The 72089-nt window shown below is 37.1% G+C and overlaps 2 long non-coding RNA genes across 2 annotated transcripts; both read left to right on the top strand.

Annotated features, from left to right (window-relative positions):
* The first annotated feature begins 1812 nt into the window (after window positions 1-1812).
* Window positions 1813-3993, top strand: LOC143304127 (uncharacterized). The gene is made up of 4 exons (XR_013060827.1): window positions 1813-2095; window positions 2171-2439; window positions 2523-2619; window positions 2782-3993. It is a non-coding gene; the product is annotated as an uncharacterized LOC143304127 (long non-coding RNA).
* A 5466-nt stretch (window positions 3994-9459) lies between these two features.
* LOC143304119 (uncharacterized) lies at window positions 9460-11234 on the top strand. Its single transcript, XR_013060803.1, has 3 exons — window positions 9460-9788; window positions 9943-10071; window positions 10319-11234. It is a non-coding gene; the product is annotated as an uncharacterized LOC143304119 (long non-coding RNA).
* Window positions 11235-72089: the final 60855 nt, after the last annotated feature.

Consider the following 72089-nt stretch of genomic DNA (forward strand, 5'->3'; position numbering starts at 1 on the left):
TTATGCTTATAAGTGCGGCACAGCTGGGTATCCCAGCGTTTACACTAGGGTCACATAGTACCTTGACTTCATTCTCCAAGCGATGCAATAATATGATATTACTGTTCCATAAATATCATTGTGTAAAAAACGTAAAGTTGGATTTTCTTATTGTGGAGATAAGAAACAGCTCAAATTTACATTGTTTTGTACGTTACAAATTATAGGCTTAAAATGTACGAAATGTAACTTTGAAACGACACTAATTTTTTACGCACGATAAACCTCCACGACTTAGGTATGTAAAGATGATAAACGTATATTAATTCTATTAATTTGGTAATAATAAACCAACTTTCTGAGAAGTTCTGTAAATTTCGTTTCTGTTGTATCAAGAGAATAATGGAATATTCCACTTAGATCGTATACTTCTTGTATGTACATACAAAATTTTCCGGCTAATCTAAAACACTTCATAAGATAGAGAGCTTCTGGAAATTCGGACACAGAGAGTACATAAAATACAAGATAAGTCTCGTGTCTTTCAAAATTATTTTTTATTCGCTAAAAACGTCCTGTGTATTCATGCAATCACATGCAACCTCGAAACTTCACTTATTTTTTATCACTTTCCAATTCAATACACTGTTTCTGCATTTTTGACTATATGTAAGAGAAATTTCCATTCAGCCAAAGGTGTACTTACAGATTATAGATTCCTATACGACTCTCGGTAAAAATTTATCCGCACTCCAGATAGTTAAAACTTCTGTCGACCGTATTGATCCATCTGCACTCTTCGTATGACGTCAATATCTGTTCAGTGCTGCTGCGTAGGTTTCATTGTGTTACGTCAATTCGTTTGTGACCGTTGCGCGAGTAATGGCGCTTTGCAATGGCGATTTGCAGGAAAACGGTGCAGGATGCTGTGATTCGTTTCTTGCGGTCGGAGGTTTTGTTTGATGCCTATATTTATCAAAGATTTAATGCACATTATGGAGAAAGTGTTTTGTCACGAAGTGTGTTTGAATGGGCACAAAAGTTCAAAGAAGATCGCACAAGTGTTATGAAAAAACAGCTGGACGCCCGTCCACATCCACGATGACAACATTGAACGTGCTCATGAACTTATGCTCTATGGAATAGACGAGTGAAGCTGGATAATGTGGCAAATCATTTGCAAATGAGCCACGGCTCTGCTTATGCAATAGTGCACGACAGATTTGGGTTTTAAAAAGTTTGTGCGAGATGGATGCCAAAAAAGCTGATGAAAAGGTGAAGACGACGATGCATTCGTGGTTCGCAGCTCAGCCCAAAACATTTTTTAATGAGAAAATACGAAGGTCCTTCAGCAAATGGACAAAGTGTATACAGAAATTGAGTGATTATGTCAAAAAATGATGTATGTCTTTTTTGACAATTGCTTAAAATAAATTCTACACCGACAGAGCGGGTAACTTTTTACTCACCCTCGTAAGACACTTAAATTTCCAATCTATTATGATGAATAAAAGAGCTTATACTATTAAATCTAATTGTATTTTGTTGCATGAGAGTACACGTGTATGTGATGTACATTACCTTTATATCCCCTTGAACGCTTCAATATTGCGCATATATACTATATTTTGTGCAGCTTCTATAAAATTTTGTATGTTTGTTTAGGCTGTTAATCGAGAGGCTGGAGTACAAAGAAGTGGCACAATGATGTGGGCTGATGACATTTATAATTATCAAGGAATTACCCCTACATTCGCTCAGGTATATATCGTTGACTATAATGTATTTAACATATATGATTGTTAGAATATTAATAATTAATTTTTAATTCTATCAGAATTTTAATGAAACTGTCCCTTGGGAAGGAAGAACTGATACCTTGATATCACGGTTTGTACATCCTATATATACGACAAATTTTAGAACATTATATAACGAAGAACCAGATCGTCGTGGCCATGTGATGTGAATAAAAGGACTTGAATTTGATGATATTTTTATAATGTTAGATAACATAACTAAGTATCTTCACAGTAAGATAGGATGACATGGTTTACATGATCTTAATGTTGTTCACTTGAGTGATGATATTATAAGGAAAAGTGTAATATCACAGGTAGGATGATTCATAATTTAGAACTACTAACTCATGTATGTATTAAAAATTAAAGAAATATATTAAATTTTATAGGATATTTATGTTTAGTAACCAGTAATTCAGAGATTGGTATTCATGGTTACTATAACGAGGCTGTAGAAACGCACCCTTTCTTCTTTGCAAATGGTCCTGTATTTATGTCTAAGTCGAAACTGGAACCTCTGAATAATTTAGATTTATTCTTGTCATTTTCTAAAATACTTATCTACAGTATACCATAAGGAATGATACCGTATCACACCTAATCAAGTGCCTTAAGAAACATCAACAGGATATCACAGTAATCCCTTATCGACTGATATGTAAGTAAAAGTTATGTGTCATTGTTATACACAGTTATGTGTTAGTGTTATACACAGTTATTTATCATTTTCTATTAATTCAGTTGTAGCCACTACAATATCTATGACACCGGTAGTAATTATAAGATCAATAATGATGTTCTATAAGAGGAAATGATGATTAGGAACAAAAACTTACAGGTAAGTCAAAGTATATGTTATTTGCCATTTGAAAAGAAAGTTACTAACTTAGAATTTTTTGATAAATAACAATTGTGCAAAATATATTGGATTTCAAATTTGTCAAAAATTGAAATTTAAGAAGCATTGTAATAATATAACATTAATATTTTGATTTTTCAGGAGATATCATGCGGTGGATGGATAATATGTAAAAAATATTAAGCAGTATATGAATTTTCATATTGCGTAGAGATAACAAAATGAATTTTAAAAAATGTCGACATGGTAATAAGAAATAGCATCATGACAAAGAATATATAAACACAGTTTCATTTTTTATAAATAAAAATTTGTTGTTCCAGATTTTGAAATATAGTGAAACGTTTAATTAGTATCTTAATATCTTTAAATAATTATTATTTTAGAATCAATTGTAATTGTATCATACGTACTTTTGAATTCGTGCAAGAACATATGTAATTTTGAAGTAGTTATTATTAGGAAATTGTTAGACGCGAACAGTATGCGAAAAGTTAGTATGCAGTGTAATAATTATCAATCAAAACACAAGAATTAAATTCTTGAGGAAAAAATTTCCGGAATTTCTTATTTACATGATTATAAAGAAATCCATAATAAAAAGGAGCTGCTTTCTAATACTTCTCTTCCTTGTAGTGCCTACGTTAATAATAACGAGGTTCGACTTTTTGTTTTTAGAGGGATACTGGAAAATTTGAAAGTACAGTACCATTGGGAAGAAAATCACGATATTGAAAACGATATTTGCAAGTAAATTTCCAAAAAATCTGTTTTCAAATTTTCGCTTTCTATTTCACATTAAAAGAAAGGGCTGCCTTCTTTCTCTGAAGACAAAACAAACATTCTGAATCTCGTATCAATGAATGATGTCAATAAGTTATTTTTCTTTTCAGATTGAACAATATTCCAGATTTATTCATAATTTCATACTACGCGAAGAATAGACTTTCATAGGTATATAAAGGAAATATTAAGTATAGGAAAACTCTTTTTCGTTGTAGGTGACATATGCTTCACGGTTGAGCACATGTATTTTTGAACACATATAAATGAAAAAGTACTCTTATGGAGAAAAAGAATTGATACCTTCGATTGACATTAGATAATGTATATAAACTTATGAACAATCACTATCAGTTTGTATTTTAGGTGCACACGCAGATTTGTTGGAGTTCTTATAAAATGTACATCCTGTACGAACGTTTTATTCTTCCAAATTTTACGATACTATGTCTCATATAATAACTATATGGATTAAACGTAATATAAATGATCCGAAAATAGACTCGAACGACATTAATTGTCTTTCTATTTATACCAATATCGAAAATACAAGTAAAGCTGGAGCAGTAGGATGCAAGAATGGACTATTTATTATTTTAAACCAAATCATAGCATATTCAGAATGCACAGTATTATCATGAAATGTAAATGAATCAGTTGTAAACGAACGATTTTACTGTAAAATCATTGCCTCCTTTTTTTCATCTGAAATATAGCAGCAATGAGTACATTCTTTTAATATATAATAAAACGAGATATCTTTATAAAGTTACATATGTCATCACTGGTAACTGTTATCTCGTATGACACCAAATATACCGTTAGTATGGAATGATATTTTTATGAAGATGTACTTTAATGATAGATTTTATGAATGAAACGTTATATAAGAAAAATTATCTCTTGTTATTCTATGAAGTGTAGTAGCTAATGAAGATTAATTTTACGAAGTATTAGAGCAAAAGAGAATTAAAAAATTAAAAAGATCTAAATAAGATTGTTCGTGTGGCTTAATTATCTCAATTGTGGTACACCACTTGTTACATTCTAACTAATTAGCGCTAAACAATAACTTGCAAATATTAAAGATATTAACACCTTAATATTAACACCTAAAGGTTTTCAGGAAATTTTATAATATTTGATTATTGTATATCTAGTCATTGATTGATAAAATTTCTTGTATAAGCATAGATCGAGGTTGACGTCATACGCAGATTGCATATCATTGACAGGTATCGTTTTAATTTATTTTATGGCTAGAATCATTTGAATATTATACGAATAATTATTTCCATTCGAACGATTAATAAATCACGTACCTATAAAAGATATATTATGAAAAAGACGTGACGAAACAAAAAAATATTGGAAATTCCGTTGTCATTAGATCAATTATTTTTGCAATGATTTTTATTTCCATGTAATTACATATGAAATGGGTAATTCATTAACATCTCCTCGAATCGAATATAATTCGTTACACTTCACAACGATTCAAATAATGGACGGGAAATATATAATAACTTTCCTGTCCTTGCGTTAAAATAGTACTGTACAAATCAGATGATACAGGAAATACCCAAAAAACCCAATTACATCCACATTGCATGACAGCACACTTGCAATGGATTTTTGTGATTTCAATGTCACAGACAATGACACAACTAATCAGAACACGTTCGAGGCTATAGACATTGAAATTACCGCGTGTTTAATACGTTTAAAGCATAAATCTAAATTTCACGCGATTATTTCTTTGTACATTGTGAAACTCTTAAATTATCTTAATCGAATAAATAATCCTAATGTAATAAAACATCTTGAAATAGACCTAGATATCTGAAACAGAAACTCGAAGGATAAGAAATCCTAAAAGGTACTAATCCTAAAATAACAAACTCCTAAATAATAAACAAGTGATAAAACCTGTTATAAATAATAAAGCTTACCTGGAATAATCAAATCCTAACTAATCGAAAATAAAATAAGGCAAGCAATTCTTAATCTTTCAAGTAATTTTTCCGAAAACACAGAAAGATAGAGAAATTAAAAAGACGCAGCACAAATTGCAGCACAATGAAAGTTTCAGAGCGATGAATACGATCGTATTAAACTAAATAATTTTCAAAAGTGAAATTACACTGAAACGTATATCGATGATATTTGTCATTTCTACGATCTGTTTCGCTTGATCGTGTTTCTTTTCTGATGTAAATTCAATTTATAATACGAACTAAGTTTCCTTTATTATTATTAGTTCTGCGTCTTTTTAATTCGTCACTTCTTTTATTTCAGAACAATGACGGGCTCCAAGATGCTGTTCGGATGTTTGGCGTTAATTGCTTTTCTGCATCCATTAGTTCACGTTTGTACTTCGAGTAGTACAGCTCAAGGTTTGTACTTCGAGTTGTCTTTTTCCATGCACTTCAAATTCCAATACGATCTGGTCACGTGGCCTTCGTACAATTTCGAAATTTTACCTGTTTGGTAATCGTCAATGAAAAAAGAAGTTATGCGTGACCTCAACACATTGAAACAATTTTTATGATTTTTTATTTGCCGGTTGGTCAGCAAGTTAATGGAAAAATTTCACTTAACTATTCGCGTTAATTTCTTCGGTTTAACTTTTGGGAAATGCTTCGTTAGCTTCGGGAGTATTCCAACGATTCGTTTTACGTACAAAATAAGCATGATAAATATTACATCGCGATAATGTAATATCGGAATATATTAAAGGTGTAATTTTGTCCGATTAATTATAATTTATTAATAATGGATTGAAAATACAGATATTAGTTAGACAGAGAAACGATGTTTGATTAACAGGAAAACTAAATGCAACGCTCGTATTTACAACAAATAACTTGACAACTATTTGGTAACTCTCTCTCTCTCTCTCTCTCTCTCTCTCTCTCTCTCTCTCTCTCACTAGCAACTCTAACACTCGACAACACTCGCAACTCAATTCTAACGACTCTATGCTTCGACGTCTCGATCAACTCTGATTCTCGCAACACGCACACTTTTCGATTCGCCTTGGATAGCGAAACCGTCCTTCTTCTAACGCGTTTTTAAAACGCGATGGCGCTATCACTTTCTAAAAGCGTCGTCTTTACATTTCCGATGGCCACGGGCACATCCGACTGCCAGATATACAATGTATTATAAGAGTATCATTACCATACTTTTCATGAAACGAGCAATTTTTCTTGATAACTATACTCTGTAACATAGATTGAAGTCGCTGATTTGATCCCTCTGATATCGTTGTCTTATGAGAGTCTCGCCTGGTCTTGATTGGTTCTGTTGACTCTTATCGTTATGAAAAATCGATTCGTTGTGTACCTTTTTTGTATAGAGAATTATTTTGTGGTAGAATATAATGTTGTAATATTTGTGGTCTTTACTTTACTAATTTTGTCACTGAGCCGCTCTTTGGTTCGTTGAGCGATTCATACTCCGCATATATTCCGTACTTGCTTCGCTTGGTACTTTTATAATTTTCGCAGTTACAATAAAAAATTTAATTCTTAACAGATTAAAGATTTAACCTCTTGCTTTATAGTGTACAATAATTTTTTTTTTTTTCGTATAGGTTATGTGATCCATAGTTTGAGTAAGTAGTACATATATATATATATATATATATTTCCTCCCACTGCGATGATCGCACTATATTTCATATATATATATATATATATATATATATATGACAGATATATATATATATATATTTAGACAGATTAACACATAACACTTCTTATATATAAACATCAATTCGAAGTTATCAGCTTGGAGAAATTGGTCGATTAATACCTGTAGATTGTCTGTCTCGATGAAAGAATTAATGAGAGCAAAAACATGATAATGCCGCTAATATAATATTCCTTCTTTCTTGTATCTGTCTGCCTCTCAGGTCGTTTTACTAATTACAATAAGTAATTTCGACTTCTTTGCGCTCTCTTTTAACGCATTCGAGACCGAAAGAAATTCATATCAGTCAGTAGGCAAGGGTATAATATACATATTTTATATATAACTTATGTAGTAATGTATATATCATGTTAATTTCATATTTTTTTCAATATAGAATTATTATATATATATATATATATATATATATATATATATATATATATATATAACTGTACATAATACGTTATAGAATAACATAGTATATAATTTTATATTTTAAAAATATGAGGCATACTATTTAAGATTGTCATCGATTTAAAATCAAAGTATGAAAAGGATACCCTGGAGAGAGTAAAACACAGAATCATTCCAACTAAACATTCAGATCGTACCGACACCTAGGTATCGTTTTACAATTAAATCTCGGTCTCGAATGGATTAAAATGAAATACATACTTGCAGCTTCAACATCTTCAATATCGAGGAGATTCAAACTTTACAAATAAAAGCGGCCTGTTCCCCTTTCCACGACAGACTCTCATACCATATCCGCTCTTATCCAGGCTTTTACTTGAAACCAGCAATGCGTTCATTTACAATTTAAATTTACCCGGACCATCTACTGAATCGTCAGCCTTTTATAAATATATAATGAACCCAGAACATGTGCCTGTGCCCCTGGTATCGATGTTCGGCTTGTGATGTTCGTACCGGAACCTTCGCACAATTTCAATTTGTCACGCGTGAACATCGATTCTTCCAAGGGTCTCAGCTTTATGCGGCTAAATCCTTTAGAACGATTAAAATGATACTAATGATATGGTATTTTTTACAAAGATTTAACATATCCATAAAATAGGAAGTTTCGTGCTCTCCTATTTTATATTAATTATAAATTAATAAGTTTTATATGTGTTATTTATAGATCTAATAAATTTTGTATTGGTTTACAGCAGGTGCTCCGGGTATAAACAGACGACAAACGAACAAATAGAAATTCAAACTATTGTCGTTGTTTAACTCGCATGGGACTATAAGCTCGAATTGGACTTAAACGTTACGATCGTCGAGAATAATTACTATGTGTACCCTGTACGACGGGCAGAGAATCTTAAGTTATTAACGGCAATTCCTTTGTGCATAATTCAGGTTTATTAACAACCTGTAATGGATAATCATCGATGAACTCTTTTTGAATAAAGTTCACATTTATAAAGCAAACACTATAAAATACGACAGGACAATTGTAATCGATAAATGACATTTTATTAGGATATTATAAGAAGCTAAGATATCGAGGTACATTAAAATTGAGTCCGCTGCAACCCTCATGACATTTAAAATCCTACGCGTATATTGAGTAAAGTTGTTATATTAAATATAATCATATTAAATACAAGCTCGTCCGCTGGATTCCCAAATTATTTGGTTAAATACTTTGAATACGAGAATACCGAGTGTTAACAGTAGTAAATCCTCTATATGGTATGTCTACTTTGCTATCTTGAATAGGTAAATAACATTTCACTTTAACGCATTTAACCAATATTAACATTTAACATTTAACCAATATTATACGCATATGCACATAATGTTACTGTTACATATAATGATATATACGTAGATATACACGTTAATTAAATCCTCTATATGGTATTTTTATATCAGTATCGTAAACATTGTAAACCGGAAATCTTTTATTACACACGTACATATACAGTCAATATTATTGTTACATATAGTGATACATACGTTGATCCACACATTAATTAAATCCTCTATATAGTTTCTCGAGTAGTTCTCTTCAATACCGTTATATCGATGAACTCTTTTTGAATAAAGTTCACATTTATAAAGCAAACACAATAAAATACGACAGGACAATTGTAATCGATAAATGACAGTTTATTAGGATATTATAAGAAGCTAAAATATCGAGTTCTAATTGTGAATATCAAGCGCTCGTCGTTCGATGAGATTACCAATATTTTCTTCCTGCTCCTCTACATGGCGCTACGCAGGACTCGCTTCTGAGCACGTCTTTCTCGTTGGAGGCTTAATCTTTCTTTTCTTTTCCAGTAGAATTTTTACACAATTCTTTCTCCCTTTTATCATTAAATTACCTGTAATTCTTAACGATCTTTAATCTTTGTCGCTTCTTCCCTATATATATATTTTTGTTTACTTTTCTCCGTAGCGAATTTTGTCTTTCTGACGCAGGATTAGGTTCCTGGACTTAGGGAGTTGCTACACGCCAGCTCCACCATGGCGACGGCATTCACTAGGCAGCCTAGATAGCCACCTTTCAGCTCACGCTTCGGGACACTTTTTTCGCTGAGATTCTCCGCGATGAGGCATGAAAGCAGAGACCACCGTCTGCGGAGGCATGATTATTCTATTGTTCCTTTTAACGAGTAATCGTTTTACTCGAGTCCTCTTACTAAACCGTAAGTACAAAAGACTATTATACTTAGATAGGTACTTGGTCTCAAGAACCAACTTATTTTGGTCTTTCGATTAAGTTCTTAATTAAATGCTCAATTAGATATTCATAAATATATCTTCATAATATTTCCCTCATCTATTTCTTTGACATTCTAGCAACCTCGTTAAGACGTCCGCCACTTCAACTTCTATCTACAAGTGGCAAAAACTGAAGCTGACCTTCTTCATGGAGAAACATGCCGGAAATGGCATCCGCACGTGTGAATAATTATACTCAGTGTCCAGGTAGTTCTTTCGATCATCCGATAGAAGTCGTTTCTGTTTTTCAGAGTTCGTTCACGCCTCCAGAATGTAAAAATATCCAAGGAAGTACCATTAGGAAGCAATGAAATTCAGAGCTTCTGTGGTTATTCCTTTTTCTGATTGTTTCTTTTCTTTGCCCAAAATGGATGATTTCTATATCAAATTGTTTATTCGTATTTTTTTTAATATTCCTTGAGATTTTCAATCAACTCGATTTCGAATTTCTTAGCACCCGATCTTCTGGTTGACGTCGTTAAGAAAGAGGAACGAGTGCACAGGAAGCATGGTCGGCGTGAGCATGATTAGATCTGCCCGATGACCTTGCCAGTGATAATAGCGGTTCGTTAAGGTGGTTGCAGTCTTGGTTTGCTTCTGTTTCGATTTCCAGCGAACTCGTCAGCCGGCATGGCTTCAGAGATGCTCCCCCTGAAACAAGTCGAAGGGAAATAATTAATGGACTCTCTGTTCGATTGTACGTGGATGACAAGCTGACCGTAAAAAGAAATATACAAATACGATTAGAAAATATAATCCGAACCCCTTTCGGTTTGATCTGAAGGTTTCTTTTTCTAGACGGAACCAAAGATTCTTATCTGGTTTATGGTGAGCTAAGGAACTCTTTGAAAACAGCATTTATAACTTTCGAAAAAGAGACAGGTATTTCTTGCGCGAACAATTGAATAATTAATTCGTTCTCTAAATATCCTTATTTGTTGTTCCTAAAATACATAATGATTGGAAGCTTCTTACGGGAAGCGCAATCAGCCGCTGATATCATTGAAGTCGAAACGCCATTAAAACCATATTACGATTCGCATGCGACATGCTCCATTCATGAAAACACAAAAGCAATAAACAAGTACAAATCAACGAAATAAATCCTCCGAGAACGAGACGTTACAGGAATTATACCATTGCGAGGATACAAAAGACTTGCTCATGAGCTACTTCCTTCAAGTAGTTGAGCGGTGTATTTTCCGGTCGTTAACTTCCATATAATGGGATATTAAAGAGTACGGACACAACGCTGCTATTTTTCAACTGTTCATTATCAAATTACGCAGCGGGAATCGTTGCAACGACAAAACTGTAACGACTCGTACCTGCGTATCTTCCATTTAGCTACGGTAAACGCTGACTTGTCTGCGTTTTTTTTTTTCACTTCCTCGTTACGGAAACCAGGAAAAGTGATTCACAATACAGTTTCTAACTGTACTTCTCGCGATTCTTCCTTAGAAACAAGCAATTGCTTCTTTTCAATTTCCTAAACCTATAATAAAACAGTCCATTCCTTGAATAGAAATTAACTTTAAAACTTTAGGCGCATACATTGTACGTATCGTATGTATGTATTTTGATTTGAAAAGAAACGCGGCAAACGCCTTTGAAAAGACGTTAGGTTTTCAACACCTTAACTAACTTAATTCCAGCGAGTCGTAAATCTGCTGCATCTCCAACATCTGAATATCCATCTTTTACAATGACTTGTTCTCCAACTTATTAAAATTACATCTCCCCCGTTGCACCGACCTTCTTTAAAGGTTCCCGCGGCAGGTTGAACCCGCATCACGTATCTTCCCTCTTCCTTCCACCCCTGTTCCCTTTCTCTTTCTATCGGACGGGAAGAGCGGGAACGCTTAAAACGCGCGAATCACGCGAGCGCCTCACGATTTGCGAAACATCACGTGAAAATCACCGATCCGATCTCCGTGCGCGCGGTGCACCGTGGGGGTAACGATTAAATCGACAGGATATACTTTATTGGCTATTCCGTTATTACAGGCTGTAGTTGGCGGGGAAATAGTCATTATGGATCGATGAACTCCATTGTAACAACGCACCTTCGAATTGCATCGGAAACGCTTCTGTATTGCGTGCACCGTATAACCTATCATCGTCTGTTTAGGGTAAATCAGTGGATCGGAAGTTACGTTTCTATGTTTCTCGCCTGTCAGTATAACACTGTGCAAGAGATACAGCAAGATCCTAAAATCATTCGAGTACAAGTAGCGTAAAATGGTCGTTTAAATTTCAATAAATTAACTATTCATACGTTAATTGTACGCGGTCAGGATTAAGGGGTACGGCGATGGAGAAGATTTTGTTAGCTAGATGTTGAGTAAATAATCGAAGATGATAATTTTATAAATGTTTCGTATTTATGATGATGGAAAAGATTTAATTTGAGTTACGTTACGTTTGAATAAGATAGACTTTTCCAAGAGTGGAGGATTTGTAGAGATAGTGGACGTAATAGTAGTATGATTTAATACTTGATGTGTCTTTTTTTTCTTTGACATATAGGTCACTGTGGGGAGTAATATTGATCTAGATATAACTATCTTTTCTGAGAAGTACGTATATGCTTATGGGAACTATGTTTGGTTAATCAATAGAGCCATTCTTTTGAGAAATTGAATCTAGAAGAATTCGACGATACTTTGCCTTGTTTCAATAGTACATCATTTTAAAGAAACGCCTGCGATTATAGTATATAATAGCACATAGGTATATGCAAAATTGCATTTTCAAATAATTAAATCAAAAATATAGGAATGTATCAATGGGAAGAATATTTGTTAAAGATCTTTCCTTTTTAATCAAATTCGTCCAACAACCCCATTCTCGCAAACATAAAATGAACGGTGCCTTTCTCAAAGAAACAAGAAGAAAATTGCTGTCGTTCTAAAGTTCTTCTCCATTGCTAAACTACCGTTCGTGTTTCTAGTTACACTCCAATTATTCGATTGCAAGAAGCAAGCAATCCCTCCATCCAAGGGCTAGATATAGTTTCTCGAGTAGTTCTCTTCAATACCGTTATATCGATGAACTCTTTTTGAATAAAGTTCACATTTATAAAGCAAACACAATAAAATACGACAGGACAATTGTAATCGATAAATAACATTTTATTAGGATATTATAAGAAGCTAAGATATCGAGTTCTAATTGTGAATATCAAGCGCTCGTCGTTCGAGGAGATTACCAATATTTTCTTCCTTAACAATATTAATTACGAAGTTTCGATACCGTTTATGACATTAAGATCTCTTAATAAAGTTGTATCGTTAAAATCTTACTGTTCCTAGGGAAAATATATAGTTAATATATATAGTTAAATATATGTCGGAGATGAAAGGACACCGGAACCTTGGGATAGCCCCGCAACATTGCAATCTAAAGGCCACTATAACTGTAACTAAACTATTGTAGTTATTCAATCCGATTGTAATTGTTCGAGATTAGTGACGGTGAGCTTTGGCTCGAGGTGACAGTCTGTCGCCCAACGTAGCCGCGGTCAAGGGATGAACGCTTTGCCTAACAAAGGTATGGAGTAATTCTATAGCTCTCCTTAAAAGAAATATTCGTGGCGACACGCGACAGTAAACATTCCAACGGTTTCTGTCCCGTGGCTCGCCACACGCAGACCCTATTCTTCGAGTAAGATGATTGCCAGATGTCGATGCGTCTCCGCAGTACATGTTCGGCTAGCCCGAGGGCCCGTTATAAATCTTAAGGTTTCGTTAACTAAAGTCCTTCAAACAGACAAACAGTCTTTGTCCCAACTACGGGAAGATAGGGGAGACATATTTTTCAACGAGCGGCGTCTCCCACTAGCAACTTTCCCTCGAGGGCGGCTAGCATCTTTTTCTAACCACCGATATGGAGATTGACCAGTTAGCAGCAACGTCAATTTCCCTTACTTCCTAAACGAAGGCTTTCCTCGACGAATCCGATGATCTCGTGTCCTTAGACACACCCCATTATAGTTTTCCTCTGTGGCATCATCGGGACGGGAAAGGCATTCTCGCTCGCGATCTCATTGATGAAAGGAGTAACTCTTTACGACCAGTGAACATTACGCGTCCGACATAGATTTTGTGAGTACGTTCATCTATCATTCCGTCGACCGCGGATTCGTTATTGAACTTAGGATCATTGTCATTAGTTTCTCGAGTACCTAACTACCACGGTTACTTGTCCGGTTTTATAATAATCGTATTTACACTAGTCAATGTCTTCTCTATTGCATAACGACAACGTGTAACCCAAACGAAGATTTGTTTCACGCCCCTAACCCTAATTCTAATGTAAACCCGACATCAGAAGTGGGATCAGTGCCGGTTATAACAGTGCAAGAGCTTACGACCATCGTGCGCGAGTTAATTCCGTCGCTAGTGCAAAAAATCGAGTGTGGAATCTAACAATTTTTCGACTCCGCTGCATGGTGCGCAGCTACCAATCTGATTATGGAGGAAAATCCTTTACAAAGCAGTGCCCTGAATATAATTTCAATACCGAGTGTCGAATCGACTTCTACGTAGTGGACGCGCTAACTGGTAGATCAAGCCATCCGGGTGAGTCGTTTCCATTTTACCCCGATTTCGGAGCCGAGTGTTCGCTAATTAAAGAATCCGTAGTCATGAGAATTTCTGGCAAAAGAACGATTGATATAGTAGTAATGCGAGGAATAAGAGATGTTGGTACTAAACGTATCGCTCAAATCTTGTCCGTTGCAGGTGTTAGTGGTTAGAGATAAATTTTTCATGTCCTGGCTGATAGTTATTTAAAAATACGATATCGCGATTGCTCGTCAAATTTTAAGCCAAGATCTTGACGTAATATTACACAAACTAGCCTCGCTATGTGTAAAACAAAAATAATTCATGCCCGTAATAAAACCGCTGAAAACGAGATCGACGTCAATGAAGTTGACAATGAGGTACGTGGTAGTGATAAAAGTCGATTAATCTTTCTTTTCAAAAATTCAGAGATTCATCCGTTACGGGTTCCCTACGTACTTGTACAAAAAAAATACAGGACAGTTAGAAGTACAATTAATTGATCCTAACATCGCCGTACAAGGAGTCCTAATAGACTTCGCGAGCGCAGAGTAGTACGTGATAGAACAAGCGACTTAATTACAGCCAAAAATCATAAAGCCTAGTAATTCACCGTTCGCGAGCCCCGTGTTACTCGTGAAGACGAACAATGGTTCAGATAGATGATAGGCAGATTTTCGAGAACTAAATAAATATACGGTCGCGGATCGGTATCCTTTACCCCTCATTGCGGATCGAGTCGCGAGATTGCAAAAGCGAGATATTTTATTATTCTGGACATGGCCGGTGGGTTTCTCCAAATCCCTATTCATCCTAATTCTAGGAAGTATACAGCATTGATTACCCTCGATGAACAATTTGGATAATAAGTTGTTGTTTTCTTCGAATTCTTTTGTGCCTTTGTTCGATCCATTCTAAGTCGATCTAAGAAAATAGATAAAGGGAGGGAGGGGCAAAGCTAGTTAATCTGGAAAGAATCCAAGCGTCAATTTCAAGCATTTACAGAGAATCAAGCGGGCTGGTTAAGGTCGTGAGTTGAGCAATTATCCCGCGTTAGGTTCAATCAGGTTAGTCCCACGCGAAATTGATCCAACCATGCGAAAACGAGTGTATTCTGATTTCTGTCGCAGATACTTCTGGCTAGTGCACTTCTTTTACGCTTCTCGTCGCTACTTCTAACGACCAACGAAGATGTACGGCAGTCTGACAGTCTACATGAAAATGATCATGATTGCGGTCTGTGTACCGCCTGCCCTTCTTTCTGTTCTTCCGTTAAAGACTGGTAAGTTGATACTGATTAATTATGCGATCGAAATCCTATATAATGGCTACAAAAAATATTTGCATCATTATTCTCGTTTCCTAATGAATCGCTGTTTTAATCAAGTTTTATATTGCATCAAATTTCTGTAGTTACACGAAAGTACTAAATTATAGAAAACTTGATATACACGGATTTAATTAATTGATAAATTAGTCGATATATAGGCATTATTATTTCACGTGAAATTTTACAACGTCAAAAACCTAACATTCCTGTACGAGCAGTATTAATCAAATTGTGAGAATGCCTACTGATAAGGAAGAAAGATAATATAGAGAACGCAGACTTATGGAAAGAGAATCCCTGACATTAGACACGAATACGCGATTTCACGAAATATTTTATGGTATATCTAAGATAGAGAATATATATAGAGTACATATAAGTATATATAGAGTAAGAATATATATAGAGTATATATAAGTACCAAAAATACACCCTAAGACGTGTATGCGATCTACGCTGTATGGGACGTGTTATAAATGGTTTCCGCCACTCAACCGCATTTGAATTTGTGAACACGATCGAACAATTGACACGAATTATTAATTCCCGTCTCTACTCTAGTAACGATTTGCTTTGGAACGAGGTCGAATCGTTCTGATTCCGCGCATGATTAACAAATAATTACAGAGGACATCAATTACTTGGATGGTCTTCCTGAAACTTGATCCAGTTTCGAGAAAATGAAAAATTCGTTTCTTCTCTTTGCTTCCCTGTTCCTTCTTTCCTCCTTTTTCCCTTTTTACATCGCTTTGTTTTACATCGCAATTTACATTTATTTGTAAAGTTTGAATCTCCTCGATATTGAAGATGTTGAAGCTGCAAGTATGTATTTCATTTTAATCCATTCGAGACCGAGATTTAATTGTAAGACGATACCTAGGTGTCGCTACGATCTGAATGTTTAGTTGGAATGATTCTGTGTTTTACTCTCTCCAGGGTATCCTTTTCATACTTTGATTTTAAATCGATGACAATCTTAAATAGTATGCCTCATATTTTTAAAATATAAAATTATATACTATGTTTCACTATCTGAAATTGATTTTTGTTTAACACCTCTTTTTTCTTCTTTGGCAAATTTATTTTCTACATTTTCCGATGCCTTTTGTTTATTAATTATTTCAGACTTGTCTTCGATTAATTTCGTCTTTAAAGCGCTTCGCAAAATTTTATTTGTGTTTGATTGTCTGGTTTGATTATAAACAATTTCTTCAAATTTTGGCGAAGTAGCAGGCTTTGCAGCAACATTATAACGACTGCTCCGTTTACTACTATCTAACATAGATGGAGATGGATTCTTGTCATCTTTATTCTCTAAAGACTTCTCTTGTGTATTAGCATCTAAATTTCTCGACATAAGATCTGCTGAAGTTTTTGATTCTGTAGTGTCACACGCATTTTTCGCTGTCATCATTTGGTCTTCTTCTATAAGCAAATGTTCATTATTGTAAGCATTATCTCTTGCTTTTTGTATGGATTCTAACGATATATTTTGTTCAACGTTGTCTATTGATTTTGTATCATTTTCAGCAGTTGATTTACTAACTGCTTCTAATTCCTTCGTTTCAATTTGGTTTTCTTTATTTGTATCGCCGTCCAAAATATTTCTCATTGAAATATTATCCTTCTTGTTATGATCTTTTTCTGCTTCTCCTAAACTTTTACTTTTTTTGTCAAACCATTCTTGTAAATTTTGAGTATCTTGTGACGAAGATGGTGATAAATCATTATACAATACTGCAATATCTTCTTTCCTTCGTTTCACAGACTCTTTCTGGTATTCTGTTGAGCTATTGACATCAAACATTAAGTCTGTTTTAATGAAAATATAATCCTGTGAAGCGGTGTCAATTGATACTTTCTTTTCATAAGAATTTTCTACATTAGACTGCAATTCTTTTGAAAATTCTTTCAAAACCATTTCTTCATTTCCCACAGTAACGTCTGTTTTCTCCAAGCTTTTGTTCAAATTATTAGAAACTAAACTACCCTGATAACTCCGACTAGTCGCTGCTTTAATAGTCTCCTTTAACAGTTTTCTTAAATTGATTTCGTTCTGCTTCTGCATAGCGTCTAGTATGGCCCGAATACTTGGATCCACACCAGTAGCCATAGGGCTAACAGAAGATGTGTCTTCTGATTTTTTGCTCATAGTGGTTATTGTACTGTTGTTGGAGTCTGTACTAGCGAAGCTATTGCGACGAGTACGATAATATTTAAAAGAATCCAGTTCTTTACCTGAATATTCTTCTTTTCGTGACCAGTTTCAATTTTGGTGATGACCGTAGTCCGCTTTCCGTAGAAGTCGTTTTCACGCAAAGTGAGCTGATCTGCAGAGGTCCGCTGATCCCTCAATCTTCAATGATGCACGTATGCCGAAATGCGTAATTTCGTTTTCTTGAAGTTGATGGATCCTGGCACGGATCGCCAAAATGTCACGTAAAGTTGGTACTTGGGTTGCGAGAGAAAAGAAAGCTGAGTCGTAGCCCAACTATTAATTCTCTTTTATCGAACTTTATTATGACTTTGGCACTTACAGTAGAATAACGTTGAACAGAGAAAGGGGTGTTGTACAAGAACAGCAACTAGAACGAGAACTCCCCGGGCTGGGTGAAGTCTCGGCTTATATACACCCTGGCTTGGGGATGTTGGGGGGTTTGGTGTGGATTCCAAGGAGTCCGAAAGTCGGGGTTGGGGCCTTATCTCTGATGGGGACTAAGATGCGTCGCAGCGTTGGCGTCCGACAGTCGGGAGTCGATGTCTTTTCTCTGAGAGGTAATTGGTGTCACACGGTCAACGGGACGAACTCTCCACCTAACAAAGGCATTAAGTAATCCTATAGCTATCCTTAAAAGAAAGATTTGTAGCGGCACATGGCAGTAAACATTCCAACGGTTTCTGTCCCGTAGCTCGCCACACGCAGATCCTATTCTCCGGGCAGGATGTTTACCAGATGTCGACGCGTCTCCACAGTACGTGATCGGCTAGCCCGAGGACCGTCATAAACACTAATATCTAGTTACCTAAAATCCTTCAACAGATACACAGTCTTTGTCCCAGTTACGGGAAGACAGGAGAGACCTATTTTTCCACTAGCAACCCTCCCTCAAGGGCGGCTAGCATCCTTTTCTAACTACCGATATGGAGATTGGCCAATTAGCAGCAACGTCAATTTCCCTTACTTTCCGAACGTAGGATGTCCCCGACGAATCCGATGATCTCGTGTCCTTAGACACACCCCGTCATATTTTTCCTCTGGGGTATCACCGGGTCGGAAAGTCTCTCTCTCTTGCGGTCTCATCGACAAAAAAGGATTAACTGCTTACGGTCAGCGAATATTAACACAGAATCCGACTTAGATTTTTTACGAGTGCGTACGACTACCGTCCCGTTGTCCGCGGATTCGTTATTGAACCTAGGATCATTGTCATTAGTCTCTCGAATATCTAATAACCACGGTTACTTGTCCGGTTCTATGGTAATCGTATTTGCACTAGTCAATGTCTTCTCTATTGCATAACGACAACGTGTAACCCAAACGAAGATTCGTTTCACGCCTCTAACCCTAATTCTAATGTAAACCTGACGTATATATATATATATAAATAAATAATTATAAATTAATATTACCTATTATTAATAATAATTTAATTATATATCTCAAGATAATAAAATATTTATAATTTATATTAATTTTTATATATAAATACTTAATTATATATAATGCATTTTTTCAATTTAAAGTTAAAATATTTATATTTATATTTTAATTTTTTTATAAAATTAAATATATGTATAAAGATTTTAAAATTAATATATTTAAAACTAATAATTATATATTAATATATACTTATATACAAGATAATTCAATTTTTATCAATTTTATTAAAAAATTTTATTTTATTACGTTAAATATTTATAAATTATTTTAATTTAATTATCTAATTAAATTATTATTAATTAATTATAATAGCAATATTTATAATAGTATTGTTAATTTTTTATTTTTATATTTTAAAATATATATATAATGTACGTATCCATTATGTATTTGCAATGTACGTACAGCAGATACTCACAGGAAAAACCAACGAGACTAATAATAAAATCAACGAATTAGAAAAAAAGAGCTATAGACAAATATCTTATAATATACCGTGGCATAATCTGCAATTTATTATAAAATAATTGATCCGAGCAGTATCAATTATAAAAGAAGATGGCTGAATATGATAGACACTGTCGAATACTAATCAAATATAATCATTTAGTTAATCTTTAAGATTTAAGTTAAGATAAATCTTGGAGGAATCAATAAGTCTTTCGCTAATAGCCTAATAGATCTCTTGATAGATCAAACGAAGAAATACCTAACCGCGATTACAGCCAATTGGTACATATTATTCGATACATAATTAATATTTGTATCACGTACAGCGATGCAAGTGGTATTGAAGAAAATAGCCATTTTATGTTACAACTATAACGAGTAAATTTACTCGTTTAACTTGAGAGAAATTAAAAAGGTACCTGACTTTTAAATAAGCATTAAATAAGAAATTTAAATATCGCAGACGGTGATGTAGGTGTTATTCAAGAAAAGAGAACATTTTATTTTGTAATTAGCACGAGTAAATGAACGAATATCGATAATATAATATAATGATTAATATGAATTTTATCTGGCTGATTATTTAAATACCATAACATATTTCACAGTAACGTCATCGACTGCCGTTAGGCTCCTTCCCCTTTTTGTTCAAACTAATTGATAGTCGAAAACTAGTATCAAGGAGGTGTGAATTTAGTCTTAGTTTGTAGAAACTATTAAAATGATAAAAATGGATACCGTATTAAATCGTCGAAGGCGCCAATTTACGATAAAAATTAAGAAATTGTTCAATTTGATTTTGTTATCATGGAAAACCCGTCCTTCGCTATGTCAAGAGATCGTTAACGTTTTATTGACATCTCGACACCTTGTCAAGATATATAAGGAACGCGGAAGTCGCGCGCGAGCTCTTTCGTGCCTGAAATTCCGGACAGTGAACATCCAAGAAGAATTTAAATATAAGGTAAATAAAAAAAAATATCAAATAACAACATTGTAACTAGTAATTTATAACGTCTAAGCCATTAATTTACAATACTTGAGAAATTAATTTATAATATTTAAGCTATTAATTTATAACATTTAAGCCATTAATATATAACATATAAGCAATTAATTTATAACGTCTAAACTATTAATTTATAACATTTGTTGAGATATGTATAATTTTCTGTGTTGGACTGGGTTAAATGTGTAGTAGAGATACTTGTATGTGAATATCAGCGTGTGGATGTATGTGTGTGCGCGGCGTCTCGAAAACAGATGAATGTAAACTGTTCAGTCGGTTAACAGTCGGGTATAGAAGAAAGTGCTGAGACGCGTGCAAGTGTGTATCGATGAATATATAAGAAATCGTCCATGAAATAAATATATTACTATTTTAAAATTAATCCTCAGTATAAATTTAGTGTTCTTATAACATTATTTCGACTTCAAAGATCCACAATTCTCAACAACATTTGTGCTATTAATTTATAACATTTAAGTTATTAATTTACAACATCTAAGCCATTAATTTACAACATTTGAACTGTTATTTTATACATTTAAGTTATTAATTTATAACATTTAGGCTATTAATTTACAACATCTTAGCCATTAATTTACAATACTTGAACTATTATTTTATACATTTAAGCCATTAATTTATAACATTTAAACTATTAATTTATAACATTTAAGCCATTAATTTATAACATTTAAGCTATTAATTTTCAACATCTAAGCCAATAATGTACAACATTTAAACTGTTATTTTATACATTTAAACTATTAATTTATAACATTTAAGCTATTCATTTATACCTTCTAAGCCATTAATTTATAACATTTAAGCCATTAATCTAAAACAATTACATCATTAATTCTTAACAGTTATACCAATAATTTATAACAACATTTTCCCATTAATTCAATGTAATTATGCTCTTAATTTATAACAGTTGTACCCTTAATCGGAAGTAACTCTACATTCATTGATTTTAATCAATACCATAAATTCGTAGTGAGTGAATTAAAGATTTATTTTGCTTTATTTTATTAACGAAATCTATCAAGTTTTTGAAGTGCTATTTCATTTCCATATAGCATTATATTTTAACTCTGAATACAGTATTCAATTTCCAATTTCACTATTTCGTATAAAATCTGTGGTAACACAGAGTGTCGATGTATGTGTCACGTAAAATAACAAAATAAAAAAGGAATTTGAGGTAAAAAATAAAAAAAGAAAACTTTATTTTTTTCTAACATCAATACACTTTACAATCTACTTCCGAACTCTAGGCGTGACTTTCTAAGACTGACTCTTATGATTTTACTTTCGATCGGATCCGATTACTTTCTTTTGTCATCCCTCAACATCCCCACCGTCCATGCATTTGCTAGGCGTCCGCGATCGTTGCCACGTGCTCTTTCTTCTAGAACCTTCGGTGGAAGGACCGTTGGGATGTTGATGGTTCATTAGGCACTTCGGCGATATACATTGTCGCCGAGTGCTTTATCTCTATCGTCAGTCCGTCGGATTTGAAGTATGCCGGTCGTGACACACGCGAAAAGTGACTGACCAAAAAAGAACTGAATGTTTTGACGACATTAAGAAACTGCAGCCTTGTATTTCAGCAATATCATACCAGCAATAACAAATTTTGAGAAATATCTTTATGTTCTATTCCTGTGGCGTACTTTGGATAACGCTAATCCCGGCGACACACTAAATTTTGAAATCCATACGACTGATTCTACAGAAGCGGGGATTCTACAGCAGCGATTTCGCTTGCACAGTTGTTCATTTAATTTGTGAATTGTAAGAAACCTCAAGTATGTCAGAGGACATAGTGATATTGCTACAAAAGCGACTAGACAAATAGAGAGCTACATGTGATTTTATCGCATTTTTTTAACCCTTTCGCTTCGGCAATCCAGTCCGCCGAAGTACTGTCACTGAACGGAAACGCGCGCCAGAAATACGCACAGTGTGCGTGGCTACTGTATATACGTTTTCCTAAGTCTTAAATAATAATAATTCTTGTAAGAACCGTATACGAAATATCGTTTCACTGTCAATGGATTTAGTAGATTCTTTAGCACGAAACAATATACGATTTTGATGTTGTTTCAAGAACGAGTAACTTAAAGAAGTGATTAATCCAGTATGTCAATAAAATCAAGGGAAAATGTTCTGTCGATAACGAAAAAATATATTAATGACCACAGATAGAATTTGTATATGCATTTTTGCATTTTTGTCAAATTTTGTCTTCCAAACACAACTTTTTAATATTCCTATTTTATCTACTTTTGCTAAAATACATTAAACACATTTCAATACTAAACTAAAGATCTTTAAACTTAAAAATGACTTTTGCTTATTCCCATGTCACAAACAATTGGCTTTAATAATTATCGATCAATACTCTCTTATTCGTAAGCACATCAGCATATTCGATCCATGCAAATTCACGTAAAATGTTACTACTTCCTGCCTTTCGTTACATGTATCTTAATAAATTGTATCTTATTAAATCTTAATAAATATGAGTCTTAATAAAAAGAAGTTACTTTTTACGTAGACCAAACCTAGTTCTATTATTAAGCGCGTAAGCAGATAAGATGAAGATGAAATAGAGGCAAAGCTAAAAAATAACGACTATATATTTTCATGTTTCAGCGTTGAAAACTTATGTGGGTGAAACGCTAGAATTGACTGGAGTTCTTCGACAAGAAATGGGCACTTGTCTTTGCATAGACAGCAACAATGTGCCTCCGACAGTCAGCAAACGTCACTCTCTACAAGTTCACTGTATGTATTATTAAGCGCTTGTCATAGAGTTATTATACAAATATATTTGCAATTATCATTCTTATATATTATACAAGGTGAATCAGAACACGTGGAAAATATGGCAGAGGTTGATTCTGAATACTGAAATAAGAAGAAAATTTTATATAACATAATATGCCTAATATGACCATACGTTCCGCTTATAGCTTGTTTTGCGATGCTAAACATTACACAGATGAACGATTTCTTGGAAAATAGATAAATCGTGTTGGCCTTATTTCCGGACCAATACGCTCTTCGGATCCGAATCCGTTCGATTATTAAATACGGGCGCGTTTAAAATCTCTTACTTATAAAACGTTAGTTGACGTGACGATCAAAATTTTCGACAAATTCGTGTAAGCTGTTCGAACAAGATGGACGATCTATGACGCGACGCATTCGCGTTTCCGTAGAAACTGGAACTGGTCGATTCGAGTAATTTCTCTAAAGATAGGTAAGAAAGTACTGTGACACAAAGCAAGCGTCTACTCGAAAACGTTTATACGAAATTTTCTTCTTATTTTAATGCGCTGAATCAGCCCCTGCTTGCCTGGAAGCCGTACTTTCCACATGTCTCGAACTCTATCATACCGATCCACTAGGTAAACAAAATAAAAGCCTGCCAAGCACTGTGGCGGCACGGGTCACGGAACTTTTCAACGGCTCCGGATGCAAAGCGCGACGCCGCCAAAGCGCAACACCGACGTGCCCAATGTACCATCGATATCTCCACACTCTTTCCGCCGAATTCTCGGAAGAGCATACACGTGCCAGCACTGGGCTACGATATCGATGGGCTACGAAGGGAAGAATCTGCGCGATCCGAAACAAAAGCACAGGCAGTCTGTCTTACGCCATTAAATGTGTAACTCCTCGGTATTATTTGCATAGCAACGCGTCGAATGATCTCTCGGTGTCTATCGTTATTTGTTAGTTGTTACCAATTGTCTGTTAAGTGTAATTGTTAATTGTTAATTGTTAACTCTGATTGTTGATTAGTTCTAAATAAACTATTGTTCGTTAAAAACACCAAGAGTAGTTCCTTACGCACCTATCACCATACCACCTCAGCACGAACGCCGTATAGATTGTTTTCACCTGTTCGATTCGTGCTAGATTTGACTAAAATACTCATGCGAAGTTATTGAAAATATAAAATCCGAATTAACATCCAGTTTTCAACAACCTGTCTAAAGATACCGCTCACAAGCAAGCTATCATTTCTTGAAACAAATATATAAGATTTATTTACGTTATCAATTTTGTCGTGTGTCGAAATACAGCCCACTCAAAACATTCTATGGACCAAACGAAAAAATTGTTGACATTGATTGTCAACAAGTCCTACAAACTAGGATCTTTCATATTTCTTTCGCTTTTGATAATTAGGCACAACCTCCCGCTAGCCGATGAGTCATTCTGCTATATTTGGCTTATCCTTTGTTATTATACAAATTACTGCCATTGTTCACGGCTGATCTACTAATTCGTTTGGTGACTAGACACTACGTTAGATATTTTAATCAAATAAACTCATAATTGTATCGATAAAATACTTCCTATCAGTACAATATATGATCCAAAATTTAAACATCCTGCTTCAGGGCGACATATCCAGTGAATTAACGGCGCCTGAACAATCCCTTAAAACGGGTAAATCTATAACTTTATTATCTAATTTCAACCTAATATCCACAAACTGATCAACATAATTTCACTATGGCCAAAAAGAATCGCCTTGCAAATGATATCGATATTTACGACATTTCTTTGCTATATTAATATAGTATTATTTGTTATAGATCCAGACCACCGACCTCGACCAGGGCTATCAAAATTCGCCTTCGTCATGGCCAATAACCAATATAATATTAACTACGATAGAAACTGTCATTGTTAATTTAACACTAGCTATCGCTGCTATAATACGAATAGCCTGTATACATATTAAATAAACTGTAATAAATAACTTATTATTTTTAAATACACCCTGTCTTATTTATCTACACCTTCCTTTGTCTTACGTCCACCTTGACCTACGCATTGTCACGTAAAATTCGTGATAAAAAAGGATTTTTGCAATCCACTAGCGATAAAAAGTTCGCGTACAAGGTAAATAGCGGGCAAAAGAACGGTATAAAGCATAGAGTGTAGAGTATAGTAGCATCGCAGAAAAAGAAAAATCAACAGCTTGCTCGGTCATTGCGCTGCAACAGATCGAGCAACGATACAAATGATCATGGAAGTGCGTTTCTGCTTCCCGGTCTGTTCGAACTATGACGATTTGTCTTTCTGATCTTTCCGACTCGACCGTTGCACCGTTCACTCGACCATCGACCATAAATTGTTTCGAATTTTCTAGAGAACGGACACTTGAAACTACGTGCTTGCGGTACATTCGATAGCCAGAACAGAGGGATCCTTCGTGAGCCTGTTTTCGTCCTGCGAGACGAGCAAATTATTAGAAATTTCCTGATGCAATTGTACGCGGTTTTATGCAACTTTGATTATACACGTGAACGATATTTGGCACAGAGGAGTAACATTTTCGGGGTAACATTTGCGCACTAATAGGTTCCCACGTAGCTAAAATAAAGCAAAAGTTGCGCGAAATTAACGGATGACAATTGAGAAATTTCTTGGGTGATCTACGTTTATTACGAAATGGTTGGATGCGAGAATCGATATCTGGTAGCATCTAAGTTGTCCGAGAGAGTTTCACGATAAAGGAACAGATCTCTGCCGATACTCTCTATCCGACTATCGTAGCAGATTTGCGTACTTTTGCAAGGTTCTCCAAATTGATACAAATTTCTAACTACCGTAACATCGAGATATTATACATCGTAAGGCAAAGTTAAGGAGAGTGGCGATGACCTCGGAAACGCGAAAAATATCTCAGAAGATAGAATTTTGGTGGCGCGAAGGACAAATGTTCGTGATGGTTTTTGCCAATAGCGATTCTGATTCTCCCTTGACGTGTCTGCTCGGCGCCACTTCCGGCATCGTGACAACCACCGTAAGCCCTAGGACACCCTTACAGCCTCCTTTACATCGCATATGCCCTTCTCGCTGTTGATGAAAATCCAATTTGTGAAATTAGACGTTTGCTCGCTTTGAGACAAAGTAAACCGCGTTTCTCACAGGTGTTCGGCAGATGGCGATGATGAGATATATAGTGCAACAAAGTGAAATTTTACGCGCGTAAATCTAACAGGATTATAATGTAACAGAAGCACAACAAAGAGGAAACTTGTGATGAAAAAGGAAGAATATATTACCAACGAAACTCTTTTGCTCCATTTTCTTTCGTAGAATTATATTTCACTTGCGAGTATTATAGCAGGTCTGCCTTTGATACAAAAATCATAAAAGGTTTACGTATCTGCACGTATATTTACGCTGTGTGAACGACACTCGAGTATTACACGCATGCATTATCGACAAATAGATCCACGTTCGAGATAAGAGTTCCTCTTTGATACTTTCTTATGGTATAAATAACGAGAAATTATCAGGAAGTATGTTACAGTGAAACTGCTCGTACTTCGTTACTTTTACTCGCATGTATGACACCTACAACGATATTCTTTGTTGAATCAATAAATAAAAGCGCTCCCCAGCGTACATACAAGACTAGATCTTGAAATATAAGAATCGACGTAACAATAAGACTAAAAAAGTTCGAAATGAAAGTAATTATGTATATTCGATATATCTTTGGTAATCATTTCTTTAATCTCCTTCTTTGATCCAGTATCCATATTTAAAATCTACAAATAAATGATATATATTTAATATATACATTAAACTATACTTTTTAATAATACATACCATAATTTAATATTATGGTTGAAATTATGACGTATATAGCAATTAATACATACACATGTGTTTAGTTCTATTAACTTAGAAGCACATGTAAATTAAAAAAAAATATATATATATGAAACAATAATAAAATAATGAAGTAACATTGAGAATAGAATCTAGTTTAATTACACATATATACCCTTTTAATAATTCCGTTCTTATAAATTTTATTAAATTTACAGTGAAGCTTACAATTACACTAATGCCAATGAATATTAACGTATGCGTTTATTATTACACTAAATAAAAATGAAAGTAATGCAATGAAAAATACAATATACCTTAATGGAAATAAAATAAGTAAATAGCGAAGTATTTATTAATATTATTATATAGCATTATATTATATTATTATAATATTTATTAATATTTACTTACCTTTTACGTTTGCACAAAAACTATAAAATTTTAAATATAAAGAGAGATTTATATCAGAGATAAAGCAAGTCACAGAAATTAGTGTCTTTCAATGGCAAAAATGCGTTAAAGGAAGTGAAACGATAATCTCCGTCTCGCGTCACAAGCGGAACTGTGTCAGTTTTGCTCCTTGAAAGTACACGTAGCGGTACATGAGCTAGAGAACATTTCAAATCATGTTGTTGTTTTTTTGCTTCGGAGTATCAAGATCGTGAGGACATACATAATATATTAATAAATAAACTCCGGGCAAAACAATGTCGCCGTTACGTTACCGTCGAACCGTCGAACCGTCGAACAAAGACGAATTTGAATTCTCCGACTCTCGCCCGATCTGTTTATACTATACCAGTTTAAACGGACGCAATCGTAAAGAGTTCACGAGAGTTATGGATCAGTATCTACGAGTATCTACCGTCCTTGCGAACATTATCTATAATTATTTATTTAATCATTTGAAAATATACTTGAAGGTTTCAACAACGAGCAATCTTGTCTAATAAATCTCACGATCAACCATCCTCTACACACAAGTCCTCTGAAAACATAACGACTTTTCAGTTCAATTTGAATCGTTGCGTTCAACGCCATCAGGGTGTCCTGCATAACGCGGGCATCCGACTAGGTGCTGATACCACATACAAGAACAAGTCGAATATGTGAAATAAAGCTTTTGAGCTTAAGGTCCCGTTTTGAAAAAAATACAGTTTGAATATGTTCGGTTGGCAATTGGCTTAATACACGCGTATGATAAATAATAAGGTTTATTACATGATTTTACAAAATTTGTTAAAATTGATTAAGAAGTTACTTTCAAGAAGTAATATTTACATAATTGTAAATTGAACCCTATGTTTAACAAAATTAGGCATTCTTAAGTATTTGTTATTGTAAATTACTATTATGCTTCGCCAAGTGTGATTGGCTATTTCTGGAACACAGCGTCCATCGATGTCTTCAATGAAAGAACATAAGTTTAATAACCTAACTTATCGACGAAATAAATCCCTGGCCCCCGGGTAGCGTGTTAGGAAGCTTCCGTGGTAATTCTTTTAAAAGCAATTAACGAGTGATCTGTTCGCGAATTATTGTATTGTATTACAATGATAAAAATGTTAAATCTGTTATTCCTAAAGAATAAATTCTTATTATAAGACCTAATTGACTTAATGTTGATAAAGCAATAATCTTTTTAAAATCTATTTCAAAATTAGCTATAACTCCTGAAACTAATATTGTTATTCTTGAAATTATTAAAATAAATCTTTTATATTTAAAATCAATTATTATCTCATAATTGATTAATAAATAAATTCCAGCAGTAACTAAAGTTGATGAATGAACTAATGAAGACACAGAAGTAGGAGTAATTATTGCAGCTGGTAATCACATCATAAATATTAATTGTGCACTTTTTGTAAATACTATTAAAAAGAACATTAATAAAATTAATAAATCTATTTTATATAAAATTAAATTTCATGTACCAAAAATTACTAAAAAAGAAATAATTATTAATAAACTAGAATCTCCTACACGATTTAAAATTACTATAATTATTCCTGAATTAAATGATAAAAATTTTTGATAATAAATAATTAAACAATAAGAAATTAAACCCAGACCATCTCATCCTAATAATAAAGTTAATATATTAGGTCTCAAAATTTAAAAAATTATTGATATTAAAAACATTAATATTAAATAATAAAAACGATTAATTAAATATTTATTATTTAAATTTATATATCTAATTCTATATAATAAAATAAAAGAACTAATTAATATTACTAAAAATACAAATATTAATAATTTAAATCTAATCATAAAAATTGTTAGGGAAGTGGTACATTTACACTGTACATGAGAGTGTGTGTGTAAGGGTCAGAGGGCGTCAAGGTCTTAGTTGAGACAAAAGACTGTTGCCAGATGTTAGAAGAATCTAGGATAGTCGGTTGGCGACAAGCGTGCGTGCAAGACGTTCTTCAGAGTGTAATATAGATGTATAACTGTTGTGTGGGAAATATAGTCAATTATTTGTATTCCCAAATCCTCGAATTTCCTTAACACGAATAGATGTACCTAATAACATAAAAATGTAATCGCTAATTCTATTGCTGCAACTTTTGTAAATTAATATCAAAGTTACCAACTCCTAAACTTTAATTATTTTTTATTTAATAACTGACAGCGTTTTTATCACTTTCTTTTATTAAAAAATCTTATCATTTAATAATGTTTAAAAAGGAGAAAAAATAAGTATTTTCGTATGTGAAAAATTTATACAACAACAAACACATTACAACAAAAATGGGCGTTTCCCGTATCATAACGTATTTTATAAACCGTAAATTATAGAATTGGTTATAGTATACGTATGTACATATGTATATTCCTAAATTATTCCTAGATAGAGTCACTTTCTTCACCCCGATATTTTCAAATTCAAAGCCATAAAGGAATATATTACTTACCTTTCGGTGTCTTGCTATCAAAGTTCCATCGGGACCCCAAATAGTACAGGTATTGTACAATTTATCGCCCTCTATTTCAGGCATCGTACCACCAACTACATAGATGTTGTTTTCTTTAGCTGCGTTCGATGAAGCAACGCTCGTTTCACCATCAGGAATACTCTCGGCGTATTTTGGAAAGTACTCTGCATTGCAATATTTCAATTAATGAAAAATAACTGTCTTTTGTTCCAACCATAAATTAAATTGAAATGTTTGTCAGTTTTTTATTTTTAAATTATTAAAATAACTAAGTTTTATATTTCGACTTAATTAAATATGCAATTACTTAGCTAATAGTATATATAATAAATTGTTTCTACAGGTCCAAAATGAAAAATGAATATTTAGAAATATTTAATTACGACAATGCTATTTGTGTTAGCATCAGTGGCTTGTTACTCAACGACTTTGCTAGTACTTTTTGAAACATAAAGTTAGTTTTCAATTAATACTTATACTAGAGGCGGAATTATAAATGCAAAATAATTGATAATACTAATTTATAAGTACCTAATTATTAGTATGTTAAAAAATATATTTATACAAAAATCACGATAATCATGAAAATGGGGAAATCCTATATTCTCGAATCAATTCACAATTTATTTTGTATATTAATTAGATTCCGCGCTCATCAGCACGTACTCACTGGCGACATCGAGAAAATGTATCGGCAATTCCTCGTACGACCAGAGGATCGGAAATATCAAAGGATATTATGGCGCAGCGCGAGTGGAGAAACAGAAACATATGAGCTTAACACCGTAATACTCTTATCATAGAAATAGAAGCAGTCCTCAATTCCCGCCCGCTAACTCCTATCTCCACCGATCCAAATGATCTCCTAGCCCTCACTCCCGGACATTTCCTCATTGGCGATTCATTAATGTGCTTACGTGATCGAGATTTCAGAGACATTCCATCGAACCGACTCTCCAAATGGCAGCATATCCAACAGCTTAAACAACATTTTTGGAACCGCTGGCATAAGGAGTATTTGAACGAGCTAACCAACCGCAATAAATGGAGCAAGGGTGGACACAGCATCCAAAAGGGCACAATCGTCATCCTCAGATAGGACAACGTTCCCTCCATGCATTGGCCTCTGGGCCGAGTTATCAAGGTTCATCCAGGCGCCGATGGTGTCATCCGGACAGCTACAGTTCAGACGGCAAAGAGCATTTTGGATCGGGGCGTCAAAAGGCTTGTCCCACTGCCAATTCAACCCGATCTCGAGAAACCCGAACAACTAGCCACCGAGACGAAATAAGATGGGAACTTCAACCACACCTCGCTAGTTTGATCGGTACCCTCTCAACGGGGGGAGAATGTTACGCCATGCGGCTTACCATAGGTCATATTCTTAACTATCGATAGCGCCACTATAATGTCGCAGACGGATCGTCGCGTCTGCCCGGCAAACAAACATTGTAGTGGCAAGCGCGTGGTTCATTAAGCAGGGCGACTTCCAGAAACGTCGACTCGTGGCCCGTATTTTACCTCGCAGTAAAAGAATGTGGCGTGATCCGAACGTAGTGGGGGTCGCCTTCCAGAAAAAACGAAAAAAATCGAAAGGCGTTCAGAACTTTTCGAGAAGTCGAACCGTCAACACATGTGGTATGTCGCGCATTACTTATCAACCAAAACGCAGTTACATTTTTTTTGTTCCTTTTATATCTTTCTAGTTAATAAGTTGTTGAAATAAACATTAATTTATTTGTGTTAATTCTGTGGAATTTCATTGAACTACCCTTATTATCATAATCGAAATAAGGGGATCGATCAGTTCGTGGCGTCGATTATTTAATCGTAACGGGAACTTACAACTCTCGTTGACGTGCTATCTCGCGATCGCGTCTCTCCGCGAACGGTCGAAACGCCTATTTTTTAACGAACGACGTCTCCCACTAGAGACTTTCTCTCGAGAGCGGCTAGCATCCTTTTCTAACCACCGATATACAAATTGACCAATTAACAGCAATGCCAATTTCCCTTACTTTCTGAACGAAGGTTGTCCTCGACGAATCCGATTTTTCCTCTGCAATATTTTTAAAGCTACACATTTCGAATTTTCCAATTATGCCGAAACAATTGCGTGAACCACTCTATATATTCCATACAATAAACTATTTTTTGCGTTTTAAAGTAGTTGAATATTTTATTAAAATACTCTGAGCAATTCTCAGGTTTCTGTGAAAACAAGATAACCCAAATGTAGTTGTGTTTCCTTCAGAATTATGCAGATTTTATTTGAAATATGTGAGGTGTAAGTGACCCCGACGTGATCGAGCTAATGAGATTTCAATGATCGTGATTCCGGGCGCGCTAACGATATGTCGAACAAGAATAAAACAGTTACGACCAGTGAAGTAGTCCGCGTGCCTTTGACGATGCCCTAGAAGATAGTGCTATGGTTCTCCTTACTAGAGAGATAGCTCGCGGCGGCGAGCATCGCGGGCGATGAAGAAAAATCTACCGCTGGCTGTAGATGTCGCTGCTAGGGTACTGCTGTATTTTCTTTTCATTTAAGAATCGTGGAAGAAAAATCGGACTACGGTCGCCGGGATTTAAGAACCCAGATCCCGAACGTTCGTAACTTGAGGCGCTAACCACTGCGCTGCCGTTGTCTGGTATTAGTTAGTGTCGAGTTGTCGTATTTGTGCTGTCGAGTGCGGCCACATATGTATGCATTTATGAATTGAGTGGTTTACGAGTAATTACAATCGATATACATTACAAGTAATTACAATTTATTACAAATGACTCGCTGTGCATATTACTATAACAGTCAGTACTAATTCTATAGATCAGCAGCATTATAACTTTCCAATAAACAACCGAAAATCACGTCGTTGAATAATAAATGCATTCACTGTAGAACGAAATTATTACTACGAATATAAGAGAAACGATTTAAAAACCATGTATTTTTTCATTTAAATTATTTGCATTTGCAAAGGGAGATACAAAATTTTAACAACGTTGCAAATTATAAAGACACAAATTACAGTTTCGTGTTTAAGTTATTGTTCAGAGTTTGTTGGAATACAACGATATTAATCGCATACAGATGAGGTGATTGATCGAACGGATTCTTTCCTTCGTTGTTCAGCGATATCCTCATTAGCGTGCGTTCGTGAGATGTACCACGGCGGCTAGCACGTGCATGCTCTTTCGAGAATTCGGCGGAAGAAGCGTAGGAATATGGATGGAACATTCCCGATGGGCACGTCGAGAAGCTACTAGAAGGTTCTGTGGCACATGTGACGCCACACAGACACCCACACAGGTCACACTCATTACTGCATAGAGAGTGGGGTTCAAAACCTTTTCAAGGGCCATGGGTCACTAAGCCAGTCAGTCTGTGAATAACTAGCCAACTGTCTACATTCCAGAACACACACACTTATAATTCCTGTAATAATTGTTTAATAAATATCACATTATATTGTTTCAACACAAACATTGTGTCTTCCACAGATTATTAATCTTAATTCCAAGATTAAATTCTAACAGAGCTTCCTAATAATTATGGTACAATTGGTAAAATGATGATTTTACATGAAAAAAGTAAAAAATATATTAGATAATCGAAATAACGCGATATAAATATAATTGAAATAACATCAGTAAGAACGGATGTTTTAAGCTTTCGATTTTGAGAAAACAGGGTATGAATACGTTTAGTTAAAAAGCAATCCGTGTTTATTCGAGCATTCGCGGAGAGACGCGATCGCGAGAAAGCACGTCAACGGGAGTAGTAAATTCCCGTTGCAATTAGATAACCGACGCCACGAACTGATCGATCCCCTGATTTCTGTTACGATAATAGGGGTGGTTCAATGAATTTAACACTGTATTAACAGGTTAATATAGCTTGTATATTTAAAAATAATGAATGTAATAATAAGAACGTCACAAATTATTTAGCGATAAATACAGTTGATATGTTATAGGAATTCAACCCGACATTGCGATATCTCTCAATGAATTCGTTAGACTAAGCAATTTATAACGTTTGACTCTTCAGAAGGGACCGATTACTCTTCGATCCTTTTCGTTGTCTTCTCTGAGATACGACCCCCACTACGCTCGGATCACGCCACCGTTCGCGCCTATGATCACGTATACCAGCTTCTTTCTTTATGCGGATAAAATAACGCACCGAAGGCGAATAGATGTTTCTGGAACTCGCTGCTTGACGACAACTATGCGTTTATCGCTACTTTGTGTATATCTCGACGGTCATGTAAGACGATCTGTTTGCGACGGTTAGGAACACGGCCTATAGTAAGCCTTGGGGCGTAATAAACGGAGAGAATAGAATAATCTTCTTTCTCTGTGGGATGTTAGAGACTGATGTGTACAAATCGAAACCGCTGAGGAGAATATCGAAAGGCGAGTGTCACAAATAAGTGAAGAGATATTATTAAGCGTCTTTAAAAACATGTTACGAAGAAATAATAAATGTACTGAATATCAAGGCGGGCATATTTAACAATATTTGTAATTATTTTTATGCATATTAATTGTAAGTTATCGATCCTTATCAGGAGCACGAAATTACACAATTAACAATTATCGAGATCGTCAAACTTTAAAACGACGAAATTTTCGGCTCTCTCGTTAAGTACCGAAAGAACTGAGTTACAGTTAAAGGTACGCGAAATTACATTAGAGAAATTAATGCAACGTGTTACGCCATGCGGCTTACCATAGATCATATTCTTAACTGTCGATCGCGGCACTATAATGTCGCAGACGGATCGTCGCGGCTGCCCGGCAAACAAACATTGTAGTGGCAAGCGCATGGTTCATTAAGCAGGGCGACCTCCAGAAACGTCGATTCGTGGCCGTTATTTTACCTCGCGTAAAAGAATGTGGCGTGATCCGAACGTAGTGGGGGTCGCCTTCCAGAAAAAACGGAAAAAATCGAAAGGCGTGCAGAACTTTTCGAGAAGCCGAACCGTCAACACATCTCTTATATCGCGCATTACTTATCAAGCAAAACGCAGTTACATTTCTTTTTGTTGTTCTCTTTATGTCTTCCTAGTTGATAATTTGTTAAAATAAACGTTAATTTATTTGTGTTAATTCTGTGGAATTCATTGAACTACCCTTATTATCCTAATCGAAATAAGGGAATCGATCAGTTCGTGGCGTCGATTATTTAATCGTAACGGGAACTTACAACTCTCGTTGACGTGCTATCTCGCGATCGCGTCTCTCCGCGAACGATCGAAACACAACGTTCAAACGACAATTGATAGTCCTGACGAAATAAACGTCGCTCAGAGAGTCGAAAATTTGTCTCTTCAAATTTTAAGCGGATACGAGTTATCCCCACTACTTCGCGGAACTGATCACTGCAAGTAGTTTCCGGTGTTTTCTTTGTCTGCTCCAGCGATAACGCAATTACTCATAAATTGCCAAAATAAGAAAAACGAAGTTTTCATATTTTTTATTTCATTGTTATAAAACGATTTAATTGGATTTTCGAGAATCTCACGATCAAAATGATATTGGACGATAGCTAAACTCTGGAAATGCGCAACGTTCGGTCAACTGCACAGAAGACCATGCCTAAGTCCGACACAATTCTTTGAAGTTACAATGAATGTTGATACTAAATCCGTCGTTTAGAGATACCTTGGCTTCTTATGACACTAAGTTAAACAACTTCCGTTATTTGCTGACTAGTCCAAATGGATCCAGACACTGGTTAAATTATATTTCTTTTGACTTTATTTGTCTAGATATAAAATCTGTAAGGTATCTCGTTGTATCTCAATTGCTTCTCTTCTTTCTTATTCCTACATTCACCGTATTCACAAAACAACGATCCAAAGACAAGTAACAGCGGTCAGTTTGTGAAAAGTGCTCGTTAACAAATCTTAAATTACAACGAAACGAAATTGTTCAACACCTTAAAATTGAAAATTACCGAACTAAGTAGGAAAAAGGCCACAATGTTTGTAGAACCTCGATAAGTGTTCGCCGAGACAGTTTCGACATCTGGACTACGTCGGACAGTTTACGACGGATATCCGTCACATAAAAGGGGTAGAAAATAACGTAGCCGATACTCTATCTCGCATCGAAGCGATCGGAAAACCAATAGATCACCATACGCTAGCTGCAGCGCAAGAAAAGGATAGCGAGCTACGCAAAATTATCAACGCTGGCTCGAGCGCGTTGCAGCTGAGAAAAGTACGATTTCCCGATCACAACGTCGAGTTATACTGCGATATTAAAACCGAGACCGTGCGACCGTACGTACTGGAACCGTTACGCCGCACCGTATTCCAAGCGCTACATGGACTTTCCCACCCGGGGATGCGAGCTACGCGAAAATTGGTAGCGACGCGCTTCGTCTGGCCGTCGGTAAATAAAGATTGCCGAACGTGGACACGACAATGCATACCGTGTCAGCGCAACAAAGTCACCAGACACGTATCCTCGCCCGTCGGAACGTTCGGAACGCTAGCGGGCCGGTTCGAGCATATACACGTAGATATCATCACAATGCAATATTCGCAAGGATACCGTTATTGCCTTACGTGTATCGATCGTTTTTCGTGTTGGCCTGAAGCCATACCTATCGCCGATATGGAAGCGTCAACCGTGGCTTCGGCCCTCCTTTCTACCTGGATATCTCGTTTCGGCGTACCCTTGAAAATTACGACTGATCAAGGACGTCAATTCGAATCGCGTTTATTCGAGGAATTATGCCGGTTGCTCGGCGTCAAACATTTGCGTACAACGGCCTACCATCCAGCGTCTAACGGGATGGTAGAACGCCTACACAGACAATTAAAGGCGGTGATCAAATGCCACGACACGAGCAACTGGGTCGGAATTCTCCCGATCGTCTTATTAGGTATAAGAACCGCGATAAAGGAGGACCTAAACGCAACGGCGGCCGAAATGATTTACGGCATCGGCATACGTCTGCCGGCGGAATTCTTTTTGCCAACTAGTCAACGGGCCAACTTGGAATACGCGCGAAAATTTTTGCAAAAATTTCCTAAAGGAATTATAATCTATGAGATAAATGAAATAAAAATATAAAAACCAACCGATATTAAAAGAAGAATGATTATTTTACAAGATAATACGAAACTGTGTAAGGGATTACATATGTAACATATTGTCCCGATGTACACATATCTGCGAAGCGACTTACTACCCTGTATATTCCAGAAACTTCTTAGTTTGCCCCAGCCTTAGCAATTTGAAACTATTTTATTAAAATTAAGAATTTTCCACATTAGATCGAACGCACTTCTAATAGGTACCAAACAGTATATATATATATATATATATATATATATATATATATATATATATATAGCAAGATTTCACATATCTCTAAATTATTCACAGAAAATTAATACGGCACATAAATTAGACTTCGGATTGTAAATATTAAGAATAAATAACCGATACAGTCTCACAAAAATAGAAGGATAAAGATAGAGATAAGGGATCAAAAACAACAGTTATTTTTCAAATTTGTATGAAAAGCCCTTAAGAAAATAAGTTCCTCCTTAAATTGAAAACAGTTATATGTATAGAAATCAAACTTGCGATAAAAGTAAAAAAGATAGAAAATAAGAAAATTGTATTTGTTTTTATGACTCACTTTTACATGTAGTATAATTTCCACCGCTATTTTAGCATAGAACGCTATTTTCAAACACGAATTGTTCCAACTCGATAGTCCCTTGCTTTGCTGTAAACGGAAAATTCTTTCGTGTTCTCAACCAAATTTATCAAATTCCAGCAATGACACATGCTATGTGATTGTCAGTAGAACATGGAGAAATGTTTCCAGTAAAGTTTCGAGCGACTTATCGGCGATTTTCAGGAGACACGACGCGACGATATCGCGTGTACAGTGCTTCTATCGGTGTTGATGCGCTTTAATACATAGTGCAAGAGAACACTAATAAGATTTCCCAGTGGGCCTGTAAATCCTTATAGATCACTCAAAAATATATCATATTGTTTGTTTCAACTACTAGCAATTTAAAACGTCGTCTACATATATTTAGAAAGTTAGCAAAGACATATATTTGTTCCTGAGCATGATTTCTATCAGTTGAGCGTTGTAGCAAAATGTCCGATACAATTTAATGTTGAATTTGTCTTTTTTTTAGGCTAGCTTGATTGGATTACAGGTAGATTTAAACGATCCGTGTGTTGCATCTCCAAGGCATCTTCGACTCATCGATACGCAGTGATACCCGGCAAACTTCTAGTGGACAAGCGACGTTGCTTGCAGGCAGTTTATATACATGTTTTGGCATGTGTTGTCGGCAGGCAATGTCTACAGATACCTGTAGTCTGCCCGTACGCGCCTTAAGTTTCACTGACAGACATTGTCCGCCGATTACTACGACATCTGTCTGTGGACAATAGGCCGTCAGTGTGGAGTTATCTTTACCCGAATAATTTAAGAAATATAAAATAAACTTCAACGAAAAGTTGCTAGCTTCGATATCTTACTAATACAATGTTATCGAAATTGAATAAACCTCGTTACTGTATTTAAAAGGAAATTGCATTTATATTTCAAGTTTATAGAGACAACAACAACAACCAAACAAAGAATCGCAACGAAGAAATAAACGGATACAACAAACAGAACACTGGATCGAAGATAGAACAATAAACAAGATAGAACCAAGAAAACAACAGTAACGAAGAACCGGGGCGCAGAAAAAAGCACGAAGCGTGCGAGCTGGAGAGGAAACCTGTGACCGTCGGTGCAAGCGGTAAGCCTACAAAATGGTTGCCGAGCAGGAATAATCGGCTGGAGAGCCAACCTGCTGGGACCGAGCTATATGGTGGCAGGTATCGCGTGGCGCCAGCTAAGCGAGCTGCCGCCCGAAAGGGTAGGTTTAACTTGTCCAATGATCCGCAAGGAGAGGGCAAGTCGCGCGCCGACCATCTATGCGCGCCATTCCCAAGTCGAACGCGAACATCTAAATGCGAAGCCAGTATGCGTTTTTACTGCAGGTATGGCGCAGTCGACCAAAAGGTCGGGCCCTCAAACGCACACATTACTTGTACAATTCGAGTGCTGCAGATACGGAAAAGCAATTTATAATTTATCGTAATTTATCGTAATGCGAATTTTGGCGCGTCGTCATAAATAGATTTTTATTTAAAACGAAATTGTTAAATATCCTTTTGTATCAATTCACATAACGTTAATAAATCAATATTAGACATATTACTCATAAATTGTACATATCTTTGTGCATATACGCATAGTTTTCGTGCATATGTCAATATTTGTATATTTTATGTGTATAACTTTCATATGCTTTTCGCAAATTTTACATTCATAAACATCTGCAATCTACACGTTACGTTTTTCGTTGTATTTACAAGTACGGACATTAGATATTCTATTACATTCTTTTATTATAATCTTTTGATATATTTATAGTTGTTTAATTATTAGGTCATCCCATAAGTTCGTGCCGTTTTTCGAGAGGTTATATATGTTAAGATCGTTTACATACCTTTCAGTTTCATGAAAAAATGTAATCCCCCTCTCGTTGTACAACTTCTTCCCATTTTTCTGGTAGGTTCCGTCTCGATAAAAGTTCTCTTGTTTTTCTTTAAAATAATTTTCTATGCTATTTTTGAGAGTGTCAATATTTTCAAATCTTTTAGCTACTAAAAAGTGTTGTAATGCTCTGAACAGGTGGTAATCAGATGATGGTAATCAATGTCTGGGGAATATGGGGGATGTGGTAAAATTTTTCAATTAAATTCAGACAATTTTTTTGTAACGCTTTTCGCGACATGCGGTTTAGCATTGTCGTGATGGAAGATAACGTTGTTCCTATTCACTAAACCTGGCCGTTTTTCAGCTAGTGCTTCCCTTAATTTTTCTAACTGAGCGCAATATTTGTCTGAATTAATGGTATCACCACTAGATAAAAGTTCAAAATAGAGTATTCCTTTATAATCCCACCATACACACAAAAGAACTTTACGCGGATGTAACCCTGGTTTTGCACAGCGTTCAGGTGGCTGATTTCGTTGGGATCAGCTACGTTTCCGTTCAGGGTTTTCGAAAAGTATCCACTTTTCATCACCAGTTACCAGGGGCGTTTAAGGAATGGTTCACGTTTATTACGTGCAATTAATGACATGCACGCTGTCGTTCGTTCAAGACGGTTCCGTTCCGTAAGTTCATGGGGCACCCAAACGTTCAACTTTGACACCATCCCCATTTTTTTAAACACCTATGAATCGTTGTCTTAGGTATTTTCAGGACATTTGACATCTCTTGAACTGTCAAACTTGGTGATTTTTCAACAAGATCCCGAATTTTATCTCCGTCTGTCTGAGGAGGACGCCCGGAGCGTACCTCCTCTTCTAAACAGAAATTCCCAGCTCTAAAACGTTGGAACCACTTCCTACAGGTGCGAGATGAAAGCGTATTTTCTCCGTAAACAGCACATATGTTTTTCCTGGCAATTGTTACCGAACTTTCTTTCCGAAATTCATATAACATGAGATGTCGAAAATGGATACGCATTTCACTCGTGATTTTTTACTGTTAGAAGTCACTGTGTTCACTATATTACGATCTTATGCCCACGAGGATCTACTCTAGCCTGTTCTCGATCAGCTAAGCTCAAGTGCATTGGTCCCGTATAGCCGTATGTTTAGAAATCGACACATGAAATATATACACAAAAACTTATGGGATCACCTAATATGTAAACGATTTTGAACTATTTAATTTAATAAAGACCTTAGATCGATGGATTTTAATTGCTGTCACATAATCGTTAATTCATTACTTTTCCTCCAACTGTCACGAATTTTCACAAAGTGTGTATTTCGGATCGTTAATCTCATACGAATGTAAACTTCATTTTCTTAATAATCTTGGTCAATCATGTATCACATTTTCTATAAAATCTATAAGATCAGCAAGTGCTCTAATACTTGTGAACAATCATATATCTTAATTCGTGCCTTTTGTATTAATACAGAAGCTTCATGCGAGAAAGAATTTTCGATATAAATGTTCTCAATGTTGTAAATCGAGTTCTGCCAGAGCAACCGAGCCAAACGGACGTGTAAAACAGTGCTTCAGAAAAAGTGCGGCAAGTGGGGAAGAGAAAGTTACGAACGGCAACGCCCATAGCTAAATGGTGGAAACTCGTGTCTTCTACTAAGAAGACTACAAGCAAAACTAAAATGAAAAAGCACATCCCACCGATAAAAATAATTAACAAAGACGAACAATACTACATAAATAAAACAACAAACATATCAAAACCAAGCCAACCAATAAACGAAGAACAGGAATGCTCAGCTACAAACGAAGTTGATATGGAAACAATACCAAACAATGAAGAGAATATTACCAATAACGAATTAACCCAACAGGATGAAGGCTGGAAGGTGGCAAGTTATAACAAGAAACGAAAAATAACAGGAAATTCAGATACAGAAAAGCAGCGATGGCTGCAAGAATTACCATTAAGAAACTCCTTCAGCTCACTTACGGAAGAAATAGACGACCCAACAACCAAAAACACAACTAAATCAACGCAAACTACAAAACCACCACCAATATTTGTCGACGCCCAGATAATAGACCCGCTTATTGATCCACTAAACGATATAGCTGGGAAGGAAAACTACACAATAAAACAAACAAAATTAGAACAAGTAAAAATTCAAATAAACACCCCAGAAAATTATAGGAAAGTGATAAAAGAATTAAAAGAAAAAACGCTGTGTACCACACATACCAGCTGAAAACGGAAAGGAGCTACGAAATAGTTATAAGAGGACTACATTCAAAAACTAACACAAAAAAAATTAAGTGACGAATTAGCAAAAATTGGTCATCAAACAAGAGCAATAAACAATATGACAAGATACGATACGAAGCATTTAACAACACATTGTCCATACGTAGGGAAAATAAATGAAGTAAAATGTTACAACTGTAATGGAAACCACCCAGCCAGCTATAAAGGATGCGAAATCAGAAAACAATCACAACGTAAACAGTTTCCACCACTTGGCAATAGATCAATCAACAACTACCAACCACAACAAAGTATAACGGATAATTAAGTAACATTGAAAGCACAAAATGAACCAAAAGCTATAAACGGAAACACCGATCCCCAAGGAAACCGCAGCTACGCGCAAGTAACCCAAAACATTAGACAAACAACGCCCACAAACAAACAGAATCAAAGCAACAACACCGAAGACGATACAGAAATCAAAGAAATGCTCAGACAATCCATTAAAGGTACAGAGATATTAAGAAAAATGGTAAGTGAGAAAAACACAATACTAAGGCAACAAGTACAACAAACAACAGTCATGTTACAACTACTCACAAACTTGCTAAGTAAAAAATAAAAATGGACATGCTTAAAATAGCAGCCTGGAACTCTAACGGACTACAACAAAGGGCCCTAGAAACTAAAACATTCCTGTATAATAATAATATCGACATACTACTCGTATCGGAAACACACTTCACTATAAAAAGTTACATAAAAATACCGTACTACACAATATATGATACCAAGCATCCTTCAGGAAAATCACACGGAGGGACCGCAGTAATAATAAGAAACGACATTAAACACCACTAACACAGCCAAGCTAGTAAGGAATATATACAAGCAACCACCGTTACTGTACAAACTAGCAGCAACCATTTACAGTTGTCAGCAGTATATGTACCACCGCGACACAAAATGACATCACAAACGTGGGAAGAGTACTTTCAACACTTAGGTGACAAGTATATCGCAACGGGAGACTACAATGCAAACCCACGCTATGGGGATCAAGAATTACCACACCTCGAGGTAGAACCCTGGAAAAATACATTAACAACAACCTCAATATATTATCCACAGGAAGACATACTGGCCGACAGACCTGAGCAAAATACCTGGCCTACTCGATTTTGCAGTTACAAAGGGACTAAACGCAAATAAACTAAAAATAACACCCAGCCCCATTGCATACAGCCCAATTGCTTACAGAAACAAATTAATACTTTATAGCAATCCAGGGACACTATGCAACAGAACAACCAAATGGCAAATTTTTAAAGAAATAATCGAGAGCAAAACCAGTTGCAGCATCCCATTGGAAACACCCGAACACGTCGAACAGGCAGTAACACCATTGACAGAAACTATCCAAGAAGCATCATGGACAACCACTATACCTGAACCAACCAACAGACAAACAAAAATAATTCCATTAGACATACTTGAAAAAATTAGAGAAAAAAGAAAAGCGAAAGCAAAATGGCAAAAACATAGAACACGAGAAAACAAAAATCACCTAAACAAACTTACAAAGGAAATAAAAAACAAAATAAAAGTGCACAACAATAACGAATTCACAAAATTCATAGAGTCACTCTCTGCTCACGAGAACTCCAACTACTCCCTATGGAAAGCCACGAAAAAAAAAGAAACCAATAAAACTAGTCCCAGCAATCAGGACGGCAGACAACACATGGGCAAGAAGCAACGAAGAGCAAGCTGAAGAATTTTCCAACCACCTTTGAAACACATTTATACCACATAATATCAACAACAGCAACCCCAAATGTCATACGGACGAGGATGCGTTTACCACTAGTACCTCAACTGACAACCACTATACCATACCTAAAACAACAGCACAAGAAATTAGAAACATAATCGAGAAAACAAAAAACAATAAAGCACCACGAATCGACCTAATCAATGGTAAAATCTTGAAAAACCTTCCGCCAAAAGCGATAACACTAATGACAATAATATTCAATGCAATACTAAGAATCCAATACTTTCCTAAACTGTGGAAACTAGCACAGGAGATAATGTTACCTAAACCAGGCAAAGAACCACACCAAACTGCATCTTACAGACCAATATCACTACTTCCTGTGTTTTCCAAAATACTAGAGGAAATAATATGCAACCGCATAAAACCAATAATATTGTTAAGGAAATTCGAGGATTTGGGAATACAAATTATTGGCTATATTTCCCATACAACAGTTATACATCTATATTCCTCTCTAAGAACGTCTTGCACGCACGCTGGTTGCCAACCGACTCTACTCTTCGGTGTCTCGATTAACTCTAACGACTCTACTCTTCGACGACTCGATTAGCTCTGTCTCTCGCAACACACACACTTTTCGACTCGCACACTCTGACCTTTCGGTCGTCCCACCTTGAAACCGTCCTTCTGATCTAACGTTGTCTATTGTTTTTCTTCTAACATCTGGCAACAGTCTTTTGTTTCCACTGAGTCCTTGACGCCCTCTAACCCTTACACACACACTCTCATGTACAGTGTAAATGTATCACTTCCCTAACAAATATAGAAGGAAAAATTAATACCAGATCACCAATTTCGATTCAGAAACATACACTCCACTATAGAGCAAATGCACAGGCTCATTAAAGAAATAATACTAGCATTAGAAAACAAACAATACTGTACAGCCCTCTCTATGGACATAGATAAAGCATTTGACAAAATAAACCACGAAAGCCTACTACAAACAATCAGGAAACAATTTCCGGAGCAAATATACCAATTAATAAAATCTTACTTAAGCAGCAGAACCTTCGTAATAAAAATCAAGGACACATACTCTGAAGTTAAAGACATAAAGGCAGGGGTTCCGCGAGGAAGCGTCTTAGGATCAATACTATACACAAAACATACCAACAACTACCAATAGCAAAATACTGACACTCACGGACGACACAGCTGTACTAGTCAGGCACACTAACCCAGAAACAGCAGTCAAATTACTACAAGAACATATCACAAAAATAGAAAAGTAAACAAATAAAAGCAAACCCCGATAAATGCAACCATATTACACTCACACTGCGAAAACAGACACCATCAAACATCCTACTGAACGGCACGCACATACCGCAAACAAGGCAAGTCAAATACCTAGGACTAGACCACCTAGAAACACAACTCACATAGAAACAGCATACTAAATCAATAATAGACAAAATACAGACAACAAGGAGACAAATGCATTGGCTAACAAGTCGAAAATCCAAATTAAGCATAGAAAATAAATTAAAAATATACAAAACGATCATAAAACCAATCTGGACGTACGGAATACCACTATGGGGGGCAGCGGCAATGAGCCATATAAACAAAATAGAGACAGTACAAGCTAAAATTCTTAGAACAATAGTAAACGCCCCATGGTACGTTAGAAGCGAAGGCATACGGAAGGACCTGGGAATACCAATGGTCAAAGAGAAAATTAGCAGACACGCAGAAAAATACAAAGAAAGAATAGGAACACAGCCAAACTGGCTAGCTGCGAAAACGATCAACACCTCAAACATGGATAGAAGGCTGAAAGGGAAATACCCAGCAGACCTCACAAAGGACACAACCAAACAAACACGAAGATGGTATCCCACTGGGGGTAGCTACCCACATAATAATCTAACAGCTAAAAAATTCTACCAAATGTCCAAACTGGACAAATTGTGAATCTAATCTATAAAATAAAAAAAAACCTGTGATCTGAGTTTAGATCTCAGTTTAGAGTGATACATCTCCTAAAAGGATTAAGAGATTTTTTAACAAATTCCCAAAATAACAGTGAATTTTAGAACAAAGATAATGGAAATACATAAACATCTTGTTAATAACGACGTGGGTATACTGATAGGAACTAATATCTGCAGAATATATGAATGTCTTAAACATAAGGTAATGCTAAAAAACGTTCTCTTTGTCCAACGACCTCTTGATTCCTATACAACCTCTCCTGGTTATCTTGCGCACGCGTAACATTCACGTACCGTTACATGCATTGCCATTCCATACTTTTCGTATCCTTTTTATACTGTTACTTGAATATAGAATTGTATGAAAAATACAAGAGCACAAAGATATAGAAAATATAAAAATATAAAAATAAAAGATTACAAAACTGTCAAAATTACAGAAAATCAGATTAAACATTAGTACCTATATTCTGCATTCTTTTTGTATTACATATACATTTTTTACATTATAAATGTCGGGTTTACATTAGAATTAGGGTTAGGGGCGTGAAACGAATCTTCATTTGGATTACACATTGTCGTTGTGCAATAGAGAAGACATTGACTAGTGCAACTGCGATTATTATAGAATCGGACAAGTAACCGTGGTAATTAGATACTCGAGAAACTAATGACAATGATCCTAAGTGCAATAACGAATCCGCGGTCAACGGGATAGTAGATGTACGGGCTCACAAAATCTAAGTCGGACTCTTTGTTAATAAAACGCGTAATATTCACTGGTCGTATGGGGTTACTCTTTTCGTCGATGAGATCGCAAGAAAGAATGAATTTCCGTCCCGATGATGCCACAGAGGAAAACTATAATGGGGTGTGTCTAAGGACACGAGATCATCGGATTCGTCGAGGAAAGCCTTCGTTTAGGAAGTAAGGGAAATTGACGTTGCTGCTAACTGGTCAATCTCCATATCGGTGGTTAGAAAAAGATGCTAGCCGCCCTCGAGGGAAAGTTGCTAGTGGGAGACGCCGCTCGTTGAAAAATATGTCTCCCCTATCTTCCCGTAGTTGGGACAAAGACTGTTTGTCTGTTTGAAGGACTTTAGTTGACTAAACCTTAAGATTTATAACGGGCCCTCGGGCTAGCCGAACATGTACTGCGGAGACGCATCGACATCTGGCAATCATCTTACTCGAAGAATAGGGTCTGCGTGTGGCGAGCCACGGGACAGAAACCGTTGGAATGTTTACTGTCGCGTGTCGCCACGAATATTTCTTTTAAGGAGAGCTATAGAATTACTCCATACCTTTGTTAGGCAAAGCGTTCATCCCTTGACCGCGGCTACGTTGGGCGACAGACTGTCGCCTCGAGCCAAAGCTCACCGTCACTAATCTCGAACAATTACAATCGGATTGAATAACTACAATAGTTTAGTTACAGTTATAGTAGACTTTAGATTGCAATGTTGCGGGGCTATCCGAAGGTTCCGGTGTCCTTTCATCTCCGACATATATATATATATTTATGTTGTGTGTCATATTAATATGACTAATGTTTTTTAATTCTTCGATAGCGTTATTTATTGTTTTGAGTAGTTTATTTTATAGTGTGTTCGATAGTGTAAAACATACACACACACACATATATATAAATATGTATTCATATGCATATTTCTTCTGGCAGTGTAGTATTCATACGAAATGAAATGTTAATTATTTATTTTATATTAACTTCATTTAATAAGATAGAACACGCACACGCACACGTATATATGTATATACTTCTGGCAATGTGATTTTCATTTAGATTCTTTAGAGATGTAATGTTGTGTATTTGAGGTTATGTGTCAATTATTTGATTTCATATATACATATATATCTTGTATTGTGACAACATAGTATTGAAGGTTTTGTTTCTAGATTATTGTGTGTTTAATGTGTGTTTACATATTTGTGTTTGATGATAGAATTTCTGTACGCAATTCCTCAAGTCGTTGCGGTGTTAATTATTTTGAGCGTTTGGCCTATCGACAGGTTGTCGCTTAGTCCCAAGTGTTGCGTTGTGTGTTCTATTTCTTTTGTAGATTATTATTAGTGGTTTAGTTTAGAATATGGATTATTTATATATTTATATATAGACATGCATGTTTCGTAATTGTTAGGGAAGTGATACATTTACACTGTACATGAGAGTGTGTGTGTAAGGGTTAGAGGGCGTCAAGGTCTTAGTGGAGACAAAAGACTGTTGCCAGATGTTAGAAGAATCTAGGGTAGTCGGTTGGCGACCAGCGTGCGTGCAAGACGTTCTTCAGAGAGTAATATAGATGTATAACTGTTGTGTGGGAAATATAGTCAATAATTTGTATTCCCAAATCCTCGAATTTCCTTAACCTGGTAGCAGAGCGTGGTTACTAGCTTTACAAGATATTTAGTGCGTGGTTACGATCTTGCGAGTGAGTTTTCAGTAATGAAAAAAAAACTTTCAGAGGAAAAAATATACTTCGAGCACGTAGGAACGCTTGAGTAAGAAAAGAAAAAAAAAGAAGAATCAATTAAAATGGAGAGATCGGAAATCATGATACCTATATTCGATGGTGAGGATTATGGAATGTGGAAGCAACGAATCACGATGTTTCTCAAATATAAGGAATGCGAGGTTGTTACAACTAGAATGAAGAACGAAAGAGACGATGAAGACTGGGACGAAAAGGATTTGAAGGCGATTAATATAATTTATAGTGCAATATCGAACAGACAATTGGAGTATGTTAGGGAAGGAAAAACGGCGTATGATATAATAAAAAGGTTCGATGAAATGTACTTGAAAGAGTCGACGGCACTGCAGATCGTATGCAGAAGGAGATTGGAAAACATAAGACTGGAGAACTACAGTGATTCAGCATCATTCTTTAACGACTTTGAAAAATTAATCAATGAATTAAAAAGTGCGGGCGCACAAGTAAGTGAGAGGGAAAAGCTGAAATTACATGCTGAATACGTTACCCGAAGAATACAGCTACATAGCGGACATAATAGACGCATTGAAAGAAGAGGATCAAACGGTAGCGTATGTAAAAAATAAAATAGAGATAGCAGAGAAGAAAAATAAATCCAATCGAGGAGAAAGGCAAACCAACGCCTTTTCTGCAAAAAAGGAAGGATGCTTCAGATGTGGAAGATTAGGACACTTTGCGAGAGAGTGTCAAAATGGCGTCCAAGCGGGAAGCAGTAACGGCTATTGGCATGGGCCAACACGTGGTCGAAACAGAGGAAGAGGGAACAAAGGCAATACGAGCAGAGGACGTGGAAACTTTCATCGTCAATCAGCAACCGGCACGGGCGAGCATGGAAACTCAAGAGCAGGCATATGGACAGCAACGGCGCACGCAGCAAACAGCAGTGAGACGAATGAAATAAGTAAGAACGAAATAGTGTGGCTATTAGATAGCGGTTGTACCGATCACATAATTAATAATATAAATTATTTCGATAAATCTATCGACCTAAAAGAACCGGTAAATATATATTTAGGCGATAATAGACCGATAAAAGCGACAAGAGTTGGGAATGTTATAAGTTATTTTGAAGCATTCGGAAAACAAAATAAAATAAATATGAGGAAAGTATTTTACGCGAAAGAAATGTCCGCAAATTTGATTAGGTTAGGTAAACTAACAGACAATAAGAATACGGTTATTTCCAAAGGAAATATTGCGAAAGTAATAGATGAGGATAATATACTTACAGCTGTAGCGTTCAAAGAGAATGGGACATATAGAATAAAAAGTATATTGAAAGGGAAGAAGCACTTAGTAAACAGCGCCGAACGTAGTGGTATGAGTAAAAAGGAAAGATGGCATAGGATGCTAGGACACGTAAATTTTAAATATTTAGAGATTTTGGGTAAAGAGCAGCTAGTGACTGGCATACCGAATGAATTTGAAAAGGAACTTTTGAAATGTAGGGTGTGTATAGAAAGCAAAATGCATAACTTACCTTTCAAAAATAATCGAACTAAGGCTAAGGAAGTAATGGAAATTATTCATACGGACGTATGTGGTCCCTTTAAGACTACCGGATTCAATGGAGAAAAATATTTCATTTCATTTATCGATGATTATAGTAAAATAGCTAGGATCTATTGTATAAAATCAAAAGATGAGGTCTTTGATTCTTTCGTACAGTTCGTAAATGAAGCCGAAAATTTAACGGGCAAGAGGTTAAAAATATTAAGATGCGATAATGGTAAAGAATATTTAAATAATCGAATTTATAAATTTGCTAGGGATAAAGGTATAAGAATAAATAATTGCCTAACATACGTACATGAATTAAACGGGACAGCGGAAAGGTATAATAGAGCAGTGATGGACATGGCGCGTTGCTTGTTAGCGGAAGCGAAAGTACATAAAAGGTACTGGCCGGAAATAGTTTATACAGCAGTATACTTGAAAAATCGAATATTAGCGAATACTATAGAAAGAAAGACACCTTTTGAAATATTCTTCGGGAAAAAACCAAGTGTTAAAAATCTACATCTATATGGAAGTAAAGTTTTTGTAAGAAGGCCAGAACAAAAAAGAGTTTCCAAATGGGACAAGAAGGCAGATATGGGAATTCTATTAGGATATAGTGAAGTAGGATACAGAGTCTTATTAGGTGGGAAAATAACAATAGCTAGACATGTAGAGGTCATTGAGACAGACACTAAATGTATCGGTTTTGAGGAAAATTCATTAGAGGCAGATAGAAATGATAGCGAAGATAACTATTCATTGGATGGTATGGATAAGGAAGAGTTAGAAGGTAGGAAAGATGAAAATAATAGTAGTATTGAAAGCTCAAACACTCCTAGGAGATCTACACGTATTAAGAAAACTCCAGTAAGGTATCCAGAAAAGGAAAATATTTGCGAGATTCATGCAAATTATTGTAAAGTAGATATCCCTCGTACATTTGAGGAGGCGATTTGTTGCGAAAATAATGAAGTTTGGAAACAGGCTATGGATAAGGAAATAGAATGTCTCTATAAGAATAAAACTTGGAAATTGGTAGAAAGGGTAAAAGGCAAAGAAGTATTAGATGTAAAATGGGTTTACACGAAAAAATCAGAGGACAGGTATAAGGCTAGATTAGTGGTAAGGGGATTTCAACAAAGAAACGTAGCCGATGACATATATTCTCCAGTGGCGAGTAATCAGACCTTTAAGATATTGCTATCATATTGTTGTCAAAATGGATTAATAATTGAGCAAATGGATGTAGAAACTGCCTTTTTAAATGGTGAAGTAACCTCGGAGGTATATGTAAATCAACCAAAGGGATATGCGGACGGAACGAATAGAGTTTGTAAATTATCGAAAGCGCTTTATGGGTTAAAAGAAAGTCCGAGGGACTGGTATGAGTGTTTTGATAAGTATGTGACGAGATTAGGTTTTCAAAAGAACAATATAGAGCTGTGCCTATATACTTATGGAGAGGGAGAAAATGTTGTTTATTTGTTAATATACGTAGACGATTTGTTGATTTGTAGTAAAAACAAAGGGAAGATACAAAGTGTAAAAAAAAATTATTAACTGATAAATTTGAAATGATAGATTTAGGTGAAGTAAAAGAATATCTTGGAATAAATATAGAGTATGATTATTTAAAAAATGAAATGAGATTAAGCCAAAAGAAATACATAGAATCATTAGCAAACAAATATAAATTACATAATAGCAAATTGTACTGTACACCTATGGAGACCAACTTAAAAATTGAAAAAGCTGAGATAAATAGAGAGGACATTGGATACAAGAATTTAATTGGCGCATTGCTGTATATTAGTGTAAATACCAGACCCGATATAAGTTATAGTGTGAATTATCTGAGTAGATTTCAAGATTGTTGTAACGAGACACATTTTAAATATGCCTTGCGAATATTGAAATATTTGTACCGGACTAGAGATTTAGGGCTACATTATAAAAGAAATGAAAAGTGCGAAACGATAGATTGTTATGTGGACGCTGATTGGGCAGGAGATCATATAGATAGGAAATCGACTTCTGGGTATGTAATTGGATTGTATGGAAATGTAATTGGATGGAAGTCTAAAAAACAAAGGTGTGTGACAAAAGCCTCGACGTATGCAGAGTATGTAGCTCTATCGGAAGCGGTGAGCGAAGTAATGACTATCAGAGAACTAATGAAAATCTTCGATGTAAATGTAGACGATAACCCTGTAAAAATCTATGAGGATAACTCTGGAGTAATGAGTATAGCAAAATACGGAACTTCTACAAAAAATACTAAACACATTGAAGTTCATTACCACTACGTTCACGAGTACGTAAAGGAAAATAAGATAAACATAATAAAAGTAAGTACAGAAGAAAATACTGCCGATATTTTTACGAAGGCACTGTGTAGAGAGAAATTTGAAAGGTTTAGGTCATGGATGAATGTAAAATAAGAGAAATGTAAATAAAGCGATAAATGTTAAATATTTTGTTAATTCGACAAGTATGTAAATAAAATTAAGTGTACAGTATAAATGTAAGGAGGCGTGTTAGGGAAGTGATACATTTACACTGTACATGAGAGTGCGTGTGTAAGGGTTAGAGGGCGTCAAGGTCTTAGTGGAGACAAAAGACTGTTGCCAGATGTTAGAAGAATCTAGGGTAGTCGGTTGGCGACCAGCGTGCGTGCAAGATGTTCTTCAGAAAGTAATATAGATGTATAACTGTTGTGTGGGAAATATAGTCAATAATTTGTATTCCCAAATCCTCGAATTTCCTAAACAGTAATGTAGTTCTTATTTTATAACTCTTTACCGGAATGTAGGCTAGTTTTAAGTATATATCTTACATTACTATTTGATTTAATGCGCACACATATATATACATTTCTGACAATGTAACCTTTATTTCTATAATAATACAATATTGTATGTTTTATGTATTCGTTAGACTGTTAGTTTTTGACTTCATATATACTTATATTTCATAAATTGATAATATTGTATTTGTTGCATAGTATTGGAAGCACTGCCTCTAATATTTACTAGTTTATTACACGTCTGGCATATATGTTTATACTTATATGTAACTCTCCAAGTTGATTGATTAAAATATATATATATACATGTATTCCTGGCGTTTCAATTATTTCCCCTTATGTAGTTATTCTTATTTCCTGGTTTATTTGTTTGGTTCGTAACTCGTTCAATCCATTAGCTGGTTCTATTTATTTTATTTTATACTGGTTGGATTTATATTATATTGAACCATAAGTTTTTCAAATTGCAAGTCGGTTATTGGTAGGTTTATTTAGAGTTGTGTGTATATGTATTTTGTTTATTGGTTGGATCTATTAGTCGCCCACGTTTCGTTACTCCTTCCTTTAGTTTCGTAGCGCCGTGTGTTAGTTTGTGCATTCAAATCCTTATTCGCGCGTTTTGTATAGAATGGTTTTCTTGTTCTTGTTACGGCTCGTGCGGAGCGCTGGACGTGACATCAGCGAGCGCTTAAACGTCGAAATATCTCTAACGGGAAGGGAATGACGGCTACTTTTCGTCAAAATCGACGAAATCATCGCGATTTGCGATCTATTTTGCGTGTTTCGACGCTTAAACGGTAGTACATTGCATTTGCAGTGTAAAATGGAGTTCAACGAGCGCTTAAACGTCGAAATATCTCCAACGGGAAGGAAATGACGGCTAGATTTCATCGAAATCGACGAAATCTTCGCGATTTGCGACCAGTTTCGCTTGTTTCGACGCTGAAACGGTAGTACATTGCATTTGCAGTGTAAAATGGAGTTCAACGAGCGTTTAAATGTTGAATTATCTCCAACGGGATGGAAATGACGGCTAGATTTCATCAAAATCGACGAAATCTTCGCGATTTTCGAGCTATTTTGCTTGTTGCGACGCTGAAACGGTAGTGCATTACACTTGGCGTGTAAAATGGAGTGAAATGTGCGGTTAAAGGTCTAAATAACTCCAACGGGAAGGAAATGACGGCTAGATTTCATCAAAATCGACGAAATCTTCGCGATTTTCGAGCTATTTTGCTTGTTACGACGCTTAAACGGTAGTGCGTTGCATTTGCAGTGTAAAATGGAGTTCAACGAGCACTTAAACGTCGAAATATCTCCAACGGGAAGGAAATGACGGTTAGATTTCATCGAAATCGACGAAATCTTCGCGATTTGCGAGCAATTTTGCTTGTTTCGACGCTTAAATGGTGGTGCATTGCATTTGCAGTGTAAAATGGAGTTCAACGAGCGCATAAACGTCTAAATAACTCCAACGGGAAGGAAATGACAGTTAGTTTTCGTCAAAATCGACGAAATCTTCGCGATTTGCGAGCAATTTTGCTTGTTTCGACGCTTAAACGGTAGTACATTGCATTTGCAGTGTAAAATGGAGTTCAACGAGCGCTTAAACGTTGAATTATCTCCAACGGGATGGAAATGACGGCTAGATTTCATCAAAATCGACGAAATCTTCGCGATTTGCGAGCAATTTTGCTTGATTCGACGCGTAAATGGTGGTGCATTGCATTTGCAGTGTAAAATGGAGTTCAACGAGCCCTTAAACGTCGAAATATCTCCAACGGGAAGGAAATGACGGTTAGATTTCATCGAAATCGACGAAATCTTCGCGATTTACGAGCAATTTTGCTTGTTTCGACGCTTAAACGGTAGTACATTGCATTTGCAGTGTAAAATGGAGTTCAACGAGCACTTAAACGTTGAATTATCTCCAACGGGAAGGAAATGACGGCTAGATTTCATCAAAATCGACGAAATCTTCGCGATTTGCGAGCAATTTTGCTTGTTTCGACGCTTAAACGGTAGTACATTGCATTTGCAGTGTAAAAGGGAGTTCAACGAGCGCTTAAACGTTGAATTATCTCCAACGGGAAGGAAATGACGGCTAGATTTCATCAAAATCGACGAAATCTTCGCGATTTGTGAGCAATTTTGCTTGATTCGACGCTTAAATGGTGGTGCATTGCATTTGCAGTGAAAATGGAGTTCAACGAGAGCTTAAACGTCTAAATAACTCCAACGGGAAGGAAATGACGGCTAGATTTCATCGAAATCGACGAAATCCTCGCGATTTTCGAGCTACTTTGCTTGTTTCGAGGCTTAAACGGTAGTACATTGCATTTGCAGTGTAAAATGGAGTTCAACGAGCACTTAAACGTTGAATTATCTCCAACGGGAAGGAAATGACGGCTAGATTTCATCAAAATCGACGAAATCATCGCGATTTGCGAGCAATTTTGCTTGATTCGACGCTTAAATGGTGGTGCATTGCATCTGCAGTGTAAAATGGAGTTCAACGAGCGCTTAAATGTTGAATTATCTCCAACGGGATGGAAATGACGGCTAGATTTCATCAAAATCGACGAAATCATCGCGATTTGCGAGAAATTTTGCTTGATTCGACGCTTAAATGGTGGTGCATTGCATTTGCAGTGTAAAATGGAGTTCAACGAGCGCTTAAACGTTGAATTATCTCCAACGGGATGGAAATGACGGCTAGATTTCATCAAAATCGACGAAATCTTCGCGATTTGCGAGCTATTTTGCTTGTTTCGACGCTTAAACGGTAGTACATTGCATTTGCAGTGTAAAATGGAGTTCAACGAGCGCTTAAACGTTGAATTATCTCCAACGGGATGGAAATGACGGCTAGATTTCATCAAAATCGACGAAATCATCGCGATTTGCGAGCAATTTTGCTTGATTCGACGCTTAAATGGTGGTGCATTGCATTTGCAGTGTAAAATGGAGTTCAACGAGCGCTTAAACGTTGAATTATCTCCAACGGGATGGAAATGACGGCTAGATTTCATCAAAATCGACGAAATCATCGCGATTTGCGACCAGTTTCGCTTGTTTCGACGCTGAAACGGTAGTGCATTACACTTGGCGTGTAAAATGGAGTGAAATGAGCGGTTAAGCGTCTAAATAACTCCAACGGGAAGGAAATGACGGCTAGATTTCATCAAAATCGACGAAATCTTCGCGATTTGTGAGCAATTTTGCTTGATTCGACGCTTAAATGGTGGTGCATTGCATTTGCAGTGTAAAATGGAGTTCAACGAGCGCTTAAACGTTGAATTATCTCCAACGGGATGGAAATGACGGCTAGATTTCATCAAAATCGACGAAATCTTCGCGATTTGTGAGCAATTTTGCTTGATTCGACGCTTAAATGGTGGTGCATTGCATTTGCAGTGTAAAATGGAGTTCAACGAGCGCTTAAACGTCTAAATAACTCCAACGGGAAGGAAATGACGGCTAGATTTCATCGAAATCGACGAAATCTTCGCGATTTGCGACCAGTTTCGCTTGTTTCGACGCTGAAACGGTAGTACATTGCATTTGCAGTGTAAAATGGAGTTCAACGAGCGTTTAAATGTTGAATTATCTCCAACGGGATGGAAATGACGGCTAGATTTCATCAAAATCGACGAAATCTTCGCGATTTTCGAGCTATTTTGCTTGTTACGACGCTGAAACGGTAGTGCATTACACTTGGCGTGTAAAATGGAGTGAAATGTGCGGTTAAAGGTCTAAATAACTCCAACGGGAAGGAAATGACGGCTAGATTTCATCAAAATCGACGAAATCTTCGCGATTTTCGAGCTATTTTGCTTGTTACGACGCTTAAACGGTAGTGCGTTGCATTTGCAGTGTAAAATGGAGTTCAACGAGCACTTAAACGTCGAAATATCTCCAACGGGAAGGAAATGACGGTTAGATTTCATCGAAATCGACGAAATCTTCGCGATTTGCGAGCAATTTTGCTTGTTTCGACGCTTAAATGGTGGTGCATTGCATTTGCAGTGTAAAATGGAGTTCAACGAGCGCATAAACGTCTAAATAACTCCAACGGGAAGGAAATGACAGGTAGTTTTCGTCAAAATCGACGAAATCTTCGCGATTTGCGAGCAATTTTGCTTGTTTCGACGCTTAAACGGTAGTACATTGCATTTGCAGTGTAAAATGGAGTTCAACGAGCGCTTAAACGTTGAATTATCTCCAACGGGATGGAAATGACGGCTAGATTTCATCAAAATCGACGAAATCTTCGCGATTTGCCAGCAATTTTGCTTGTTTCGACGCTTAAACGGTAGTACATTGCATTTGCAGTGTAAAATGGAGTTCAACGAGCGCTTAAACGTTGAATTATCTCCAACGGGAAGGAAATGACGGCTAGATTTCATCAAAATCGACGAAATCTTCGCGATTTGTGAGCAATTTTGCTTGATTCGACGCTTAAATGGTGGTGCATTGCATTTGCAGTGAAAATGGAGTTCAACGAGAGCTTAAACGTCTAAATAACTCCAACGGGAAGGAAATGACGGCTAGATTTCATCGAAATCGACGAAATCCTCGCGATTTTCGAGCTACTTTGCTTGTTTCGACGCTTAAACGGTAGTACATTGCATTTGCAGTGTAAAATGGAGTTCAACGAGCACTTAAACGTTGAATTATCTCCAACGGGAAGGAAATGACGGCTAGATTTCATCAAAATCGACGAAATCATCGCGATTTGCGAGCAAGTTTGCTTGATTCGACGCTTAAATGGTGGTGCATTGCATTTGCAGTGTAAAATGGAGTTCAACGAGCGCTTAAATGTTGAATTATCTCCAACGGGATGGAAATGACGGCTAGATTTCATCAAAATCGACGAAATCATCGCGATTTGCGAGCAATTTTGCTTGATTCGACGCTTAAATGGTGGTGCATTGCATTTGCAGTGTAAAATGGAGTTCAGCGAGCGCTTAAACGTTGAATTATCTCCAACGGGATGGAAATGACGGCTAGATTTCATCAAAATCGACGAAATCTTCGCGATTTGCGAGCTATTTTGCTTGTTTCGACGCTTAAACGGTAGTACATTGCATTTGCAGTGTAAAATGGAGTTCAACGAGCGCTTAAACGTTGAATTATCTCCAACGGGATGGAAATGACGGCTAGATTTCATCAAAATCGACGAAATCTTCGCGATTTGTGAGCAATTTTGCTTGATTCGACGCTTAAATGGTGGTGCATTGCATTTGCAGTGTAAAATGGAGTTCAACGAGCGCTTAAACGTCTAAATAACTCCAACGGGAAGGAAATGACGGCTAGATTTCATCGAAATCGACGAAATCTTCGCGATTTTCGAGTTATTTTGCTTGTTTCGACGCTTAAACGGTAGTACATTGCATTTGCAGTGTAAAATGGAGTTCAACGAGCACTTAAACGTTGAATTATCTCCAACGGGAAGGAAATGACAGTTAGTTTTCGTCAAAATCGACGAAATCTTCGCGATTTGCGACCAGTTTCGCTTGTTTCGACGCTGAAACGGTAGTGCATTACACTTGGCGTGTAAAATGGAGTGAAATGAGCGGTTAAACGTCTAAATAACTCCAACGGGAAGGAAATGACGGCTAGATTTCATCAAAATCGACGAAATCTTCGCGATTTGTGAGCAATTTTGCTTGATTCGACGCTTAAATGGTGGAGCATTGCATTTGCAGTGTAAAATGGAGTTCAACGAGCGCTTAAACGTCTAAATAACTCCAACGGGAAGGAAATGACGGCTAGATTTCATCAAAATCGACGAAATCTTCGCGATTTGTGAACAATTTTGCTTGTTTCGACGCTTAAACGGTAGTACATTGCATTTGCATTGTAAAATGGAGTTCAACGAGCGCTTAAACGTTGAATTATCTCCAACGGGATGGAAATGACGGCTAGATTTCATCAAAAACGACGAAATCATCGCGATTTGCGAGCAATTTTGCTTGATTCGACGCTTAAATGGTGGTGCATTGCATTTGCAGTGTAAGATGGAGTTCAACGAGCGCTTAAACGTTGAATTATCTCCAACGGGAAGGAAATGACGGCTAGATTTCATCAAAATCGACGAAATCTTCGCGATTTGTGAGCAATTTTGCTTGATTCGACGCTTAAATGGTGGTGCATTGCATTTGCTGTGAAAATGGAGTTCAACGAGAGCTTAAACGTCTAAATAACTCCAACGGGAAGGAAATGACGGCTAGATTTCATCGAAATCGACGAAATCCTCGCGATTTTCGAGCTACTTTGCTTGTTTCGACGCTTAAACGGTAGTACATTGCATTTGCAGTGTAAAATGGAGTTCAACGAGCACTTAAACGTTGAATTATCTCCAACGGGAAGGAAATGACGGCTAGATTTCATCAAAATCGACGAAATCATCGCGATTTGCGAGCAATTTTGCTTGATTCGACGCTTAAATGGTGGTGCATTGCATTTGCAGTGTAAAATGGAGTTCAACGAGCGCTTAAATGTTGAATTATCTCCAGCGGGATGGAAATGACGGCTAGATTTCATCAAAATCGACGAAATCATCGCGATTTGCGAGCAATTTTGCTTGATTCGACGCTTAAATGGTGGTGCATTGCATTTGCAGTGTAAAATGGAGTTCAACGAGCGCTTAAACGTTGAATTATCTCCAACGGGATGGAAATGACGGCTAGATTTCATCAAAATCGACGAAATCTTCGCGATTTGTGAGCAATTTTGCTTGATTCGACGCTTAAATGGTGGTGCATTGCATTTGCAGTGTAAAATGGAGTTCAACGAGCACTTAAACGTCGAAATATCTCCAACGGGAAGGAAATGACGGTTAGATTTCATCGAAATCGACGAAATCTTCGCGATTTGCGAGCAATTTTGCTTGTTTCGACGCTTAAATGGTGGTGCATTGCATTTGCAGTGCAAAATGGAGTTCAACGAGCGCATAAACGTCTAAATAACTCCAACGGGAAGGAAATGACAGTTAGTTTTCGTCAAAATCGACGAAATCTTCGCGATTTGCGAGCAATTTTGCTTGTTTCGACGCTTAAACGGTAGTACATTGCATTTGCAGTGTAAAATGGAGTTCAACGGGCGCTTAAACGTTGAATTATCTCCAACGGGAAGGAAATGACGGTTAGATTTCATCAAAATCGACGAAATCTTCGCGATTTGCGAGCAATTTTGCTTGTTTCGACGCTTAAACGGTAGTACATTGCATTTGCAGTGTAAAATGGAGTTCAACGAGCGCTTAAACGTTGAATTATCTCCAACGGGAAGGAAATGACGGCTAGATTTCATCAAAATCGACGAAATCTTCGCGATTTGTGAGCAATTTTGCTTGATTCGACGCTTAAATGGTGGTGCATTGCATTTGCAGTGAAAATGGAGTTCAACGAGAGCTTAAACGTCTAAATAACTCCAACGGGAAGGAAATGACGGCTAGATTTCATCGAAATCGACGAAATCTTCGCGATTTTCGAGCTACTTTGCTTGTTTCGACGCTTAAACGGTAGTACATTGCATTTGCAGTGTAAAATGGAGTTCAACGAGCACATAAACGTTGAATTATCTCCAACGGGAAGGAAATGACGGCTAGATTTCATCAAAATCGACGAAATCATCGCGATTTGCGAGCAATTTTGCTTGATTCGACGCTTAAATGGTGGTGCATTGCATTTGCAGTGTAAAATGGAGTTCAACGAGCGCTTAAACGTTGAATTATCTCCAACGGGATGGAAATGACGGCTAGATTTCATCAAAATCGACGAAATCATCGCGATTTGCGACCAGTTTCGCTTGTTTCGACGCTGAAACGGTAGTGCATTACACTTGGCGTGTAAAATGGAGTGAAATGAGCGGTTAAACGTCTAAATAACTCCAACGGGAAGGAAATGACGGCTAGATTTCATCAAAATCGACGAAATCTTCGCGATTTGTGAACAATTTTGCTTGATTCGACGCTTAAATGGTGGTGCATTGCATTTGCAGTGTAAAATGGAGTTCAATGAGCGCTTAAACGTCTAAATAACTCCAACGGGAAGGAAATGACGGCTAGATTTCATCAAAATCGACGATATCTTCGCGATTTGTGAGCAATTTTGCTTGTTTCGACGCTTAAACGGTAGTACATTGCATTTGCAGTGTAAAATGGAGTTCAACGAGCGCTTAAACGTTGAATTATCTCCAACGGGATGGAAATGACGGCTAGATTTCATCAAAATCGACGAAATCTTCGCGATTTGCGAGCAATTTTGCTTGATTCGACGCTTAAATGGTGGTGCATTGCATTTGCAGTGTAAAATGGAGTTCAACGAGCGCTTAAACGTCTAAATAACTCCAACGGGAAGGAAATGACGGCTAGATTTCATCGAAATCGACGAAATCTTCGCGATTTTCGAGCTATTTTGCTTGTTTCGACGCTTAAACGGTAGTGCATTGCATTTGCAGTGTAAAATGGAGTTCAACGAGCACTTAAACGTTGAATTATCTCCAACGGGAAGGAAATGACAGTTAGTTTTCGTCAAAATCGACGAAATCTTCGCGATTTGCGAGCTATTTTGCTTGTTTCGACACTTAAACGGTAGTACATTGCATTTGCAGTGTAAAATGGAGTTCAACGAGCGCTTAAACGTTGAATTATCTCCAACGGGATGGAAATGACGGCTAGATTTCATCAAAATCGACGAAATCTTCGCGATTTGTGAGCAATTTTGCTTGATTCGACGCTTAAATGGTGGTGCATTGCATTTGCAGTGTAAAATGGAGTTCAACGAGCGCTTAAATGTTGAATTATCTCCAACGGGATGGAAATGACGGCTAGATTTCATCAAAATCGACGAAATCATCGCGATTTGCGAGCAATTTTGCTTGATTCGACGCTTAAATGGTGGTGCATTGCATTTGCCGTGTAAAATGGAGTTCAACGAGCGCTTAAACGTTGAATTATCTCCAACGGGATGGAAATGACGGCTAGATTTCATCAAAATCGACGAAATCTTCGCGATTTGTGAGCAATTTTGCTTGATTCGACGCTTAAATGGTGGTGCATTGCATTTGCAGTGTAAAATGGAGTTCAACGAGTGCTTAAACGTTGAATTATCTCCAACGGGATGGAAATGACGGCTAGATTTCATCAAAATCGACGAAATCATCGCGATTTGCGACCAGTTTCGCTTGTTTCGACGCTGAAACGGTAGTGCATTACACTTGGCGTGTAAAATGGAGTGAAATGAGCGGTTAAACGTCTAAATAACTCCAACGGGAAGGAAATGACGGCTAGATTTCATCAAAATCGACGAAATCTTCGCGATTTGCGACCAGTTTCGCTTGTTTCGACGCTGAAACGGTAGTGCATTACACTTGGCGTGTAAAATGGAGTGAAATGAGCGGTTAAACGTCTAAATAACTCCAACGGGAAGGAAATGACGGCTAGATTTCATCGAAATCGACGAAATCTTCGCGATTTTCGAGCTACTTTGCTTGTTTCGACGCTTAAACGGTAGTACATTGCATTTGCAGTGTAAAATGGAGTTCAACGAGCACTTAAACGTTGAATTATCTCCAACGGGAAGGAAATGACGGCTAGATTTCATCAAAATCGACGAAATCATCGCGATTTGCGAGCAATTTTGCTTGATTCGACGCTTAAATGGTGGTGCATTACACTTGGCGTGTAAAATGGAGTGAAATGAGCGGTTAAACGTCTAAATAACTCCAACGGGAAGGAAATGACGGCTAGATTTCATCAAAATCGACGAAATCTTCGCGATTTGTGAGCAATTTTGCTTGATTCGACGCTTAAATGGTGGTGCATTGCATTTGCAGTGTAAAATGGAGTTCAACGAGCGCTTAAACGTCTAAATAACTCCAACGGGAAGGAAATGACGGCTAGATTTCATCAAAATCGACGATATCTTCGCGATTTGTGAGCAATTTTGCCTGTTTCGACGCTTAAACGGTAGTACATTGCATTTGCAGTGTAAAATGGAGTTCAACGAGCGCTTAAACGTTGAATTATCTCCAACGGGATGGAAATGACGGCTAGATTTCATCAAAATCGACGAAATCTTCGCGATTTGTGAGCAATTTTGCTTGATTCGACGCTTAAATGGTGGTGCATTGCATTTGCAGTGTAAAATGGAGTTCAACGAGCGCTTAAACGTCTAAATAACTCCAACGGGAAGGAAATGACGGCTAGATTTCATCGAAATCGACGAAATCTTCGCGATTTTCGAGCTATTTTGCTTGTTTCGACGCTTAAACGGTAGTGCATTGCATTTGCAGTGTAAAATGGAGTTCAACGAGCACTTAAACGTTGAATTATCTCCAACGGGAAGGAAATGACAGTTAGTTTTCGTCAAAATCGACGAAATCTTCGCGATTTGCGAGCTATTTTGCTTGTTTCGACGCTTAAACGGTAGTACATTGCATTTGCAGTGTAAAATGGAGTTCAACGAGCGCTTAAACGTTGAATTATCTCCAACGGGATGGAAATGACGGCTAGATTTCATCAAAATCGACGAAATCATCGCGATTTGCGACCAGTTTCGCTTGTTTCGACGCTGAAACGGTAGTGCATTACACTTGGCGTGTAAAATGGAGTGAAATGAGCGGTTAAACGTCTAAATAACTCCAACGGGAAGGAAATGACGGCTAGATTTCATCAAAATCGACGAAATCTTCGCGATTTGCGACCAGTTTCGCTTGTTTCGACGCTGAAACGGTAGTGCATTACACTTGGCGTGTAAAATGGAGTGAAATGAGCGGTTAAACGTCTAAATAACTCCAACGGGAAGGAAATGACGGCTAGATTTCATCGAAATCAACGAAATCTTCGCGATTTTCGAGCTACTTTGCTTGTTTCGACGCTTAAACGGTAGTACATTGCATTTGCAGTGTAAAATGGAGTTCAACGAGCACTTAAACGTTGAATTATCTCCAACGGGAAGGAAATGACGGCTAGATTTCATCAAAATCGACGAAATCATCGCGATTTGCGAGCAATTTTGCTTGATTCGACGCATAAATGGTGGTGCATTGCATTTGCAGTGTAAAATGGAGTTCAACGAGCGCTTAAACGTTGAATTATCTCCAACGGGATGGAAATGACGGCTAGATTTCATCAAAATCGACGAAATCATCGCGATTTGCGACCAGTTTCGCTTGTTTCGACGCTGAAACGGTAGTGCATTACACTTGGCGTGTAAAATGGAGTGAAATGAGCGGTTAAACGTCTAAATAACTCCAACGGGAAGGAAATGACGGCTAGATTTCATCAAAATCGACGAAATCTTCGCGATTTGGGAGCAATTTTGCTTGATTCGACGCTTAAATCGTGGTGCATTGCATTTGCAGTGTAAAATGGAGTTCAACGAGCGCTTAAACGTCTAAATAACTCCAACGGGAAGGAAATGACGGCTAGATTTCATCAAAATCGACGATATCTTCGCGATTTGTGAGCAATTTTGCCTGTTTCGACGCTTAAACGGTAGTACATTGCTTTTGCAGTGTAAAATGGAGTTCAACGAGCGCTTAAACGTTGAATTATCTCCAACGGGATGGAAATGACGGCTAGATTTCATCAAAATCGACGAAATCTTCGCGATTTGCGACCAGTTTCGCTTGTTTCGACGCTGAAACGGTAGTGCATTACACTTGGCGTGTAAAATGGAGTGAAATGAGCGGTTAAACGTCTAAATAACTCCAACGGGAAGGAAATGACGGCTAGATTTCATCGAAATCGACGAAATCTTCGCGATTTTCGAGCTACTTTGCTTGTTTCGACGCTTAAACGGTAGTACATTGCATTTGCAGTGTAAAATGGAGTTCAACGAGCACTTAAACGTTGAATTATCTCCAACGGGAAGGAAATGACGGCTAGATTTCATCAAAATCGACGAAATCATCGCGATTTGCGAGCAATTTTGCTTGATTCGACGCTTAAATGGTGGTGCATTGCATTTGCAGTGTAAAATGGAGTTTTAACGAGCGCTTAAACGTTGAATTATCTCCAACGGGATGGAAATGACGGCTAGATTTCATCAAAATCGACGAAATCATCGCGTTTTGCGACCAGTTTCGCTTGTTTCGACGCTGAAACGGTAGTGCATTACACTTGGCGTGTAAAATGGAGTGAAATGAGCGGTTAAACGTCTAAATAACTCCAGCGGGAAGGAAATGACAGTTAGTTTTCGTCAAAATCGACGAAATCTTCGCGATTTGCGAGCTATTTTGCTTGTTTCGACGCTTAAACGGTAGTACATTGCATTTGCAGTGTAAAATGGAGTTCAACGAGCGCTTAAACGTTGAATTATCTCCAACGGGAAGGAAATGACAGTTAGTTTTCGTCAAAATCGACGAAATCTTCGCGATTTGCGAGCTATTTTGCTTGTTTCGACGCTTAAACGGTAGTACATTGCATTTGCAGTGTAAAATGGAGTTCAACGAGCGCTTAAACGTTGAATTATCTCCAACGGGATGGAAATGACGGCTAGATTTCATCAAAATCGACGAAATCATCGCGATTTGCGAGCTATTTTGTTTGATTCGACGCTTAAATGGTGGTGCATTGCATTTGCAGTGTAAAATGGAGTTCAACGAGCGCTTAAACGTTGAATTATCTCCAACGGGATGGAAATGACGGCTAGATTTCATCAAAATCGACGAAATCTTCGCGATTTGTGAGCAATTTTGCTTGATTCGACGCTTAAATGGTGGTGCATTGCATTTGCAGTGTAAAATGGAGTTCAACGAGCGCTTAAACGTTGAATTATCTCCAACGGGATGGAAATGACGGCTAGATTTCATCAAAATCGACGAAATCATCGCGATTTGCGACCAGTTTCGCCTGTTTCGACGCTGAAACGGTAGTGCATTACACTTGGCGTGTAAAATGGAGTGAAATGAGCGGTTAAACGTCTAAATAACTCCAACCGGAAGGAAATGACGGCTAGATTTCATCAAAATCGACGAAATCTTCGCGATTTGCGACCAGTTTCGCTTGTTTCGACGCTGAAACGGTAGTGCATTACACTTGGCGTGTAAAATGGAGTGAAATGAGCGGTTAAACGTCTAAATAACTCCAACGGGAAGGAAATGACGGCTAGATTTCATCGAAATCGACGAAATCTTCGCGATTTTCGAGCTACTTTGCTTGTTTCGACGCTTAAACGGTAGTACATTGCATTTGCAGTGTAAAATGGAGTTCAACGAGCACTTAAACGTTGAATTATCTCCAACGGGAAGGAAATGACGGCTAGATTTCATCAAAATCGACGAAATCATCGCGATTTGCGAGCAATTTTGCTTGATTCGACGCATAAATGGTGGTGCATTGGATTTGCAGTGTAAAATGGAGTTCAACGAGCGCTTAAACGTTGAATTATCTCCAACGGGATGGAAATGACGGCTAGATTTCATCAAAATCGACGAAATCATCGCGATTTGCGACCAGTTTCGCTTGTTTCGACGCTGAAACGGTAGTGCATTACACTTGGCGTGTAAAATGGAGTGAAATGAGCGGTTAAACGTCTAAATAACTCCAACGGGAAGGAAATGACGGCTAGATTTCATCAAAATCGACGAAATCTTCGCGATTTGTGAGCAATTTTGCTTGATTCGACGCTTAAATGGTGGTGCATTGCATTTGCAGTGTAATATGGAGTTCAACGAGCGCTTAAACGTCTAAATAACTCCAACGGGAAGGAAATGACGGCTAGATTTCATCAAAATCGACGATATCTTCGCGATTTGTGAGCAATTTTGCCTGTTTCGACGCTTAAACGGTAGTACATTGCATTTGCAGTGTAAAATGGAGTTCAACGAGCGCTTAAACGTTGAATTATCTCCAACGGGATGGAAATGACGGCTAGATTTCATCAAAATCGACGAAATCTTCGCGATTTGTGAGCAATTTTGCTTGATTCGACGCTTAAACGGTAGTACATTGCATTTGCAGTGTAAAATGGAGTTCAACGAGCGCTTAAACGTCTAAATAACTCCAACGGGAAGGAAATGACGGCTAGATTTCATCGAAATCGACGAAATCTTCGCGATTTTCGAGCTATTTTGCTTGTTTCGACGCTTAAACGGTAGTGCATTGCATTTGCAGTGTAAAATGGAGTTCAACGAGCACTTAAACGTTGAATTATCTCCAACGGGAAGGAAATGACAGTTAGTTTTCGTCAAAATCGACGAAATCTTCGCGATTTGCGAGCTATTTTGCTTGTTTCGACGCTTAAACGGTAGTACATTGCATTTGCAGTGTAAAATGGAGTTCAACGAGCGCTTAAACGTTGAATTATCTCCAACGGGATGGAAATGACGGCTAGATTTCATCAAAATCGACGAAATCATTGCGATTTGCGAGCAATTTTGCTTGATTCGACGCTTAAATGGTGGTGCATTGCATTTGCAGTGTAAAATGGAGTTCAACGAGCGCTTAAACGTTGAATTATCTCCAACGGGAAGGAAATGACAGTTAGTTTTCGTCAAAATCGACGAAATCTTCGCGATTTGCGAGCTATTTTGCTTGTTTCGACGCTTAAACGGTAGTACATTGCATTTGCAGTGTAAAATGGAGTTCAACGAGCACTTAAACGTTGAATTATCTCCAACGGGAAGGAAATGACGGCTAGATTTCATCAAAATCGACGAAATCATCGCGATTTGCGAGCAATTTTGCTTGATTCGACGCTTAAATGGTGGTGCATTGCATTTGCAGTGTAAAATGGAGTTCAACGAGCACTTAAACGTTGAATTATCTCCAACGGGAAGGAAATGACGGCTAGATTTCATCAAAATCGACGAAATCATCGCGATTTGCGAGCAATTTTGCTTGATTCGACGCTTAAATGGTGGTGCATTGCATTTGCAGTGTAAAATGGAGTTCAACGAGCGCTTAAACGTTGAATTATCTCCAACGGGAAGGAAATGGCGGCTAGATTTCATCGAAATCGACGAAATCTTCGCGATTTTCGAGCTATTTTGCTTGATTCGACGCTTAAATGGTGGTGCATTGCATTTGCAGTGTAAAATGGAGTTCAACGAGCGCTTAAACGTCTAAATAACTCCAACGGGAAGGAAATGACGGCTAGATTTCATCAAAATCGACGAAATCATCGCGATTTGCGACCAGTTTCGCTTGTTTCGACGCTGAAACGGTAGTGCATTACACTTGGCGTGTAAAATGGAGTGAAATGAGCGGTTAAACGTCTAAATAACTCCAACGGGAAGGAAATGACGGCTAGATTTCATCAAAATCGACGAAATCTTCGCGATTTGTGAGCAATTTTGCTTGATTCGACGCTTAAATGGTGGTGCATTGCATTTGCAGTGTAAAATGGAGTTCAACGAGCGCTTAAACGTCTAAATAACTCCAACGGGAAGGAAATGACGGCTAGATTTCATCAAAATCGACGATATCTTCGCGATTTGTGAGCAATTTTGCCTGTTTCGACGCTTAAACGGTAGTACATTGCATTTGCAGTGTAAAATGGAGTTCAACGAGCGCTTAAACGTTGAATTATCTCCAACGGGATGGAAATGACGGCTAGATTTCATCAAAATCGACGAAATCTTCGCGATTTGTGAGCAATTTTGCTTGATTCGACGCTTAAACGGTAGTACATTGCATTTGCAGTGTAAAATGGAGTTCAACGAGCGCTTAAACGTCTAAATAACTCCAACGGGAAGGAAATGACGGCTAGATTTCATCGAAATCGACGAAATCTTCGCGATTTTCGAGCTATTTTGCTTGTTTCGACGCTTAAACGGTAGTGCATTGCATTTGCAGTGTAAAATGGAGTTCAACGAGCACTTAAACGTTGAATTATCTCCAACGGGAAGGATATGACAGTTAGTTTTCGTCAAAATCGACGAAATCTTCGCGATTTGCGAGCTATTTTGCTTGTTTCGACGCTTAAACGGTAGTACATTGCATTTGCAGTGTAAAATGGAGTTCAACGAGCGCTTAAACGTTGAATTATCTCCAACGGGATGGAAATGACGGCTAGATTTCATCAAAATCGACGAAATCATCGCGATTTGCGAGCAATTTTGCTTGATTCGACGCTTAAATGGTGGTGCATTGCATTTGCAGTGTAAAATGGAGTTCAACGAGCGCTTAAACGTTGAATTATCTCCAACGGAAAGGAAATGACAGTTAGTTTTCGTCAAAATCGACGAAATCTTCGCGATTTGCGAGCTATTTTGCTTGTTTCGACGCTTAAACGGTAGTACATTGCATTTGCAGTGTAAAATGGAGTTCAACGAGCACTTAAACGTTGAATTATCTCCAACGGGAAGGAAATGACGGCTAGATTTCATCAAAATCGACGAAATCATCGCGATTTGCGAGCAATTTTGCTTGATTCGACGCTTAAATGGTGGTGCATTGCATTTGCAGTGTAAAATGGAGTTCAACGAGCGCTTAAACGTTGAATTATCTCCAACGGGAAGGAAATGACAGTTAGTTTTCGTCAAATTCGACGAAATCTTCGCGATTTGCGAGCTATTTTGCTTGTTTCGACGCTTAAACGGTAGTACATTGCATTTGCAGTGTAAAATGGAGTTCAACGAGCACTTAAACGTTGAATTATCTCCAACGGGAAGGAAATGACGGCTAGATTTCATCAAAATCGACGAAATCATCGCGATTTGCGAGCAATTTTGCTTGATTCGACGCTTAAATGGTGGTGCATTGCATTTGCAGTGTAAAATGGAGTTCAACGAGCGCTTAAACGTCTAAATAACTCCAACGGGAAGGAAATGGCGGCTAGATTTCATCGAAATCGACGAAATCTTCGCGATTTTCGAGCTATTTTGCTTGATTCGACGCTTAAATGGTGGTGCATTGCATTTGCAGTGTAAAATGGAGTTCAACGAGCGCTTAAACGTTGAATTATCTCCAACGGGAAGGAAATGGCGGCTAGATTTCATCAAAATCGACGAAATCTTCGCGATTTGTGAGCAATTTTGCTTGTTTCGACGCTTAAACGGTAGTACATTGCATTTGCAGTGTAAAATGGAGTTCCACGAGCGCTTAAACGTTGAATTATCTCCAACGGGATGGAAATGACGGCTAGATTTCATCAAAATCGACGAAATCTTCGCGATTTGTGAGCAATTTTGCTTGATTCGACGCTTAAATGGTGGTGCATTGCATTTGCAGTGTAAAATGGAGTTCAACGAGCGCTTAAACGTCTAAATAACTCCAACGGGAAGGAAATGACGGCTAGATTTCATCAAAATCGACGAAATCTTCGCGATTTGTGAGCAATTTTGCTTGTTTCGACGCTTAAACGGTAGTACATTGCATTTGCAGTGTAAAATGGAGTTCAACGAGCGCTTAAACGTTGAATTATCTCCAACGGGATGGAAATGACGGCTAGATTTCATCAAAATCGACGAAATCTTCGCGATTTGTGAGCAATTTTGCTTGATTCGACGCTTAAATGGTGGTGCATTGCATTTGCAGTGTAAAATGGAGTTCAACGAGCGCTTAAACGTCTAAATAACTCCAACGGGAAGGAAATGACGGCTAGATTTCATCGAAATCGACGAAATCTTCGCGATCTTCGAGCTATTTTGCTTGTTTCGACGCTTAAACGGTAGTGCATTGCATTTGCAGTGTAAAATGGAGTTCAACGAGCACTTAAACGTTGAATTATCTCCAACGGGAAGGAAATGACAGTTAGTTTTCGTCAAAATCGACGAAATCTTCGCGATTTGCGAGCTATTTTGCTTGTTTCGACGCTTAAACGGTAGTACATTGCATTTGCAGTGTAAAATGGAGTTCAACGAGCGCTTAAACGTTGAATTATCTCCAACGGGATGGAAATGACGGCTAGATTTCATCAAAATCGACGAAATCATCGCGATTTGCGAGCAATTTTGCTTGATTCGACGCTTAAATGGTGGTGCATTGCATTTGCAGTGTAAAATGGAGTTCAACGAGCGCTTAAACGTTGAATTATCTCCAACGGGATGGAAATGACGGCTAGATTTCATCAAAATCGACGAAATCATCGCGATTTGCGACCAGTTTCGCTTGTTTCGACGCTGAAACGGTAGTGCATTACACTTGGCGTGTAAAATGGAGTGAAATGAGCGGTTAAACGTCTAAATAACTCCAACGGGAAGGAAATGACGGCTAGATTTCATCAAAATCGACGAAATCTTCGCGATTTGTGAGCAATTTTGCTTGATTCGACGCTTAAATGGTGGTGCATTGCATTTGCAGTGTAAAATGGAGTTCAACGAGCGCTTAAACGTCTAAATAACTCCAACGGGAAGGAAATGACGGCTAGATTTCATCAAAATCGACGAAATCTTCGCGATTTGTGAGCAATTTTGCTTGTTTCGACGCTTAAACGGTAGTACATTGCATTTGCAGTGTAAAATGGAGTTCAACGAGCGCTTAAACGTTGAATTATCTCCAACGGGATGGAAATGACGGCTAGATTTCATCAAAATCGACGAAATCATCGCGATTTGCGAGCAATTTTGCTTGATTCGACGCTTAAATGGTGGTGCATTGCATTTGCAGTGTAAAATGGAGTTCAACGAGCGCTTAAACGTTGAATTATCTCCAACGGGATGGAAATGACGGCTAGATTTCATCAAAATCGACGAAATCATCGCGATTTGCGACCAGTTTCGCTTGTTTCGACGCTGAAACGGTAGTGCATTACACTTGGCGTGTAAAATGGAGTGAAATGAGCGGTTAAACGTCTAAATAACTCCAACGGGAAGGAAATGACGGCTAGATTTCATCAAAATCGACGAAATCTTCGCGATTTGTGAGCAATTTTGCTTGATTCGACGCTTAAATGGTGGTGCATTGCATTTGCAGTGTAAAATGGAGTTCAACGAGCGCTTAAACGTCTAAATAACTCCAACGGGAAGGAAATGACGGCTAGATTTCATCGAAATCGACGAAATCTTCGCGATTTTCGAGCTATTTTGCTTGTTTCGACGCTTAAACGGTAGTGCATTGCATTTGCAGTGTAAAATGGAGTTCAACGAGCGCTTAAACGTTGAATTATCTCCAACGGGAAGGAAATGACGGCTAGATTTCATCGAAATCGACGAAATCTTCGCGATTTGCGAGCTATTTTGCTTGTTTCGACGCTTAAACGGTAGTGCGTTACATTTCCAGTGGTCACGTC

The sequence above is a fragment of the Bombus vancouverensis genome, unplaced genomic scaffold, assembly GCF_051014615.1.
Source record: "Bombus vancouverensis nearcticus unplaced genomic scaffold, iyBomVanc1_principal scaffold0022, whole genome shotgun sequence".
NCBI classification, from domain to species: domain Eukaryota; kingdom Metazoa; phylum Arthropoda; class Insecta; order Hymenoptera; family Apidae; genus Bombus; species Bombus vancouverensis.